The sequence below is a fragment of the Chlorocebus sabaeus genome, chromosome 13, assembly GCF_047675955.1.
Source record: "Chlorocebus sabaeus isolate Y175 chromosome 13, mChlSab1.0.hap1, whole genome shotgun sequence".
Taxonomy (NCBI): Eukaryota; Metazoa; Chordata; class Mammalia; order Primates; family Cercopithecidae; genus Chlorocebus; species Chlorocebus sabaeus.
In genome coordinates this window covers 30,373,003-30,445,091 of record NC_132916.1, presented here as the reverse complement: position 1 = coordinate 30,445,091, position 72,089 = coordinate 30,373,003, and the positions used below count along the sequence as shown (strand labels likewise).

At 43.7% G+C, this 72,089-nt stretch overlaps 1 protein-coding gene across 4 annotated transcripts; it reads right to left on the bottom strand.

The window, feature by feature from the left end:
* Positions 1–41,969: 41,969 nt before the first annotated feature.
* PRDM1 (PR/SET domain 1) lies at positions 41,970–65,602 on the bottom strand. Of its 4 annotated transcripts, XM_008007462.3 has the most exons (7): positions 65,233–65,601; positions 63,412–63,660; positions 56,202–56,321; positions 52,356–52,608; positions 45,962–47,070; positions 45,394–45,522; positions 41,970–44,987 (listed from the first exon to the last, which is right to left on the bottom strand). In XM_008007462.3, the coding sequence occupies exons 1-7, from the start codon at positions 65,272–65,274 to the stop codon at positions 44,412–44,414; spliced, it is 2,478 nt and encodes an 825-aa protein (XP_008005653.1). In that variant the 5' UTR covers positions 65,275–65,601; the 3' UTR covers positions 41,970–44,411. The 4 variants fall into 4 exon arrangements, with proteins under 4 accessions (XP_008005653.1, XP_037856997.1, XP_072878481.1 ...); XM_038001069.2 differs by lacking the exon at positions 45,394–45,522 and having other exon boundaries at positions 65,233–65,602; XM_073022380.1 differs by lacking the exons at positions 56,202–56,321; positions 63,412–63,660; positions 65,233–65,601 and adding an exon at positions 53,702–53,815.
* Positions 65,603–72,089: the final 6,487 nt, after the last annotated feature.

Sequence of the window (72,089 nt, the reverse complement as noted above, 5' to 3'; positions counted from 1 at the left end):
AGTCTTAACTCATTTCAACATTAACTCGAAAGTCCACAGTCCAAAGTCCCACCTGAGACAAGGCAAGTCCCTTCTGTCTATGAGCCTGTAAAATCAAAAGCAAGATCGTTACTTCTTAAGTACAGTGGGAGTACAGGCATTGGGCAAATACACCCATTTCAAATGGGAGAAGTTGGCCAAACAAAGGGGCTAAAGACCCCATGCAAGTCAGAAATACAGCAGGACAGTCAAATCTTCAAGCTCCAAAATGATCACCTTTGACTCCATGTCTCACATCCAGGTCACACTGATGCCACTGCATGTTACCCACTTCCAAAATTGCTTCCACATTTTCGGGTATCATTGCAGCCGTCCTGCACTCTACCAGTACCAATTTACTGTATTAGCCTGTTTGTACGCTGCTAATAAAGACATACCTGAGACTGGATAATTTATAAAGAAAAAGAAGCTTCATGGATTCCCAGTTCCACGTGGCTGGAGAGGCCTCACAATCATGGTGGAAGGCGGAAAGCGAAAGGCACACCTTACATGGTGGTAGATAAGAGAAAACGAGAGTCAAGTGAGAGGGTTTCCCCTTTTCCCCTTATAAAACCCATCAGATCTCCTGAGACTTACTCACTACCATGAGAACAGGATGGGGGAAACCGCTCCCATGATTCAATTGTCTCCCACTGGGTCCCTCCCACAACACATGGGAATTATGGGAGCTATAATTCAAGATGAGATTTGGGTGAGGACACAGCCAAACCATATCACAACCCACGTGACCATTAACAGATGAATGGAGACCAAAATTTGGTGTATTCATATAGCGTAATATTATCCACCTATAAAAAAGAAATGAATTCTGACGTATGCTACAACATGGATACATTTTGGAAGCATTATGCTTAGTGAAATCAACCAGACATAAAAGGACAGATATTGTGTGATTTCACTTATACAAGGTACATGGAATAGGCAAATTCATACAGACAGAAAGTATAACAGAGACAGAAAGTAGAATGGGTTACCAAGGGATGGTGGAACGGGGAAGGGAGAGTTATTGTTGAATATGTGCAGAGTTTTTGTTGGAGATTATGAAAAAGTTTTGGGTATAGTGTGATAGTTGTATAGCATTGTGAGATCATATATAGATGACGGAATCTCCCTCTGTTGCCCAGGCTGGAGTACGGTGGCATGATATCAGCTCACTGCAGCCTCTGCCTCCCAGGTTCAAGCACTTCTCCTACCTCAGCCTCCAAAGTAGCTGAGATTGCAAGCGTGGGCCACCACATCCAGCTAATTTTTACATTTTTAGTAGAGAAGGGGTTTTGCCATGTTGGTCAGGCTGATCCCCAACTTGTGACCTCAAGTGATCCGCTCACCTCAGCCTCCCACAGTGCTGGGATTAAGTCATGAGCCACCGTGCCCGGCCTGTTTTCTTTGGTTTGCTTAGACCAGTGGGTTGCTTCTGGCATGGAGAATATCCTGTCTCTATTTAAATGGGCAAAGAACATCCCCAGATCCACAGAACGGATGGGAGGGAAGTATCATGACTGGGCAGTTTAGGAGTTTGGGTTGTTCCAATGCACAGCTGGAGCTGGCCAAGGCCAGAAAGAGATCCCTTGAAACTGGGAGCGGTGGCTCACGCCTGTAATCTCAGCTGAGAATGGGAGGCTGAGGCAGGAGAATCACAAGGTCAGGAGTTTGACACCAGCCTGGTCAACATGGTGAAACTCTATCTCTACTAAATATACAAACAATTAGCTGGGCGTACTGGTGAGTGCCTACAATCCCAGCTACTTGGGAAGCTGAGGCAGGAGAATCGCTTGAACCTGCGAAGTGGAGGTTGCAGTGAGCTGAGACTGCTCCATGCACTCCAGCCCTGGAGACAGAGTGAGACAAGAAAGAAAGAAAGAGAGAAAGAGAGAGAAAGAAAGAGAGAGAGAGACAGGGAGGGAGGGAGGGAAGTAAAGAAGGGGAGGAGGAGGAGAAGGAGAAGGAGAAGAAGAAGAAGGAGAAGAAGAAGAAGGAGGAGGAGGAGGGGGATGAGGAGGGGGAGGGGGAGGAGGAGGAGAAGGAAGAGGAGGAGGAGGATGGAGGGAGGGAGAGAGGGAAGGATCCCTTGCTGGAGCTGAGGCACGCATGCAGCCAGGCCTCACGCAGGGCCAGAGCCACCTTATGACCTTTAATGGCACTCGTGACTATTGCCTCCGTGGGTTCCTCCCACCACCATAATCTCACTATAAAAATTATTTTTATGTAACTTTAAGTACTTCAACATTTTTTTCTTCTTAGCCAAAATGTAATTGATTTTTGCAGCCCCTAAAAATTTTCTTTCTTTTTTTTAGAGATGGGACCTCGTTATGTTGCCCAGGGAGGTTTCAAACTCCTGGCCTCAAGCAATCCTGCCTTAGCTTCCCAAAGTTCTGGAATTATAGGCATAAGCCACCACTCCCTGCCCTTTTTCTGATGTGAGAAAAAAATTAAAACAGTGTGTAGGCCCCTGTAAGTATCATGGGCTGTAGGCACTGTGCCAACATGTATAATGGGTATATTGGCTCTGGGAGGAACTGGACACACTGTCTTCTATTCTCCCTCTACAGCTCATTCTCCTGGGGCAGTAAGGGAGTTTGAAATCATCTTGTGCTGCCTCTCATGCGAGCAGGAATCCCACCAAGGCCTCTTTGACATGGAATCCTGCCATCTCTGCCCCCAGGAGTGGGATCTGAGCAAGTTCTCAGTAGCGAGCTATTGGGCTAAGGTCTGCATCCCTCTAACTTTCACCAACTGCTCCAAATCCTGCCAGCTGGAACAACACGGTGCAAGTTTTAAGTCTTTGAACTATCTGAGGAACTATTACGTGTCATCACCACCACCTCAACACAAGTTCTCTGCTCCAGATTAAGCACCCAAAGCTTTGTGATGAGAGATTTGTACACCCCTTATCTTGCCAAATGCCTGCCTCTGGACAAGAGCAAATGAACCCCTGGATGTGGTCTGATGTGACCACAACTGTTACCTCTGCTACGACATTATCATCCTTCTACTGGTTTCATTTATCAGTAGATAGATCACATGGTCATCATACACTAGCTCTGTGATCAGTTAAACCCCATAGTTCTTTCCCCACCCCCAAACTGAAGTGAAGCCAGCCTCTCTCAAACTCTACCCACACTATTGGTTTTGTTCAGCATGGAGACTTCACTTGCCTCCTCACAATCATGTCAAGGTCCTTGTTCATCCAGGATAAAGGGTGTCCTTTCTGTGCTTGACCATCCACAGACTTGACAAGCATGTGTTCTTTGTCTTCATTCTGCAGTGTCAGAAACCATACATCTTATTTTTAAAGTTGCCAGTTGTTTTACTTTGTTGTTGTTTTCCTGTTACTGAAAGTTGAGTCTACGCCCTGATATGGTTGAAACTGAGAAACTTCCATTTTTGACTTGTGATTGATTTTGGCATTGTAGGGAAGAAGGAAATTAACCATTGGAGTTAATTTGTCCTTTTATTCTGGAAAGAACTCCTTTGATGAGAGTTTTCTTTTATTTTAGTTTCTAAGTCACCAGGTGTAAGGCTAGATGGGACGGGACAACCTTCTAGGAGAGATGATCTATCCTGGCCACACAGCAGTAAACCAGTGCTTCCGTGAGGGGTAGCTAGGAAAAGATAGTGGTGATGAGGATGACCAGCAGTAGCCTGTAGGGGATCTGATATCTACTTGAACTTTCTTTTTCTGTTCTACAATTCTCATCTGTTCTGTTGGAACCAAGTTAGTTTACATTCCTAAAAGTGGTATTGTCACTCAGCAATAGTATTGAGGGCCAAACCAGAGTTTTATGAGTAGGAATGAAGATAGCATTTAGAAGAGTATTCTGTTAATGCATATGGTAAAATGTTGACTTTTAAATTCCTGCACTTACAGTAGTAGATCTCTGCTGCTTTTACCTGCCTTTCATCCTTTCCTGTCTTTTGCAAACACACTCCAGTTTTCTTTTGGGGAACCATTTCTCCACCATACTTGATCCCAGTGGTGGCGGGGGCACCCCCATACCCTGCCTCCACTGGCCAGCATGCAACCTAAACCTAGAAAACAAGAGGGATACATCCTCCTTTTGCGGTGACCTCAGAGAGGGGCATGAGGTCCACTGGGCCAGCCCATCACTTCCAGGACTTCTTGCCTGCACTATCAGTAAAGAAGGGCTTCTATACCCGCTGGGAGTTGCTCTGCTGGAAGAAGTGAGCCTGAACTAAAGTATCCACCGTCATCCAAACACAGGAGCCCTGACTGAGGCCAATGCCAGATGGAGATGGAGAGACTCGAGTGCCAATGACATCGTTTGCTCACGACTATACTGAAGCTACCTTGGAATTCGCCATCTAATCCAGTTTGAATGGAGTTTCTGTCACGGACAACCGAAAGAGGCTAGAATAAGGTTATCCTTTTTAAGAATTGCACTAAAAACTGTCTTCCTGGAAAAAATAATTGACTTGGCAATTGTATTTTGTTTATTTTATGCTGGAATTTATCAACTATTAGCTATATGAGAGTATGAGTGTGATAGTTCAAGTGAAGCTGTTTTAAATGAGTGTACAGGCAATATTTGGAGATTTAAGTTAATGCAAGTGTCTTAATACTCAAGCAACAACTGGGCAAGGTAAACACAGGAAAGCTGATTGCTATGTAGTATTTGAGACGTGGGGAAAACATCTTCAGTTCTTAGTGTGTAGATAGTTTGGGCAGTAAACTAGTCCTACCAGCTCCTTAGATCAAACCACAAAAATGAAGGAGGCAAAGAAATGAAGGAAGCAGGCTGATTACATTTACATTTAAATTGCAGTTATTAGGAATATTTTATTTGCCACATAGATAAGACACAGCACTGCCAATTCGTGTCTGGTTTAGAGGTTGCCCACTAGCAGTGGGTGATTGGCTTGGTCTGGACTGGGAGGCCAGTGCCACATCTCGCCTATCATTTTTTCCTGAACTCCTGCAGAAATGTCTTTTTTGAGTGTGCATAACTTTGTTGTTGTTCTTAAGTCTTTGTTGACAGACAGATGTGATCCAAGTCTCAAATCAGAAGGCAGGGAAGCCCAGATTTTAATTTCAGGTATAATACTGAGTCCCTGTGTGTCCTTTAAAAGTCAGTTAACCTCCTGGCCTCAGTTTCCCTGTCTGCAAAACAAGACTCATAATCCAAACTTAAATGTCTCTGTGGGCCTCTGTGTACATTAATTATTGTTTATAGCGCAAGTGGAAGTTGAGCTGTGTTAATTATTATTATCATTCCTGGGTCTTCCAGCCAAGTTTGAGCCAAGCCCTCCTCTTGCTTTTAGTTCCTGAGATCTGACAGATTCAGCCATGAGGAGGGTCGCACGTCAAGGCAAAATCAGCAGAGAGTGCGTGCCTCACCCAGAGAAGGCAACTGGTCCCAAAGCCTTGGCTCTGGAGATGTGGAGCAGCCCAGGTTCCGATGGCTCTGTTGGAACCTCATGCTAACAGAGCAAGAGTTCTGAAACTGCTGCCACGCTCCTGTCCCTCGCCTCTTTGTGTACTTGCCATTTAATTTACCAAGAAGCCTGGAGATCAATAAGAGGAGCTCACCCTGTCATTAGACAGGGCCCTAAATTGCAAGTTGCAGCTGGAGAAGCTTCAGAAGCATTGTGATCACTCATGAAGAAAGATGACTAATCGCTTTCTTCTGGTCACTTATTTGGCTTATGACTTTGTTTCTACTCTCTAAGTACAATAGTTATCAGATTTCCATGTAACTAGGTAGTGACAATTGTTACGTCTAGTTTCATTTAATACACTTGTTTGTGGGTTCTGCTACCTCACCGAGGCCAAGTTGCTTAGTTGTATTGTATCCTGCCTTTTTAAAGCTCAGGAGACAGGCGAAGGAGGGAAAGCTCACCTCAGCTCACCAATCACCATCTTCATCAGGATCAGCATCAGCATCACTAGTGAGTGTCCGGGAAACACCGTGTGTTTAACCCTTTGCAGTGAAGTTAATCTCTACGTATCCAGTGCAAGTTAGACAAACAGTTCCAACAGGTTTGGATCTCAGCCATGTGCAGAACCCTATAGTTTAGAAAAACAGCACCAAAAATACACCAGCATTCCAAAGAGCAGGGGAATGTATCTTCTACCATGGTTTGAAGCCAGCTGTCCAGGGCACAGGTGGAACCAATTTTCTGTATTACCTTTCTAGGCAGGGACCAGAGGAGTCAGTTTTTAGGGAAATCCTAAGCCCCCTGTGTGGCAGCATCCTTACCCACTCAGGAAGCCAGCTGTCCAAGGGTTGACCAGGTCCCTGCCTGTGTGCCTGACATCCTTTCTCAAGGAACATGCACACCCACAGCTATTGGCACGGACTTGTAACTATCTCCTTCCGAATTTGGTCCTTGCTGTTAATACTGACTCCGCCCCCCACACACTCCCGCCTTCACTTTCCCCCAGCTCTGCAACCCCCTGGCAGACAGGCAGGTCCCAGGCTCTCTTGTCTGCTCAGCACAGCAGGCAGACGTCGGGGTGGTGGTGCGTGCTAGTTAACTAATGAATGATTGTAAAGCACTTTGAAAACATAAAGAACCAGATAAATGCCAAGTATTATTGTTATTAATGATGAGGAGGCTGTTTAGTCATCCTCAGCCCTGAGCTCGGCTCATGCTCCCACTGTGGCTGCAGGCTGATTTGAGAACCAGGATGCGAACTCCCCTCCTCCCTGCAGGCGCTGTTTCACACTGAGTCAGTGACCAAGGTAAAGGGCCAGGAAACCTTCTCTCCTCCTCTCCCACCTGCTGTCAAAGCACTGCCTACTTTGTGGCTGTAAGGCTAACATTTACCGAAAGCCGGGGTTTGAAACTGCCTCTCTATTTCCCATTCACCTGTTCAGTAAGTTCATTGATGTTTACTTGAGTGCTCACTGATGGTGATTAGACTCTGCCATCTCTGTCTGAGGACAGGATGCAGCCTGAAATGAAGCCCCACTTTGCATTCAATCAAATTCCATAAGGATGGATTCACTTCTACAAGGATCTCTTTTACATGTTTTGGGGGCTTGATATTTTCTTCTAGATGCCTCTGTGTATGTTTATTCCTTTGATATAGCAACTCTGTCAGCTGGGAAAGGCAGATGTTATTTTCCCCATTTTGCAGATGGGAAACCTAAGGGTCAGGGACATGATGAGCCTTGTATAAGGCCCCAGGGGCTCTAGAATCTAGTGGCAGGGCCAGAGTTCACTCCAGCTCTCCCGAGCCTCAGGCTGAACAGTGCCCTCTGACACATGAGGTGACTGCAACAGACTCCAGACACCTGGCAGGATGTGCAAAGATACTTTAAACAGCTTCTCGATAATGTTCTAGCAAAGCAGACACTTTCAGAAACCCCGTGGTCTCTGCATGGACGTCTGACCTGAAGCTCCTCTAGCCACTGGCTAGCACTGAGGAGTTCTCCATGTCCTGTTTCAGGCTCGTGATCCTGGAATCTGACACTGTCTCAAAAACTTGGGCCGAGAAGACCCTAGAATCCATCTGTGTAACATCCCCACTCCACAGATGACGAAACTGTGGGCCAGAGAAGTCCAACTACTGGTCACTGATGCCAGAGCCGGTGAAGGGGTAAGGCTCGCTGCATGCCTCCCCCACCCTCCCGCAGGGCTTCCGGCTCCACAGCCAGCCACCATGCAGCCTCCGGATCTCCACTGCTGGATGGGAAGGCTCCAGGGGGTTTCATGTCTTTTGTGATGTTCTGTATTTTCCAAATTTTCTCCATTGAATGTTTTCCAAATTTTCTTCTGAAATAAATTATAGAAGGAATCAGAAAACAGGGCCGGGTGCGGTGGCTCACGCCTATAATCCTAGCACTTTGGGAGGCTGAGGTGGGCAGATCACCTGAGGTCAGGAGCTTGAGACCAGCCTGGCCACGATGGCAAAACCTCATCTCTACTAAAAATACAAAAATTTGTCAGGCATGGTGGCAAACACCTGTAATCTCGGCTACTCAGGAGGCTGAGGCAGGAGAATCACTTGAACCCGGGAGGTAGAGGTTGCAGTGAGCTGAGATCACGCCACTGCACTCCAGCCTGGGCAACAGACCCTGTCTCAAAAAAAAAAAAGGAAAAAGAAGTACTCAGAAAGTAAATCATTGTTTTACACACACACACACACACACACACACAGAGCTATCTACCAATCTGCCTGTCTGTAGCTCACATGTGCATATAACATGTGAACATCTATGTAAGTATGGGCTACTGCATTTCTCTTCCCCAAACTCCCTCTTGGATTGACAGTCTTTTACTGGGGACTCACTTGAGGGTTCAGAATCGCTGGTTGTCTTCTCCCACTTTAGTCCCCAGAAAGGAATATTTCAACAGATCTACAGTTTTGTTCTAGGTCTAAACCCCTAAGAGTGAAGCTGTGGGGCCAGGGGGTGGGAGGGATGGTTGGCCTGAGCCGACAGCCGGGGGATAGGAGGGTGGGGGAACAGCCTCTCTTGGTGGGGGACCGGTGCTGCCGTGAGGACAGCCTTCACTGCCTCAGAACCCATTTCAAGGGCTTCTCAGTGACCGTGAAATCCTGCTGTGTCCCTGCTAACACCCCACACTGTGCATTCTTTTGACTAAGATCTGCGGCCTAGTGCTGTGGCCTAGATGCTGTGAGATTTCTTTCTTTAAGTAGTAAGTTTATGGTGTGGTTACATTTTAAAATTGCAGCTACAAAATACATCAAGTTCAAATGCACATCCACAGTGCTACCGTGGCCTGGAGTGGAACCCTGCAGTAGAGCAGCCCCAGGCACAGCCCTGCGTTCCGCCCTCTCTTACCCCTCCCAAGTAGCTCAGAGCAGCCCCTTGGGCTCCCACTGCTGCGCTGGCACAGTGGGGCCACCACCCGGCTCACAGGGGCAAGGTGAGGTAGCAGAGCCAGGAAATTCGATTCTTTTCACTTCCTTGTGAGGAGATACTTTATTCCTGAAGAATTCGAGGGTGTGGAGAAAGCAGAGGAAAGACAGCATCCAGGGGTGAAATACCACCGGCCAGGCCGACCCAGCCAGAGGCGCCAGACCCACTGGTCTGAGTGGAAAGTGAGCCGGGCGTGCTCCAGCACAGCCAAAACCCTCTTTGGGGTTTTCTGGCATGGAGATAGCATACTTCACATGGCTCAGTGATTTAAAAAAGAAAAGAAAATTAGCCTCCCCAAACCAGAATCCTCACCTGTCTCCTACCTCCCTCTCCGCCTTTCTCAGCATAGCTAATGTGAATTGAGTGCTTTGTGTGCCAGGCCCTATCACATACAGTCTCTCATTTCACCCTTATATCCACATAGGAGCTCCATTTTACAGAAGAGCAAACTAAGGCACAGAGAGGTTGAGTGGCTTGCCCAAGGACACACAGCTAGAGCATGATAGGCCTGGGATTTGAACGTGTCTTCCTGGCTCCAAAGCTCATGCTCCCCACCTCTGGTATTTAGGGGACCATAATCCCATTGGAATCTCTCTAATGGCATCAGCCCTCTCAGTCAGTCAGAGGGCCAAATGGAAGCAGAAAATATTTTGGGATCTCTTGCAAGCCTGAACTAATTGCTTAGGAGATGTTAGGAAGGCAGGAGTGCTGGTGCTGCTTTTCTGCATTTTGAGTTCTGGTCGGGCATTTGTTCCCACGGACAGTCCGCTTGGTGCAAGGAAGGAGGCAACCCGAGGAGCTTTGCTGCTGGAAGGGCAGGATGTAAGTGCGTGTCTGTGTGTGACCTGCCACCCCCAGCTCAGGAGGGAGAAAGCCAGGCTTGCTTAGCAGGCAGAGAGACTGGTTTAGTTGCTTTAGCTGCCCGTAATGTGAACTCCTCAACACCATTTCCACTTCCATCCAAATCCACTTACACATGCTGCTTGAGTCCTTCTAACTTTATAAGCACAAAGGCATAGATGCTGGAACAAAAAGCTTTCTGCAACCCTTCCCACCCACAGGAAAGGTTTGGTGTGGGCAGTTGTGCCTTTGTTCAGCTTTACCCGGCTGTGCCTCCAAGGACCCCACCAACTACGCATTGAACTTGCACTTCCTATTCACAGAGAGTGCAGCTCTCAGTAATCCACATTAAGCCTTTGGAACTCAGTTTTGCATATTGGTCCTGTTTTACATCTGACCTCATCAACGTGAGGCCATTCCTCTCTCCTGAGGAGTGACTTTGGAAGAGTGTGACTGGCAGGGAAGCCGAGAGCTGGAGAGTCATGCCCAGGATGGAACTTAGCTATAGAAAGCCTTTCATCTGGCCGGCTCTCAAAGCCCTGAGGGCTATAATTAGTCCTCACAACACCTCTGCCTGGTAGGAAAGTGTGATCGCCTCGTTTTTATAGATTGGACAGCGAGGCATGGTGCTATTAAGTGACTTTCTTCAAGACAGCACCTCCCTCAAAGAGCTGGGACTTGATAAGGGGGTGATTCTACTTCTGAAGTGGGGGGAAGAGCAGAGAGTGACACCAGGCTGAGTGAGCAGGTCAGGCCCTTGTCACCTGACCACCCTTCCCTCCTCAGTACACCAGCACACCCTAAATGTGGCTACTGGTAGGGGGTTTCAAGAAGCGTCTCAAAGACTTAAGAAGTCAAAGGGAGGGTGAGGAGTAGAAGAGAAAGAGAATGAAAAGCAATAAATAGCCCAGGCAGAGGTTAGAGGTTCTCTCCGACTTCCTGTAAAGTATAATCCGACCAGCCACATGTGAGAGAAACCAAATGTCATGCAAAGCAGTGAAATTGTCACCCTCAGGATGCGGGGCGGGGGGGCCCTGAGACGAAAGGTCAGAATAATCCCTTCTCTAGCAAAGCTGAAGTCCCAGCACTATTTTTAGAAGCTCCTAGAATTTACAACCTATTTTTAGGAACTCCTAGAATTTGCCACCTGCTAAGATATAAGAAGAGCCAAAGAATTAGAGTTCATCACCCTGGAGTGTACAGTCAGCTCTCTCCGCCTTAGCCGATGGGCTTCTGAGAAGGGTACGTAGAACAGATGTTAGTAAAGTGAATCACCTTGAACACACTCCCAATGGTTAAAGGACTTGGGTGGAGAGCCAAGGCGAAGAGCCAGTCATCGCCCTGCCTGTGCAGCTTAAGTTTAGTCTAGTGGTTAGGAGTAGAGGCTTTGAAGTCATACAGACCCGAGCTCCAACCTCAGCCCCACCTCCCACCGTAGCCATGTTGCCTGGAAAAGTGGCTTGACCTCTTTGAGCCTTAGTTTCTTCATCTATTAATTAGGGCTTGCCATGCCCTCCCTCTCAGGGTGATTGTAAGAGTTCCTTATGATCATACTAGTTCCTGGTAAGCATTCAATGAACAGCAGCTGTTATTACACTCTTAAGTTTTATGTAATTTTTTTTCTTTATTAAAAGGATATCTTTTTTTTTTTTTTTTTTTTTTTTTTTTTTGAGACAGAGTCTCACTCTGTTGCCCAGGCTGGAGTATGGTGGCATAATCTCGGCTCACTGCAACTCCGCCTCCCGGGTTCCAGGAATTCTCCTGCCTCAGCCCCCCAAGTAGCTGGGACTACAGGCACGTGCTACCACGCCTGGCTAATTTTTGTATTTTTTAGTAGAGACAGGGTTTCACCATATTAGCCAGGCTGGTGTCGAACTCCTACCTCGTGATCCACCCGCCTCAGCCTCCCAAAGTGCTGGGATTACAGACGCGGCCAAAAGGATATCTTTTCTAGCTGACTGAAGTGATGACTGGATAACTCAATTTCCCTAGGATTCTAAAACATGCCATTCTCTGAGGTGGTTTAGAGCACCCTCTAAATCCAAATCTATGATACGCAATTGATTTTGCTTGGCCTAGAAGTGCCCTTGCTAATGTCCCTAGGGAAAAGCACAGATCAAGATGGCAACCTGCATTGTCTCTGGGCTGATCCAGACAGTCACTGAGCTGAGCCCACTCCCATGATTTCTCAAGAGGACCAGCTCTATTTGTCTCATAATAGAAGTTCTGAAGTAATGGTTGAAACTTTTTCAGTAGCCCCTTGAGAATTTGATAAATATTATAGCCCTCTCCCTCTCAAAAAATGCCTGTGAACACAAAGTTTATGCTATTGCTTCTCATTGTTCGCAGTGGTTATTCTATAAACTCACTTGGAACACTGAATTGGCAAATTCTGAACCATCACTCCAGGGAAACATACGGTTAAGTTCCTGAGAGCCCTGGTCACAACATTTTCATCAACCAATCAGTATATAACCTTGTGTCATGTGTGTTTCTGTTTATAAATCCCTAATTTTATACATATTGTTGATTTTGTTAACATAGAACTCACAGCCAACAGCACCATTCATGCCTGAAGGAAACTTATCGAGCCCGTGGATTTTCTCCACAAGCTACATCACAGCCTTCTTCCACTTAGGAACATTAGATGCACCTCCGCACTACACTCGGAGGTCATTGTAATTGGTGAAATCACTAACAAAATACATAAAGAGGCAAAAAACATGACTTTGAATAGACTGTGGAAAGTCACTTGTTTACAGCATGAGAGCTGTGACAAGAAGGCAAAGTGTCACCTTGTTCACCCTCAGCTGGGAACGTGCATATTAGGTGACTCGAATGTGCTGCTCTGCGCATGTGCTTGTCTGCAGATGACTGCAGACGCTCCATGAGTGTTGATTTGGGGGTTATAAGTAAAGTTTAGTGAGTAGATAAATTTGCAAATACAAAATCTTCTAATAATGAGGGTTGACTGTATATAGTTTGGGCATTCGAAGCCCATGAAAGCCAGTTCTACGGAAATTGGGACAAAGAGAAGCATTTTAATTCTTGCAACCCATGGGAACCTATTTAAAGGAGAACAAGTAAATGTCTTTCTAAAAAGGTATAGGCATCCTTTACCAGGCATTTCTATTCTTTTTTAGCCCCTGATATTTTATACCTCTGAATTTTTCTCAAGACCTGGTAATTAAAATCAGGCATCTGAAAAAAAATTATTATAAAAACTAAGAATATGTGGTGCTTTCTTACATTTATTATTATTGGCCTTAGCAGGAAAAATGTTTTTCTTAAGCAAGCCTGATTATCACTACATGAAAAATATGCATATACAGGCCGGGCACAGTGGCTCACACCTGTAATGCCAGCACTTAGGGAGGCCGAGGGGGGGCAGATCAAGAGGTCAGGAGTTCAAGACCAGCCTGGCCAACATGGTGAAACCCTGTCTCTACTAAAATTACAAAAATTAGCCGAACATGGTGGCATGCACCTGTAATCCCAGCTACTCGGGGGGCTGAAGCAGGAGAATCACTTGAACCTGGGAGGCAGAGGTTGCAGTGAGCCGAGATCATGCCACTGCACTCCAGCCTGGGTGACAGAGTGACACTCCATCTTGGAAAAAGGAAAAAAATAGTGTGCGTGTGTGTGTGTGTATATATACATATATAAAAATGTAAATATATAAATATATAAATGTAAATATATTTACAAAAATATATATACACACATATACAGAAAGGAAGGAAACATGAAAAAAATGAATAATTTCTAGAGTGATCGAATATGAAATAGTTTTCCTTTCATAATGTGCCCCTCAGTGTGGATGTTATGTGATCGCAGACATAAATTAACAAGAAAATATTTCAATGAAAACAATATGGGAGTAGAAAAAGACTAATGAAAATATCTTCACACACAAGAAAATTAATAATCTTTAATAATTTCTCCCTTGGAAATCCATCCGCATTGGCAGAAAAGACAAAAGACGGAGCTCCTTCTCACCGATCGCTTCTGTTTTGCAGGATCCTCTGAGGGCCATGTTATTCCTTTGCAGGGTGGACTTCAATATTCTAAGCCCTTTAGGGGCTTTCATTCTGGCAGACACATGATGCTAAGACAGAAAATAGACAACCATAATACTGCAGTCAAGAAGCGAACGGCCCAGATAACTAGTACATACCAGGGTGGCTTTGGGAACACGTGATTTTAGGAAAATTACCGAGGAGAACGTCCAGAGAGAAGTCGCCAGCAGGAGTGCATGCAAAGTAGTCTATAATGAGACAGATTGGACACAGGCGTGGCCTATAGCCTTTGAGCACCTATGAGGTGCAATTCGCATGCCCAAGTGCCTTTGTAAAATTCCCCCTGAAGGCCTTGGCAATCAGCCAATCCAGGTTTTAGTGAGCACGTTCTATATGCCAGTCTGGACTACATGTGGCCGACACCTAGAAAAATCAAACCCAATCCCTGGCTTCAAGTCACTGTCTGCTTGGGAAGTCCCGATTCAGTCATCAGAGAAGCACCCACTATGTAAGAGAACTCTTAAGAAGCAAGACCCTGAGCTCCTGCTGGTGTCAGCCCATGGCCTAGGCTCTAGGAACAGGCTCTGAACAAGAGGAAGTTCCTGTCTTCAGGGGCTCAGACATTGTCTGTGGCAGAGACAGACGATGAACATGAAACTGAGTAAATAAACAGGATCCCTTCAGACAGAGGTGAAGTGCTGTGAAGGAAAGAAACAGCAACATGATGGAGAGTGCTTGGCCTCTGCGGGGGTAGCATTTGAGCGCTGGACGCTGGAAAGTGAACCAGCTGTGGCAATATCTGGAGGGAGAGTTCCACTGGCAGAGGATCTGCGGTGTATGTGGCAGATCAGGAGGAAAGCAGTCCACGGGGAAAGAAAGGCACCCTCTAGGGAGGTAGAGGAGGTGAAGTAATGCTGGACTTTGTGCTATAGGCTGTGGTTGCTGCTGCTTTACCTGTGCTCCTGTAAAGACATTGCTAATCTAACCTTGCCTTCTCTACCACCAGGCCCAGCGGCACCTCTCAGACAGGCACTACTAATCAACGGGAGTTGATGAGTGAGGTAAAGACTGTTTCTTATTGTACTATAAACGTTAGGAAGCCTTTTAGGATTTTGAGCAGACTGTCACAATAAAGTGTTTTAAGAGAGATTAATCTGACCATGGTATGCAGTATAACTTGGAGGGAACTGAAGTGGGTGTTCCTGAGGCCACTTAAAAGAAAATAGTAATTGCAGACATTATTTAAGCACCTACTAGATGCCGACTGATCCTTTATTTATTTTCATCAACCTCAAAAAGTAGATATTATTATCCCCTTTGAGCAGATAAAGAAACTGAGGCACAAAGAAGGTGTCATTTGCCTACGTGGAGAAATCAAGAGTTAAACCTAAGTTGTTGGTTCCAAACCCCTTGCAATTTCTCTTTGCAGCACTGATATTCTAAGTGTAAGGTGATAAGAATTTGGGGTGGGGTCTAAAAAGATTGGATAGACATGAAAAACATAAAGGAAAAATTAATGGGAATTTTGATGACTGGATATTAAAAGGAAGGCAAGAGTAAGGCCAAAGATAATAACAGAGAATGTGTCTTGGGTAGTGCATAGAAAAAAGCCTGTAACGGTACACGTCAAACTGTTAACAGTGATTGCTCCTGAGGAGTGAGACGGAGAGTTGCAGTGGGGAGGGGTAGACCTTTTTACTTGTTGCTTTATAAGCTTCTGCTTTTTTTCCAATAATTATTTTTAAATAATTTAATAAATAAATAATTTTAAAATTAAATTTATTTAAAAACGATTCGGAGGTTTTTTCCCTCCTGAGTGACTGAGAGATGCCACTGATGGAATTCAATCGATTCCAAGCTTTGGCTTGGGGGTAAAGACAATGCATTTGGTCTCAGACACTGAGTTGAGTGAGGCGATGGTGGGAGAGCCACGGGACCATGACTCACGGGGTTTTCATTGCAAGTTAAGATTCAGGCACTTTCGTGGTTCCCAGTGCTGACCCTTCATTTTGGGATGCAGCTAACCCAAGCCATCCTGCCTGTCACTAGACTCGCCACTCGGCAGACCCCTAAAATTAAGAGCACCAGGGACCCGTGGCAGAACTTCGGCACCAGCTCTGCCTGGCGCATGGGAGCAGCACTGGCCTCGCTCTGGGCATGTCGTTTCTGCATTGCTCACTCACTGTGCCCCATACTGGTCCTGGTAAGATGGCTGGGGAGTGGGAGGAGGGGAACACCTCTGGCATCCCTGGCCCTTGGAGGGTCCTTATGGGAGTGCTTGACCTCTCTGTGCCCTATATGGGTATCTACCTCATATCTGTTTATCTCAAAGCAATGGGATTGTGAGCAATGGCTAATAAAAAGAGCTATTTAACAACTAGCAGTTTACGTAATCACAACCATAGCAAAAACAACAATAGTAATCATATGTCCAGGGAAAACAACAGTTCTCTGAAAATTTCCGAGTAGATTCCCGAGGTGGAAATAAGATGCCCCCATAATCATCTTACTCAAGATGCTTTTTAATAGAAGGTAATAACCAGAAATGAAAACCATCAACATAACGTATGCCAGCTCATAAAAAATAATTGTTGGGTCAGCCAGGTTCCCTGAAGTGAGGCTTCCCGAGCCTGCTTCCTCCTTGCCAGCTTCAGACTTCATTTTCCACCCCCTGGAAGGGGCGACCTGTCTTCCAGGTTTGGGCTTTTGGAATCAGAGCAGAGAGAGCCCACTAAGCCCCTACATATTGTCTCAGCTTCCGGGCCTTAGGGAAGCTTTGAACTCCGGGAGCGGGCTGTTTCCTCTGTGGGAGGGGAATGAGTGGGGCAGAGCCAGGAGGAACACATTTCCCTCCTGTTTGTTTACCATATGTGTGGCTTCCAAGCAATCTGGCCTAGGCCGGGGAAGTCACTAACATGTCCCTGGTGAGCCCTTGTGCGAGACCCCCAGCCCTGCATGACTCGACAGACTCCATCAGGTCCTGAAGAAGTCGGTCACATGGTCACTTTCCAGCCCCAACGTCTAGAACTTTCTTTAGAAATTGGCCTGAAAACAGACAGCTCTCCAAACATCCCAGCTGTCCGAACGTGCTAATTGTCCCACTGGCAATGGGAGAGCCTGATGAGTCATGCCCTGCCAGGCCCGCACCGTGTGTCATCTTGACAGTTTATGGCCTGACATTTGACCCGCAGTCTTTCTGTCCCCCTGGTCAACGCCTCCTGACCCTGGAACTCTACTTTCATTTTAAAAGGCATAATTCTAAAGCATCCTTCCACACTTACCGCCTCTGACAGGGAGATTACCCTCAAGCTGCAGAAGGCAAATCTCATGGTTGGTGGGCGTGATGTAACACTTTACCTGTGTCAGGATCCCTGGCTGAACTGGTGACATTTGGGAAAGATCCCAGGTCTCTGTAAGAAACAGCAGCCTGAGTGTGGTGGCCGTGCCCGGCATTACTCAGAATCTCTCCGTTGATTCATTTCAGTGATACAGAGAACTGGGGAATCAGGCAGCCACCCTGGTGACATACCTCTTTGTCACATTTAATCACTTAGAATCATCTGACATAACTTAGACTGTTTTACATTGTGTTATTTCCAAGTTTATGAGAGCTGGAGGGTGGACTGGGCCCCCCACCGGGGCCTGGTCCCTGGAGAGAGGGCCCTGGGACTCGGACGACGAGTGGGCTTGTTTGCGTCCCATCCTCGTGCCCCCGAAGCCCCTTGTGTCGTGCGCTCCTCCCCTAGGGTTGTCCTGTGGCATTCCATTCCTTTCATCTCCCCGATGAATCTCCCAGTGCGGGTGGCGGCTCCTTCCTTCCTTGGCAAGCCTGTTGAGCCGAAGGGATCGTCTCTGAGGAAGCCCTGCAGTCGTCAGTCCCTCCCTACCAGGCCAGGCCGGGTGGAGCAAATCCCCTCACCTGTCTCATTTCCTCTTCCTCTCCTGGTTCTGCCTGGGCTTGTCGCTTCTCTTCCTTGACTGCCCGGAGTCCTAAGAGCATGACTTAGATGAGTGACATCTTACAGGATCTCTGACTCTCAGAACCCTTACAGGACTTTCAATGCTTTCCTCTCCTCTCTCCGTCCCAACACCTCCATCGCTGCTGTGACGCTCATCTACAGGAAGGGCATTTGCCCCACTTAGCAGACACCAGGAGTGGCGGGGACTGGACTTGCTCCCTTGTTTTGCTTCCCAGTACTCCAGTCCTGTGGTCACCGCCTCCTCGGGTAGCTGGCCCGCGAGTGTGCGTGGCGAGTGACACACCAGCACCTTCCCAGAGCAGCTCACCCTGTGCTGTCGGCTGTGGCAGCTGAGAGCCACACATGCAATTCTGCAGTTACTCGCTGAGATGGAAGATACACACCAGATTTCTAAAACCTGAAACAGTGACAACAAAGAGAATCTCAAATATTCCATAAGCAATTTTATTTTTTTTAATTTTTTCTTTTTTTTTGAGACAGAGTTGTACTCTTATTGCCTAGGCTAGAATGCAGTGGTGCGATCTCAGCTCACCGCAACCTTTACCTCCCAGGTTCAAGCGATTCTCCTGCCTCAGCCTCCCGAGTAACTGGGATTACAGGTGTGTGCCACCACACCCAGCTAATTTTTGTATTTTTAGTAGAGGTGGGGTTTCACCATGTTGGCCAGGCTGGTCTTGAACTGCTGACCTCAGGTGATCCACCCACCTCGGCCCCCCAAAGTGCTGGGATTACAGGCATGAGCCACATTGCCCAGCCCCATTAACAATTTGTATGTGAATTATATGTCAAAATAATAATATTTGGAATACATAGGTTTAAATAAAATATATTTTAAAGATTACTTCACCTGTTTCTTTTTAGTTTTTAGTTTTTTGTTTTTTCTTTTTCTTTTTCTTTTTTTTTCTTTTTTATGAGTTGGAGTCTTGCTCTGCCGTCCAGGCTGGAGTGCAATGGCCCAATCTCCACTCACTGCAGCCTCCGCCTCCCGGGTTCAAGCCATTCTCCTACCTCAGCCTCCTGAGTAGCTGGGATTACAGGCATGGGACACCACACCCAGTTAATTTTTGTATTTTTGGTAGAGATCGGGGAGGTCTCATTATGTTGGCCAGGCTGGTCTTGAACTCCCGACCTCAGATGACCCACCCACCTCGGCCTCCCAACATGCTGGGATTACAGGCGTGAGCCACCGGTCTCTTTCTGGTTTTTTTAATGTGGCTACTGGAAAATTTGAAGTTACGTCTGTGGTTCTCATTATTTCTATTGGACGGGCTGGTCTAGGGTGAAACACCAGCCATTACTTAGCAGGGCTCCAGGGACTACAATGCCACCCCTTAGCCTGTTTGAAGTCGCTCCAGATCATGGCCTTGAGGCTCATCCCTCAAGTGGTGATTTCCACCCACACAATAAAGGTGGGATTAAGGGGGAAAAGTTTTTAAAAAATTCCTTTCTAACTGCTTGATTAGTTTGTATTACAGGTCCCTGGGGACTATGTTCTTTTAGGCTTCAGTTGCTATCAATGTGGTGGCCCCCAAGAAGCATGTTTATGACTACTGCTATTATAGCACCAACATTAGTAATAACTGTGATAATCATCTGGTGAGCCAGGCAAGTCAAATACTCCAGGAGAGTGAGAAGGGTGCCCATGAACTCAGGGCACTGCTGGAGTGTGTGTCTGGAAAATAAGCTCTTCCAGGAGCTAAGTGATGCCTTGAAGTCCTGAAAGAGTTACCAGGAAGGAATATATGGCCAGACAATGTTTTCCTTAACTCCGGGTGGCCGTGCATAGACACTCATGGATGTATATAAACATTGCTCCAAATCTGTCTGTGCGACCCCATTTCTTTGACTGTGTTATAAACGGCTCCAGTATGTTACGCTTTCAAATGCTGAAGTGGCCAAACCCCCACCTGTAGAGCTCACAGCTCCATGACAGTTCCTTGGGAGGGTGGGGCAGGAGCTCCAGGTCTCAACCTTCGCTACTGGAGTAGCTTCCCACAGGGCACCCTGTCTCAGAGTTCTGTTTCCCATCTCTCAGCCTCACTGCACATTCCTCTTCCAGAAACGTGGAAGGCTCCCTGTGACTGGCCTGGTTAGAAACTTTCAATGAGCCTCTGTGGTCTGAAGGATAGATCCCAAACTCCCTGGAACTCAGGCCCTCGTCAGGCCGGCCCCCGTTTCCTTCTCTTTCTTTTATCTCACCATTCCATGCATTGTTCAAGCCAGCCGATGGGTCACTGTTCATTCCACAGACACGGAATGAAGGCGGATGTGTCCCGCACTTTCCTAGGCCTTGGGGCTACAAGCAGACACCTTTCCTACACTCAGGAGTCTGCCATATGGTGAGAAAATAATTAAGCAATCAGTGTTTCCATGGTAACTAGGATGAAGGCTTACGGGGGCTGGAGAAGTCCTGTCCTTAGCTCTCCGCGAACCCTTGTTCTCCACCTCGAGTGATGCTCCTCGATGACAGAGCTGTCACCTCCCCAGAGGACCCACCACACCACTCAGCACGGTGAAAGTGCCCAGGAATTCTCGGCAGAGATGATTGGTGACAAAGTATCAGAAGTGGATGGGCTCTTCCAAGCCGTGTGATCGGTGGTTCATCAAGTTCGTGCCCAGCAGTTCAGGGCTCAGAAGCACCTGGTGAAGAAGAGCTGGGGGACAGTGCCTGGGTGTACAGATGGGTGTCTTGCTGTATTGCCCAGGCTGGTCTCAAACTCCTGGTTTCAAGCAATCCTCCCAACTTGGCCTCCCAAAGTGCTGGGATTACAGGCGCAAGCTACTGCGCCCCGCCAAATTCTCAAATGCTTTCTATCAGCTGATCTTAGTCGGGTCCACGTCAGTCCCTCAAGGATGCTCTTACAATATTAGACCTCAAGAATAGTAAACAACAGCTCCATCTCCTTCCTCGGGCAGCTCTGCGCCTGTGCCCACTCCCTGCTGCAGGGACTTCCCGAACATACAGAGAAGAGCCACATGTGTTAAGCCAAAAAAAAAAAAAAAAAAACACAAAGTCCTGGTATACTCTTCTCTTCTCACAGAATGTAAGTGAGGAGTGCCACTCAAATGATTCTTTCTAACCTGAGGGACCCTTGTCACAGCTGCTAAAAGAATGTTGGCTGGCAACTTTTGAATGACATCAATTGAAAAGTAAAAAATAGGTTGGGCGCGGTGGCTCACGCCTGTAATCCCAGCAGTTTGGGAGGCCAAGGCAGGCAGATCACCTGAGGTCAGGAGTTCGACACCAGCCTGGCCAAGATGATGAAATCCCGTGTCTACTAAAAATGCAAAAATTAGCCAGGTGTGATGGCCTGTGCCTGTAACGCCAGCTACACAGGAGGCTGAGACAGGAGAATTACTTGAACCTGGGAGGCCGAGGTTGTAGCAAGCCAACTCCAGCCTGGGCGATAAGAGTGAGACTGTCTCAAAAAAAAAAGAAAGAATAAAGGAAAAAAAGAAAAGTAAAAAATAAAGTAAAACTCTTTCTAACCAACCATCCTACTTCCTGTAGTTACATAATTGAATTCCAGAATATTCTCTCACTGCTGAAACATAATGTGGATTTAAACTATTTTTAAAAATACGATAAAAGGGCTTTCCACCTCATCCTTTCTAAGATTCCCAAATCCTGATTACTGAAATAAAAATGTTCCCAATGTAATTTTTTTTCTAAGACAGTCTCTTACAGGAATTACCAGCAGGGCTAAGCCAAAACGACACTGTGAATTTGGCTTTCCTACCTCACATCACACTGTTCCCTTTCTCCCTCCAGGGCCCTGTTCATCCCCAGGATACAAGGATGTTAGGCTGTCCCTCCAAAGTCTCCTGTTCTAGAACAAAATCATTTGATAAAAACCAACTCTAAACAAGGTTTTAGGAATTTCAGCAGTGCCCCCTCAGCAGGAGCATTTGTGTCTCTCTAGATGAGAGAGAGAGAGAAAACCAAGAATATATCAGTCCTGGTGGCATGCATCATCTGTAGGGTGAAGAGCCTTTGAAATCTTTCTAATCATACCTCATGGTTGGAGGCCTGGCTGCCCAAATATTTCCAGCCTTCTGGAAAATTAAAATAGAGGGAGTTTCATGTAGGCACACTAAGGCATACTGTTTAAGACTGACTGACAAAATGTTGGTAACAGCTGAAGCTGAAGGTTGGGTACCTGGAAGTTCATTATGCTATTGTCTACTTTTTGGATGCTTAGAAATGTCCACCATAGGAAGTTAAAAAGTGCTCTTTAACCAACACCTGAGGTGGTGATTATGTTGGAATTTGGGATGTATGTAGATTGGAAGAGTGAATAAAAAGATTCTGTTGAGTTTGAAATATATTGCTTCCTTTGGTCAGCTTATAACTGAAAGTTTCATTTTGAACATGAGGAATTAGCTTAAATCATTGGACAAAAATGTGCCCCAAATCCAGTTCCTTTCTCTCTAGTAAAATAATATCTTTATAATCCAGGAAGTAAAGTACCATTATGCGAAAAGGGAGGGATCTTTGTACACAGTCCAGGCCCCTCAAAGAGATTACCAGACTTTTCGTGTATGCAAAATAACCACAGTCCCAGGCTGGCTCCAGCTCTTGCCAGCGTCAGTGGTGAAACCTGCACTAGGAGACATGCAGGGTCCCCTGAGATAGTCATACATGCTTTACAGACTCATGAAGGTAAGGCTAATTAGTGTTTCATAATCTGAGAAACCTGTCACTTGATGATCTAAAATTATGGTCATCGGAGACTAGTTTAATAGATGACAGTGTGCCTTAGCTCTAGGATAACTTGCATGCAAATACACAAAGCAAAACTAGGCTATCCCGAAATCTTAGGGAATGAGTCATTTTTTGCTCTCGATGTTACTGATATCCTTCAGGAAATAAAACTTGAACCATTATGTATACAGATTCCTTCAAAAAGCTGTGAACTTCTTCATCATGCTGCAGTTGATCGTGGGCTGTCCTTGTCTTGGTGGCTTCAGGACGTGCTGATGAGCACAGTTACTGTCTTTCTCAGGGTCAGGGGAGCTGTGGATGGGGCTGTCATCTCTGACATGAATCAGTCTGACATTTGGGCCTCTGCAAAGCTCCTCTTCCAGCTGCTTGGATATCAGTTCCCTCCGCTACCCTCTCTCAGGGTGCTGGTTTCCAGCACTGTCCCCCTGGCTCTGCCTTTTGATTTGTCTTTCTAGTCTTCTGTGGACTGGAAAGCAGATCGCCTACCCTTTCAGATTTGTGTATGGAGTCGGAGTAAATAGATTCTAAAAGAGTCTGAATGAGGGGCTCATCTAACAAGCCACGAGCTGAGCTTTAGCATTGAATCTTACGAAATTCTTTCTGGTGGATCGGAGGCCAGTGTTCTTTGTTAAATTTATTTATTTATTTTTGAGATGGGGTCTCGCTTGGTTGCCCAGGTTGCAGTGTAGTGGCACAATCTTTGCTCACTGTTACCACTGCTTCCCAGGTTCAAGCGATTCTCCTGCCTCAGCCTCCCGAGTAGCTGGGATTACACGTGTGCACCACCATGCCCAGCTAATTTTAGTATTTGTAGTAGAGACAGGGTTTCACCATGTTAGCTAGGCTTGTGACAAACTTCTGACTTCAGGTGATCTGCCCACCGCCACCTCCCAAAATGCTGGGATTACAGGCATGAGCCACCTGGCCCGGCCGTGCAGAGGCCAGTGTTCTAAAAGGACAAGGTCTTATCATCAAAGTGACTTATATGATCCTGGTAAGCACGACATTTCTGTGTTATATTTTGAACTCCATGTTGCTTTTCTTATTTGTCAACATTATAGTGTTTTCCCTGCCAGACTTCGCCACAGCAAACAATAAATAGCCGAACTCAAAGACATCACATTATTATTATTTTATTTTTTCATGTTTTATTTTTTTTGAGATAGAGTTTCTCTCTTGTCACTCAGGCTGGAGTAAAATGGTGCAATCTCGGCTCACTGCAACCTCTGCCTCCTGGGTTCAAGCAATTATCCTGCCTCAGCCTCCTGAGTAGCTGGGACTACAGGCACCCACCACCACACCTGGCTAACTTTTGTATTTTTAGTAGAGACGGGGTTTCACCACATTGGCCAGGCTGGTCTGTAACTCCTGACCTCAGGTGATCCACCCGCCTTGGCCTCCCAAAGTGCTGGAATTACAGGTGTGAGCCACAGCGCCCAGCCAACATCACATTATTGAGGAAGTTAATGTCCATGGATCCAAATTATATAGATGAATTATTTTTAAATATTTTAAATATGTTTAAGGTTGTGCACGTGTTTTAATTGCTCAAGAGGTGATGAGGTAGCATAGAGGTGGTGAGAGGCAGGACAGCATAGTATTAAGAGCCAGACCACCTCCTTGGTGAAAGGAAGACAAGATATGTTTGCTAGGTGTTATATGAGCTTGTGTTTCTAAAGCATTTGGGAAGCATTAACTCTTATTTTCAGGCAGGGAGAAGAATGAACTGGGACTGAAGATTGGTTCTGGATCAGAACAAGAGTAAATCTCCCCTACCCTTTCTCTCTGCCTCGGGAAAAGGGGAAAAAAAAAGAAATAGTATAGTAAATATGGATAATTTTACTGTATAATAATCTCTTTCTTATTAAACACTTAAAACTATTTTTATTATTTTAAAATGCTTTTTTTTTTTCTTTTGAGACAGAGTCTCACTCTGTCCTCCAGGCTAGAATGCAGTGGCATGATCTCAGCTCACAGAAATCTCCGCCTCCCAGGTTCAAGTGATTCTCCTGCCTCAGCCTCCCAAGTAGCTGGGATTACAGGCATGTGCCACCGCGCCTGGCTAATTTTTGTATTTCTAGTAGAGACAGGGTTTCACCATGTGCCCAGGCTGGTCTCAAATTCCTGACCTCAAGTGATCTGCCAGCCTCAGCCTCTCCAACTGCTGGGATTACAGGTGTGAGCCACCGTGCCTGGACAAATGCTTTTTTGTTTTTAACTAAACAATGATAATTTATGACTAATAATTTTAATAAAATAATAGTATAGCAAACACGGAGAAGGAAAGAAGCCATGGGGATACTTAGAAGCTATTTGTGTCTATTTGTAAAATAACCATTGCCTAAAACAGAACTCTAACTTAAATACTGATGGCAACTCAATAATTGCCAACATCTGACAAGAAAAATGCAGAAAAAAGAAAGAAAGAGGGAAAGGGTAGTGAAACTGTCAAGATAATAGAAATAAGAAAGCACTTCAAAGGTGTCTTAAGCAGCAGTGAGACCCCACTGCCCCTTCTGAGATACGTCGTGAATGTACATAGAGAATTCCTACCGAGTAGTAAGAAATGAAATAATTGGGTTCAGAAATGAGGACTTCTTGAGGGAGCAGTGAGGTTGGCTGACTTTTTCTTTAGTTTCATGGTCTCATGAAATGCAAACTCACTTCAAGGAAGTACAATCTTAAGCTGTTCATTAAATACCGATTTGGTAAATGAAAGGACAAAGCCTGAAGATGTGGCATCATTAATTTTTTTACTCCCAACTGTTGGTTGAGTCATTTCCAAAGACAGACTGCAAACCCCTTGAGCTGTGGCTGGAAATGAGGAATGAAGATTAGCTTAAGTGCTGACATTTTTTCTCAGTTGAGACCTGGGGTGCTGGACACAGGGTAGAACTTTCGAAGCATTCACTGAAAGCCAAACAGTAGCCAAGAAAAGTTAAGACATAAGAAGGCCCCTGTCTCCTACACAGGAATGGGGAGGTCCTCTCCCTGCGGCTCAGTTTCTGGGCTGTCAAAACATGAAGAAACAAGATGGTTGGTGGTTTTGTGTTGTAAACATTCAGCTCCAACACACACCTCAGTTCGTTAAGCAGTGAGGCGAGGAGGATGATCCATTTTGACTCATGCTGCCGAGGTGGCGGAAATCCTCCTGAAGACAGCAGGAGGGATTCAGTGAGACCAAATTACCCAGGTGTCTGTGGAAATGGGTGGGGAGAGAAAGTGATTCATGTCAGGACTAAGATAGCCTGATTTGTGTCTTTATGAACTCCAAGTGGTCCAGAGTCCATTTTCCAAAGTCATCACGAAAGAGGAAGTTGGTTTCAGTAAATAGAAAGTAAACCATGTTGGAACTACACACACAGGTGAGACTCAAGTGAGCAAGGTCCTGGGACTGCATGCCCAGGAGAGGTGAGGGCTGCTAGCACAGCCAGCAGACTCGGTGCCCAGAGACCTCACTTGATCACACACCTCAGGGGGACTCATGTGCATAGCGAAAAGAGAAAGGGGATGACAAAGTCGGGGGGACTTTGGCCTTTGGCCTTTGTTACTTTTTTTTTTCTTTTCTTTTTTTAGACAGACTCTCACTCTGTTGCCCAAGCTGGAGTGTGGTAGCACAATCTAACCTCACTGCAACCTCCACCTCCCCGGTTCAAGCCTCAGCCTCCCGAGTAGCTGGGACTATGGGCGCCCACCACCATGCCTGGCTAATTGCTGTATTCTTAATAGTTTAATAGAGACGAGGTTTCGCCATGTTGGTCAGGCTGGCCTCGAACTCTTGATTTCAGGTAATTCGCCTGCCTCGGCCTCCCAAAGTGCTGGGATTACAAGCATGAGGCACTGTGCTTGGCCCTTTGTTACATTTTTAAAAATTAGTTCAATTACTGAGGTGTTTTTTTTTCCTACATAAAAAAGGGGCAAAAGTTATCCATTTTTCTGACTGCTTTATTCTTATTATATGGTTCCAGATCTGAGATTGTAGGTTTTATATAACCCCTCACTGATAAAAATTGATATGAGATACATTTTGGTGTCGAGCGTCAATGCTGAAGCGTCTAGCTTGGACTGGACCCATGGTGGGGAGGTTTGGGTGCCCTGAAGGCTGCCTGCCCTGGCTGTTGGCTGGAAAGTCTGTGTGATCACCCACCTTCTCTTGAGCAAGAGAGAGAACCTCCTCCTTCTCCACCCCCACCCCAAAACCTGTCTCAGCAGCCTGGTCTCAGGGAAGTCCCAAGCCTGAGTTGTTGAACTTGCTCTCACAGCGTTCCATCGGTTTGGGGAAAATAACTGTCATGTCCTTAGCATTGCCTCTGCTGAAAACCCAAGGGGACTGTGACCATGTGGCGGTGATATAGAAAGAGCACTGGATGTAGAGTTAAAAGACCTAGGGTGTAGTCCCAGTTTTGCAGCTGACGCTTGATGTGTCCTTGGGCAGGTCACTTGTCCCCAGTGGCCTGATTGTAAGATGAGGAAGTTGAGGAAAATCTCCAGGGTCCCTCCTCCCTATGAGATTCTTTGAGTCTATGAAGTGCTATTCTGATAAGCTTACAGACTCTCTGGGAATGTGCCAGGAAGAACTTAGAACCCTTCTTATGACAGGAGCCAGGGCTGCTCAGTCCCCTAGTTGGCCACATGTGTCCAGGTGACAGAGAACACCCATGAGTGTGACAACACAGGTTCTCAGAGAAGGAGGACTCTTCCAGCTTTCTCTCCTGTGTTTCCCAAATCCCCTCCCTTTTGAATAAACATGCTGAGATGGTGACCTGAAACCCCATGTCAGGCAGTATTCAGTTACCGAAACCCCTCCTTCTGTCCCGCTGTCCATGTCAGAAGCATTGGATTGGAACTGACTTGAAGGAGACAGAGCAGTAACTCCCACGCCTTCCTCCAATAGAACTATTTTAAACCTTTTGCAGAGAATCCACTCCATGGTTCAGACCTCTATGAAAAAGTTCTCTACTTGTCCCTCTTTTAATGTTTGCCAGCCCTCAATGTTGAGAGCTGACTAGAGGATTAGGACACATTCTAAATATTATTTAATAATTTGATAATACATGTACCTCATACAAAATTCAAAAGATACGAAAGAATAGTCAAAGTAAAGCAAATCTCTCTCCCAACCCATACTCCAGCCATCTCTTCCCTAGAGGCATCCACGTTCTACAGATTGTTATGTAGCTGTTCAAAGATACTCCATGTATATATAAGACTTTGTATCTATATTCCTATTTTTTTCTTTTCACTAATGACACAGTACTCACGGTTACACACTTCCTTTTTTCTCTTAAAGCTATATTTGAGAGCTCTTCCATTTTAGTACACGTAGATCTGCCTCATTCTTCTTTAATAGCTGTGTAGTATTCCATTATATAGATGATCATAATTTATTGAACCCTTCTTCTGTTAATGGACATTTAGATGTTTTCCAAAACATTGTTAAACAAACAATGCTGCAGTGAATATCCTTGTACACGCAACATTGTCTTACCATGTGCTGCCTCACAGTGTGAGTTTTCTTTTCCTGTATAAATGTCTGTCTTCTCAATGAGTTTGTAACTGCTTCCAGAACAGGCACAGACATTCAAAAACAAAACACAGCATTATGCACACAGTATGGCTTTCATCGAATATTGGGTGAATGAATTAAAGCTCCTCAATCATGCCAGTGGTATAGAGAAGCAAATGGTATTTCAAAGGTTAAATGACTTGCCTAAATCAGAGAACCAATCAAAGGAAACACAAATAAAATAAAATAAAACTGATAAAAAATAAAAGCAGATATTTAGAATATGCTTCCCAAAAGTTGAATATTTTTCCAACATTTACGTTCACACTTAGAAGAGAGAACTCCATTGGCTAGCCCAGCAAGGAGAATAAACCGTCCTCTGGAAAAATCGTTCACCTTGGGAGGCAGGCAGATGTCTCCAGCTATTGGAATGCCGTTTATTAAGTGTTGACTTCAGTTCACAAAACAGTGGCCCAGTGACCTGGAAAAGTTAAGCATCACCAAGAGGGCCTCGACTGGTCGGGAGGGTGACAGTCCCTCCCATGAGGGGATCTAGTGCAGTTCAGAGGAAGATGAAAATGGAGAAGGAAGAGAGAAGAAGGGAAGAAAACACTCTGGCCACACAACAGCTCTGAAATCAATCAGGAAAAAGGGAGAACGAGTAGATGACTTTAATTGTCCTGCATCAGCTGTCACTGGTGATACAGGAAGAGAATGCCCTTTGTTAACAAACAAGGAGGGTGTTGTTATCATGATATTTAATGAACACTTATTATAACTTGGTAGTACGAAATGTGTGGTCTGATTGGTTGATCTCAAAACAATTATGTCGACATCTCATAACTTAAAGATCATACAGCTTTGTAATTTCGCAACGTATTACTTCTTAAAAACAAGAAGTTTTTTCCCATATGCATACGTGTTCTATTAATCTTTACAACCTTTCCAAGATTTCTAAGACCCTTACTTAGAGTGACTGTAGTGTGACACCAATGTATTCGGAGATGGTATATTTCCTTTGCCCTCAAGGGGAAGGGAAGGGGAAAAGCGTTGGATTGCTTGTTTTCTTTGCTCTTTCTCTCTTTACTCTTTAGTGACCTGCAGGAGCAGACCCATTAAGTCTAGAGAGAATACCCCAGTTCATCCTTCTATCCACTCCTTAACCAGTAAAAGCCTTGTCATCAGGTTTATGGGCTGGAAAACAACAAGCCAACTCCACAACACCAGGGAATGGGAAGTGTGGATGCCACACAGCACTGAAATAAGAGAGTAATTTGAGGAGCATAATTATCCAAGGTGGCAGTTTGATGAGCAGATGGAGGTTGACACTCCTAAGCTTGAGTCAAGTGCCCTGGAATCTGAGTGGCTACTGAAATGGTCCACATTTCAAGTTCCTGCCTCACGCCAAAGTGCTGACAGTTCCTTCACAACAAGGCCCACCTGAGCACCTGCAGGCCTGACCCACAGGGCAGAGGGCCTCGTGCTGAGTCATTGAAACCTCCCAAAGTTTTGAGCCAAGAGCTACAAGGCAACGCTCCCGTTTCCCTTTGCCACCACGACCAAAACATCCGTGCTGGGCAGAGGCTAGAAGAGAGAGCCACCACCAAATGTTTCAACATTATTTTTAATGTTCATACAGCTTTATTAAAATGAGCAATACGCTTTACATTCATTGGTTTGTAGAAATGGACTCAAGAGGTCATTTGGGTTAACTGCTACACTTAACAGATGTGGAAACATGCTGGGAGGTTACATGTCTTGCTAAAGTCACCCAGCCGGCCAAACCAGGATTAAACCTGGGTTTCTTGATCACCTGTCCCACCAGTAACCCCCAGAGTATCTTGCTTGTTCCATTTTGTGACACCGATGCTCCCCTCACGTGCCTCCCCAGTATTACTATTGTTCTGGGAATGCACTCTTTTGATATAAAATAATGGTTAGCCTGAAATGGTTTTGTGCATCCTCATGAGATGCTAGGATGGTTGAAGGCAAAGCCTACGACATCTCAGCAGAGAGTGTTTCATACAATGTTAAAAAAAAAAAACAAAAAAAAAAACACTTAGAGCTTCTTTTGGTTTGCGATCTTATCCAGAAACTCATGTTTCTGAAGATGTACCTGAAAATGATACTGTAGTTCTATTGCAAGGAACAAACCACCTGTTCCTAGACTCTCTTTGATTGATTGATTGATTGATGTTTTTTTGAGACAGTCTTGCTGTGTTGCCCAGGCTGGAGTGCAGTGGTGCGATCTCAGCTCACTGCAACCTCCGTCTCCGGGGTTCGGGTGAGTCTCCTGCCTCAGTCTCGTGAGTAGCTGGGACTACAGGTGTGCACCACCATGCCCGGCTAATTTTTGTATTTTCAGTAGAGACAGGGCTTTGTCATGTTGGCCAGGCAGGTCTCGGACTCCTGACCTCAAGTGATCTGCCCACCTCAGCCTCCCAAAGTGCTGGGATTACAGGCGTGAGCCACTGTGCCCGGCCCTCACTGATTTATAATAACTCGTACTTTCATTGTGGGCGTAGCCATGTTCAACAATGATTTTTGTTGTTGAAACTCCATTCTAGCAATGCTCTTGGGGGCTAGTACAAACATAACAAGTAAAATATGGCTTTTCTATCAGACATCGGAACTCTAATATATAGTCAGTATACACTGCTGTTACTTAAGTAACCTTACTAAACCAAAGGTGAATACATGTGAAGGATCCCCAAACACTCATCAAATTAAATGCTACAAAATGAAAGCTGGGCATTAGTATTTCTAATTTAATAATCTCTCTTAGCTGATATTAATAGAACCAATTTATTTAAAAGAGACAAATAACATTAATCAGATTGTACATTGCTCTCTCCCTCATGAAGCAAGTATTTCTTTGAGGTCAAGGTCCTGGTCATGTTTGAACCTGGCCCTCATGCCCAGCTTGGCCCATGTTTGAAGTATAATAGGCAGGTAATAAATGTTCATAGAATGAATCAGTAAAAATGCAGGACGTATCTTTCATTAATACAATGGAAAACCTACAACTTGAGACCAAAAATTGTTAAAAATCTCAGGATTCATGTATTGACTCAACCCATCTGATGAAAAGGATTTAAAATTAAGAGAGACAGTAGGAAGGATTTTGTAAGCACTTTTTTCTTGGGGGGAATGGGTCAAAAGAACACAAGACTACGGGAATTACATTTAGTGGATCCTCCACAAACCTTCTACCTTCATAGCTAGTACATAGTAAGCTGTAGTTTGCAGAATAGGTTTAAAACCATATTTCTCTTTAAAGATCTGTGTATTTTATGACCTAAGGCTGCTCTGCTGAGGTGGAGTGAGTAGTGACCACAGCACAGGAAGGTCACAGTCCTCGTCACAGTTCCTAGGTGTGTGATGTCAAGGGAGTTCCTTAAAGATAGTAACTGTTTGTGGATTATTTTATATGAGCACTGGGTTAAGGTTTTTTCCCTGCATTATCTAATTCATTTGACCTCACTGGGCCTCAGTTTTCTCATATGCAAAATGGGAATAATAAAGTTATCTCAGAGGGTATTTGTGAGGATAAAATGAGACAATAGTAACTTATACAGCATAAATCAAATGAGAAGCATTATCTTCATAATTATTGCTGTATTACAGAAATAGCAAAAGCAGTATTTAATGTTCATTTTAACTTTCTGTTTCTTCTACTGGAACAATGAATTTTCAGTGAACACTATAGAGAAAAAAATAGACATGACTCATGAATCACATGTTCTTTGGAACCTCAATCTCTTGCTGTCTTCATTTATCTCATGCAGGAAATGAACCAAAGAAGGAAAAGTCAAGACAAGACTGAGAAAAGACAAAAATTGCTCTAAGAAGCACCCAGCTAATTTCCAGAAAGCTGCTTGTTTGCAAATAGTATGGTGAAATTGTTCTGTGTGTTTTAAAGGGTCTGTAAGATGACTGGAGTGTGATTTGTAGTCTGTTCGTGTATTTTATTTCCCTAGCATTTCGATTCTCTTAGGAGTTTCAGAGTAAGAAGTACATTGTAAAAGCCTGGAAGCTTTGTTTTGGGTGGAACTATGATCTATTGAAAAGGAAGCCAACTTCATTCTAGGCCTTGAAGCTTGACAGTGTCATTTACAGAGTGACACAGTCACGCTATAAATGACCAGAGACATTCCAGAGTTCATGACTGTTGTTTAACAACAACACTTCAAGGGTGGCTGCAGGCACGAGGCACAACACGCCCGCCCTAGTGTGGTGAATGTGGGGGAACCACTCCCTGCTGGAATGTGGCATTGCTCAAAGGCAGCCGGGCCTTCCTCTATCCCCACCGACCTGGACAGACTGGAGGGACGACTCTATTTTCAGGGAATGACAAATTGATTGTGCTGATTGGGTGAGAGTACTTAACTGCCTCCTGCTCTGCTTCCAAGGACAACCTGCAGGGAAGGTTTGTTTTGAAGTGACTTGTGTAAGGAAGCATTGCAGTGCAATGAAAACCCAAACACCTTGCTACCAAAGAGGACTTCAGCCCAGCCTTGACTAGACCATTCAGGTCGAGGAGCCTTTTATTCCCCATGTTCCTAAAGGCAACGAGTTACTGGAGAGGACATTCCATTCCACTGAGAGAAAGAAGGAGACAAGATGGCAGCTCTAAATTACATGTGCAATAGCCCAGGAGGCTTGTAAACATTTGAGGAGTTGATCGTTATTTTCATTCCTGACTGGTTTGGTGGTGCAAATAACAACTCCATAAATTGCTGAAGCCCAGCCAGAGTGCTGAGGACATGCATTTGTGATCATGACCCATAGTGAGTGATGAATATTCATGGCAGAGTGAATCTGAACTACTCCTGAAGCAGGTCAGCTGGTGTGTGAACTCAAAACAGGTCTTGGTACGGAAATCAAGTTTATAGACTTAACCGAAGAAAAGTACTCATGGTTAACAGCACGATCAAGAAATGTCACTACCCAGGAGCTGAGGGGGAGGGGAGCAGGGAGCTCTTGTTCCATGGGTAGAGAGTTTCAGTTTTGCAAGATGAAAAGCTCTAGAGATCTGCTGCACAACAACGTGCATATAGCTAATCCTACCATACAGTATACTTCACAGTGATTCAGATGGTAAATGTATGTTCTATTTTTTTTTTATCACAATAAAAAAGAGAATAGAATGTCTCTATAGAGTCTACTCTAAAAGAGCTCAAACCAAATATGTAGCTGTGTTCCTATTCCCTGCTTCTGCTTCCAATCCACCTCCAGGTAATTTCTGTGCCGGGAAGGCAGGTAAAAGCTATTCTTAGGCCACACAGAGGCCACTGTGGCCACTCTTTGGGCTTTCCAGAAACACAGAACTCTTGAAGTAAATTTTTTGTTGTTGTTCAATGATCTATTCCAAGTTTGTCCAACTTGTGGCCCGTGGGCCGCACGCAGCCCAGGATGGCTTTGAAGGTGCCCAACACACATTCATAAACTTCCTTAAAACATTATGAGAATTTTTTTTTTTTTTTGAAACAGTCTTGCTCTGTCACCCAGGCTAGAGTGCAATGGCTTGATCTCAGCTCACTGCAGACTCCGCCTCCTGAGTTCAAGCGATTCTCCTGCCTCAGCCTCCCGAGGAGCTGGGATTACAGGCGCCCACCACTGCGCCCGACTAATTTTTGTATTTCTTAAGTAAAGACGAGGTTTCACCATCTTGGCAAGGCTGGTCTCAAACTCCTGACCTCGTGATCCACCCCTCCTTGGCCTCCCAAAGTGCCAGGATTACAGGCATGAGCCACCGTGCCCGGCCAACATTATGAGATTTTTTTGTGATTATTTTTTAAGCTCGTCAGCTGTCGTAAGTGTTAGTGTATTTTATGTGTGGCCTAGGACAATTCTTCTTCTTCCATGTGGCCCAGGGTAGCCAAAAGATTGGATACCCCTGACTATTACCTCAGCAACTCAACATAACCAGGGACATAGTGGATAACCTAAAAGATATACTTTGCCACGCTGAGGATTGGAAAGTCCAGCCAGGGTGGGTATATTGCCTGGGCCAGAGAGGCAGGCTTGATAACCTCTCCTCTCTTCTTCCCTCTTCACCCGGACCCCCTGCTGGCTCCCAACACCTTCTACCCCCATATGCACCATCCAAAGGGACTTTCCCTCTCTAACCACCAGGGTCTCCAGTGGTGAGCAAAGATGATGACAAAAGACATGATGTGGTTTCTGCTCAGTTAGAAGCACAAGAAGAACTTTCAAACGGCCCTTAGAAGGGAGAAAAACCCAAGAGAGGAAGGAAGTCTGTCAACCTGCAGCTACAGACTTTACCCTGCCTTTTTTTTTTTTTTTTTAATCTTGCAGAAATATATGCCTCTCTTTAGGAGAAGCCCACCAAGTGCCCAGTGGCCTTCAGCTGAACTCAGAGAGATGGGTTGAGAGTCCCTACTAGCAAAGTTCATCTCCATACCATCACCTTGGAGTGCTCACATCTCTGATGTGAACAAGATTCAGACCTGAATTTAAGCGATGCTTCTCTCATTTCTAAGTTATATAGTTAGTTTTAGAAGATTCCTGTCTTCCTTCCTTTTCTTTCTTTTCAGCCAATCATTTTAAGAGCACATAATTCTTCAGGCTGTACATGAGCTATAATATATTATGTTATTACCCTCCATTTGGAGGAAGGGTTGAAGCAGCTGTAATCTATCTAAGATGGGCTGAATGGTTTGCTTTGGATAATGTAATTTTCAGTCTGGAATCCACGTGTAGGTCAAAACTTGAGGAGACAAAAACGACCAATTTGAAGCAATCCGACTATAAATCTTCTAGGGTTTCTGGTGGTTGCAAAAGCTGTATAACAGGTGGGCATACTGAAAGTTTTCAGATAATTCTTAGAGGAATTGTGCCTTGTGGGATTACATTGTCTTGGAACACAAAGATAGACCTGACTGTTCTTTCTCAGTTTTCATCTCTGCCTCCAGGTACACTGGTTAACTATGCATGAGCAATATTTAAAACAAAGAACATGCCTCCTTAAGCTCAGAAACAATACATTTTTTTTGTGTGTGTGCACTTGAAGCAGAAAATATGTCCATTAATACATTTCCTTTCCTTTGTAGAAAACACAACCCTCCATGTCTCTAGAGTGGAATGAACTTTAAAGCTGGTTTATCCAAAATAGCATGTGAACTTTTGCAGTTGTGCAATGCTCCCTAACTGAGGATCGTGGCGCTCTTTAGGTGCAGTTGCCAGGTCTCTCAGGAACACTCTGATGGGGTGGGGTTAGCTCTGTGCCTCAGTTTCCTCTTTGGAACACTGTTGGCCTAAGGCTGCTGGAGAACTGCTGACGCCTGACACCCATCTTTCTGCTAAAGCACCGGAAATGTCACCTTACTCTGGCACTTCACAGGGGAACTGGCCACCCCCAGAGAGATGGAAACCTTTCAGTAAAGTGGGTATCTGGAATGAACTCAGCTTCAGAGACAGGAGCGGTTTTGTGGAGTTAGAAGTGAGATGGATTCAGGGTAATGGTAGGCCATAGTAAGCCACGATTCTCCAAGACTCCTTATCTCCTCCTTCCTTACTGAAATGTCTGCAGAACTAGTTAAGAGTCAAGCTCCTGACAAGGCAGAAGACAGTCATGTAATGCCGTAAGACTCTGCTGCTTTGGCAAGCCTGCCCTACACACAAACAATGCCAGTGGCTCACTTGGCCCCTGCCCAGCTCAGCAATAGGAGCATTGTCTAATCTGCCCAGAGCCAGGAAGCTGGGATTCAGTTTCCAGTTCCAGCATGGACTTGTCAGGTGTCTTGGGCATATTCCTTGACTTTCCATACCTGAATTTTCTTATTTCTGGGATGGAGATACTCAAAGACCAATCTTGTCTACCTCCTTTATGAACAGTCTCAAGGAGGAAAGCACATTGCCTTAAACCTTTCCATCAGCACAAGGCCGGGGACCTCTTGTAGCAACGGCAAGAAAAGATACCAAGATCTGGCTGGGCACAGTGGCTTGGGCCTGTAATCCCAGCACTTTGGGAGGCCGAGGCAGGCGGATCACTAGATCAAGAGATTGAGACCATCCTGGACAACATGGTGAAACCCCGTCTTTACTAAAAATACAAAAATTAGCTGGAGGTGGTGGTGGGTGCCTGTAGTCCCAGCCACTCGGGAGGTTGAGGCAAGAGAATCGCTTGAACCCGGGAGGCGGAGGTTGCAGTGAGCCGAGATCGTGCCATTGCATTCCAGCCTGGTGACAGAGCAAGATTCCATCTCAAAACAAACAAACAAACAAACAAAACCCAAGATCTGCATGGCCCTTTGAGGAAAACCTCAGCCCCCTTGGCCAGATGTACAGAACTACAGTCTTACCCTGGTTATTAAAAATGAAACAGGTTCATCAAAATCGGACCTCATTCTTTGATTATGCATCCAGCTGTGTGCATGAGTTAACTGCTTTCTGGGTCATCTAGGTCAAATGTTCCCCTGGCCTAGCTTCCCCAACCTTAGAACCCTGGAGGACCACCTGCCTCCCCACGTCTGTCACCGAGATGAGGATGTGCTCAGGGAGGGTGAATGCTTACCAATAAAGTGCCCAGGAAGCACTCCCACACAAATTACCTTGGAGTCTGTGGCCACCCATTTCCCACCTCCTTTCCGTTGAAGCATATAACAAAAAGCTAGCTGTGTGGGGGCAGTTCTAATATAAAAATGGGTTTTGCACTTGCAATGAGAAGCAGAGCAAGCCTGCAGCTTTGGAAACAGCGTGTGCCATTTGGTACCAGACATTTTTCATGAGGACTGACCTCTCTTATGGCAGGTGTCCGTCACTTCCACTCTTCAGCCTCTTCCTGGAGGAGGAGGGCGGTCACACTGGTGGAACCGGTCCACTTCCTAGGGCTCCCCATGATTCCCCAAGTATGCCAAGGGGTGGAGGGAGGCCTGCTATGGTTGGCATCTCATTTGCTAAGCCTGAGCCCAGATGTGTTCCTAAGAAGGGTGCTCATTTGACTTGTCCATGTCCATGTCCTTGTGGGAACGCACCTCCACGAATGACCAGGGGCACTGAGTATGAAATCGCATTGTCATTTTCAGGAAAAAGCAGGGGCAGGCAGAGGCTCCTCCTTCTCTCGGGCTTGCTTACCTTCCCCTTGCCCTTACCCCTTTGTCTATGTGTGTCCTCTGGAGGATATCACCTGCTTTGGAGTGTCAGCAGCCTAGAGAGATGACCAAGTCAGGTTTTTTTTGTGTTCAAGGCGGTAAAATGGCCCACATGCGACAGTGATGGAAGGTAATCACAATGAAACTGAACACTCAAGTAGAAAACGGTGTCCGCCCACAGGAACTGCAGTGCACCAACTGCTGCCATGTAGGTTAGTGTGGAGTTGCTGCTGGGGTCAGCCGCTGGCTTCCACGAGCTTGTGATTCAGTAATAACTGGAAGCACAATTGCTTTTTCACTCACTATTTTTTAACGGTTTATTCATAAAGCAATTTTTCACTTTTCACTTATTTTCAGCCCCTTTCACATCTATCTGCTCACAGTTTCTGTCTTGGCTTAACCTTTCCCTCTCTCCTCCCTCTCTCAGTTTAATTTTTCTTTATTCCCTTTTTTAAACGTTGAGCCGTTAAAACAGTATCGGGGCCTTCATTGCTTTGCTAACTGAAATGTTTCCTTTCAACGTCTTCTTAGGGTCTCTTGACTGGGTCCCCATTCTTTGCTTTAGCTGCCCGTATTTTTGTCCCCCTTTCCTTTTTGTGGCAGCGGGCTTACATCTTTCTCAGTCATCTTACATGTAGGCCTTTGCTTAAGAAAAAAAAAGTAAAAGAGAAAGAAGACGAAGGAAAAAAACAAAAACCCACCAAACATCCTAGAATTCATGGTACTTAAGCAGAAGTTCGATTTAAGCATAAGCCATTATGTCCATTAAAAGAATCTTGATTCCTTTCAGATGAGCATATTAATTCCTGGGGAAAGTTCATGGTTCTTACAAATTAGCAGGACCTTTGCAAGCCCACTCGCTTTTGCCAAAAGAAGCCACAATAGTTGTTTCCATGCAGACTTGCCCCTCATTTTCCTTTTCTCCGACATCTGCTCTCTAAATTACAAATATCTGCCTATAGCAACAACCGGAGTTCCAAGAAAAACAAATCAAAAGGAAATAAGAGAAAACAGTGGAATCTGAGCATATTAGGAGATGTAAGAGCATCTTCCAAAGAACAGGAAGACAACCCAGGAATGACTCCTTCCTTTTAAGGACCAGGAAACTGTGGCCCAGCGAGGTTCCAGGACTTTCTTGAGAGCACGTGTTTAACCAGGGACTGAATCAGGACTAGAACCAAACTCCCTAAACTCCTGATACGCTGCTTTTTCCCTGAGGGTAGGAGCTCATCAACTCAGTTCCCACCTTGGGTATATTTTTAAACTCTGGCCCTGAGAGCCATGGAAGAAAGAGTAAGTGACCCCATTAATGATCCACAGTTGGTTGATCTCACAGCAAATCACTATCAGGTTGCTTGTACTAAAAACTGGAGAGGCAAGACAGGGTCATGTGGAAGGGAACTGGGTTGTGTCTCACTTCCTTTGCCTGTGGATGGGAAACAGTACTCAAGGGAAGTAGTGCTGGTGAGAGGAGAGAAGGCAGAGATGGTCCCTTCTCTTCTTAAGTGATACCTGTGCTGAAAGGCTGCTAGCCCGGAGGTTTTTTTACAGAGTGCCACACGTAATGCAGGTGACAGTGGCACCATGCCTCATTTTCAATTTCAGACCCTTCCAGAAGCCCTGGGAATTCAAACATTGAATATCTCTTAAAATATTTCACAGAATATACAGCATAATTCATTTCATGATATCATAGACTCTTCCTCAGAATCAGACGGGCTCTCCAGATCTGCCTAAATCCATAGCATTTCCAAGGAGGCCTCAGGAACATTAAAGAACATGAAACATTAAAGACCTAGGAAAAGCTTGCCAGAGCATCTTGCTCATCCTGTGCTTTCAAACACACTGATTCCTCTCTAAGCCCTGCAAGGATGGGGACTACTCCCTCCCATGGGAAGGAATCCATTGTGTTACAAGCCCTAGATGTAGGTGTTCGTCTAGGTGACTTAAACCAAAGTCGCCTCTGCAACGCTTTAATTTCATTTCCTTTGCTCTGTTTCTCACCCACAATGGGGAAGAGCTGGTTGCCATCACCCACAGGTGAATCTTTAAGACACCTGAAGTTGGAGAACTTGGCCACAATTCCATAAGAACTCCCTTTGTTAACATATTGAAGAATTTCTTACCAAATTAGCCATTGCTATTCATCTGTCACTTCTCCTTTCTTTTATGATGGGGGTAGGGGAAACCACAAGATGACTACGTTCATGTTTATGCTGAATAAAACCTATTGAAAATTCAGAGAGAAGGAAAAGTGCACACAGCCATCCCTGGTTCATTACTTGCCAAACCTGGAAGGAAGAGCAAACTAGGAGAGGGCTTGTTCGTTTACAGTACGCTGTAAAACTGGGAAAGGGAGAGTGACTATTTGCATAAATTCAGTTAAAAATAACTTTTTGGAATCTTGCTGCATTTTTGCCTGAATTACACGATTAAGAACGTATTGAGATTAAAATCACTTTTCACTTATTTAAGGAGCAGCTGTCAGCAGCACTTTGAGCAAATGAACTTGGGTTCTGAGGACTTGAAGCTTGAAAAATGATGTTAGGGAAGCTTATCCACCGATCCTGAAACATTTCTTGTAGCCACTACATACCCAGAAGTAGATTTGGTGGCCACTGCTCATAATGATCTGATTTCTTCTGGCCAGAAGCTGCAAATGAAATGACATGTTATGGACAAAGAACTCCATGATCTCTGAAAGGAAATAGAAGTGCCTTCTGGACTGGTTCAATGATCACATTCTATTTAACTCTTCTGTTCATCAATTCTTTCAGTTGCTGCCTTCTGTGGTACAGCCTTCCTTTCTAGACCGGATTATCCTGGAGGCCTGGTTTTGCATTAGACATTCTCTGCCATGTGCCTCTAATTACTTTCTTTCCTCTGTTCTGACCTTTTCTCATTATCTCCTTTTAGAGAAGGCCTCTCTCTCTCTCTCTCTCTCTCACACACACACACACACACACACACACACACACACACACACACAGAGGAATGAGCTCGTTTATACCAACTTATGGGTCCTGAATTGATTTCGTTTCCCCCAAGGAAAAAATATCTGGAAATGTGCCTGTAGACTCCCATGGTGCTGTATATTCTGTATATTGCCTTATGGTAGGGAATTAAATGCATCATTTCTGCAGAGTTTTTATTTTGTTAAAGGTAAACCCAGAAAAAGGTGACTTCTTCAGTCTTACTTTGTCTTACAAACAGCTGGATGAAGTCTTGATTCAACATGTATGGACTTTGGCTGGGTGCACTTGGGCTCATTAGTGAATATTATCTTTTTATGTAATGTTTCATTAAACAGCTAAGTCCACAAGTGTTCCCAAGATATGTAACTCTCAAGAAAAAAAGAAATGATTTGCCAAGTAAAGAACTATGATTTATGGTAGTTAGCTGTTACACTCAGGATCTTATTGGGCTTTGTTTTGAAAAATTATTACCACAATGGTTCTGTAGAATTTAGGAGTATAACCAGCACCATTTGGCACGTTTATGACAATAGGGTTCTGGTTTTCTTAACTCCACAGTTACATGTTGGCAGCATTTCAAATTCTTGGCACAGATGTTTAAGTGAATTTAAAGAAGAAACATTAAAAACAAAACATCAGGCAGTTTGAGTGTCCAAATGTAAGCAGAAGCATTATTTTCTTAACATGAAGTCAGCATGCGCATAAAACCATAAATTTGCTAATAGATGAAATGGGAAGCATGAAAACCACTTGCAAAGGGCTTTTAGATTTTCTTTTCACTGAATGCAGTATCACTTTTCTAGAAGAATCTCCTACTTACATCTATCAAATGAGACTCGAATTTATGTGAGCCTTTTCTCTGGAGACAGGTTAGTTTCTGGAGCATGAATGACTAAGCACGCAGACTTGTTCCCATCACACGGGGCCACATGGCCATACCACCGAGATCCCTGGCTCTCACACTAACAATGCTCAGATTCTGGGAAAGTAGCTTTCTGGAAACTTGTTTTAAATGCATAAGTAGGCCAGGTGCAGTGGCTCATGCATGTAATACCAGCACTTTGGGAGGCCGAAGCAGGAGGATTGCTTAAGTCCAGGAGTTGGAGACCAACCTGGGCAATGTAGTGAGACTGTCTCTACCAAAAACAAACAAAATTAGCTGGGCCTGGGGGCGCGCATCTGTAGTCCCAGTTACTCGGAGGATGAGGTGGGTGGATGGCTTAAGCCTGGGAGATAAAGGCTGTAGTGAGACATCATCATTCCCTTGCACTCCAGCCTGGGTGGCAGAGCAAAACCTCGTCTCGAAAAAAAAAAAAAAAAAAGGACAAGTAGCAAATAGCAAATGTACTTACATGTCTTACATGTGAAGGAGTAAACATGGGCTGTAGGGCACTCCCCATGGCCTGCCCAGAGGAAGCTACTGAAGCTGCTGTCATCAATGGGCAGTGTTCCCTGACCCAGCTTCCCAGGGCCCCACACCCGTAAGTGGGCTGAGTCTCCACACACGCACACAGACTGGCACAAGCTAGCAGGGCCTTTCTGGAAGTGATCCAAGTCCTCCTTATCTCCTCACCACTCCATGTCCGTTGACAAAATAAAATGGAAAATTTCACAAAGCAAACAAATCATCTCCCACTTACTGGCTGATGCTTGAAATGCCTCCTTTAGGGAACATCTTTATAGTTCATGAAGAAAAATCTTAGTTATGAGAGACCTATCGATGCTGTCAGATCGCACAGATATATACTCCTGGAAGGAGGTGGGGGAGATCAGGGCATCCCAGAGGGTGCTGCTGAAGCAGAACCGGGGTGGGTGCAAGGGAGAGGCAAATTGTATTGTGTTCAAAATTTAGTCTGGTGCCATCTGTACAGTATGCAGATGTCGCTCACTGACCCTTCACTCAAGACACTAGACAAAGATTGGTAAAGCATGAACATTTATATTTAATTTACATTTTGACAATTTGCACATAAATAACATTGTAAACCAGTATGTAAACATAAGAGAGTTTGTTGTTCTAGCAAAGTAAAAAGCCAAACTTTGGTCAGTTTTAACTTTGAGTAGAGGAAAAAAACAAAACCACCATTGATTGTGGGCTCAACATTCACATGTAAGAGGCAGAAAAAAGAAGGATGGATGGTGAGAGAAGCCGGAAGTCTTTATAAAAATTCTCACTATGGGAAAGCACAAAAGGAGACAAAGAACAAACGAGTGGTTGAGAATCAAGTGTTTGGTCTAATGTCAATGTGGTCCTTTGGTTTACCTTCAATTAAGGACTGTGTTTAATCAAACACTGATACATAAAAAAACTGTCAGTCTTGCTAGTTACAGAAGACCAGTAAGGCTCTTGGGTTTCCCTGGATTATTCGAAATTTGTTCTCTTCTGCAGGTGAACATTAGTTGATGTGAACAAAATGTCAAACACAATTATAAAATAGATTGAAGAGTGATGTATCAGTATTTAGTAAGGAGAGAAAAGTTACAGTGGTAAAGTCAGTTTTTTATTTCTGTGACTTGGGTGTGACCACATAATCATAACATGGCAAAAAAAAAAAAAAAAAAGAGCCGTCTTAGATGGTCCTTAATACTAAAAACTGATGTATCTCTTCCTCCCTGGTTGTTTTGTGGCCCCCACCACTGCATCAAGGTTTTAGGGTCTCTTACAGTAGGCAAGGGGTGCCCAAGCATACTGATGTGATCGTGAGGTCACCAACTATGAAGCAAAGTCTCAGAAACGATTTTTCTTTTTTTTGCCCTTAGAAAAAGTAGATCTTTTACATGGCTTGGCTCACAATTTAAGTGGTTATAAATATATATACATATGATATAGTGGTATAAATAGATTTATAAATATACATCATTTTTTGCTACACTTTGAACACCAACATGTAATCTTTGGGCTTAGCAGAATAAAAGATAGAATGACACAAAGTCTATCTCGCTGGAGCACATTTACTTGGTTTCTCCTCTAGAGAAGCAAATCATTAGATAAGACATCATTTCCTGCATTACTGGACACACTCAATGAGGTAACTGTTGTTGAACAACTTTGCAATGCCCTTTCATCTTCCATTAAATTAACCATAAAATGTAAAAACACAAATACTGAGGAAAATCTGAGTTTTACAGAAAAAAATACAATTGATGTATTGGGGATAGGAATGTTCATTACCCGCTTTTACCCCAAGATGACTAGAATACCCGTTTTTTGTTGTTTGTGTGTTTGCTTTTAAAGTGTGGCCTGAGCCTATCTACCTCAAATCCTTCCTGGTAGAGCACCATGTTTGTGCAATTTTGACATTAAAAAAAAAAAAAAGCAACAAAAACCAACAACAGAACACCACCCAGACTCAAGCCCCAAGCCTCACACATACAAAGCCACCTATGCTTTGGGGAAAATTTCGCAGTGGTTTTAAAACATGGCAATTTGTCTTTTTCACATTTTCTGATAATACAATGGATGTAAAAGTCATATGGCTGCTCTGAATGGCCATAGGACTCAGGGGGTGGGCAGGGTGGTGGGAGGATTCTGCTCTTTTGGAGAGAGAGACAGGTTGGTAAAGCCTTCCCGTCACCCTTCTGGTAAAATTGTGGCTGGGGGAAAAACATGAACTATCAACAAAAAGACAAGATTCCCTTTCTTGTTTCTTCTACTTAAGTTATTCTTGGGTAATTCTGCACACATACCCTCAAGTTATGGACAATGCTGTTCAAATGATAGGATCCCAGGAATGAACACATCAACTGTCTAACATTGGCAATTACCCAAACCTCATTTTCAAACCATTATTAGAGAGAGAGGTTGACTGAAGTCATATATTTGTTTAACTAAATCTTAGGTACTTATACAGATGTGCAGAAATTATCTACAAAGAATGGCCACAAGACAAAAATACATTTATACTCAAATTACAAGGAATCTTTCCAGTCATTGTAAACTTTTTTAATTATTGCTTTCTGAATGATAAATTGTGTAATAAATTATGAAGTATTATCATTGAAAAAATAATTATGACTAGGCAATAGTCTTAGTAATGGAAGGCTATGCAAACGTATCCACACAAATATTCAAAATACACAGGGGCAAATATATAGACACAGGTGTAAATAAGTATACATAGTGTGTGTGTGTGTGTGTGTGTGTGTGTGTGTGTATATATATATATATATGGCCTTTGCCTTGTTCATGCCCTGAGATTTCAGTAACTTTGGAGTTCCTTCTTTAATTCCAGGGGTGAGGGGAAACCATTTGCTGTTGAGAGAGCTTTGCAGAACTGGAATTATGTACAAGCAACTTCCTATAGGCACCCTGACTCACCAAGTCATAACTTAAGAAACAAAACAAGTGTCTTCTGAAAATCTTAAGGATCCATTGGTTCGACTGTTTCTTGTTTGACCTTTACAGGTACCAGAGGTAGTGGGTTGCTGGGAGGCAACTTCATGAGGGGTAGATCTGATGACTCATAAAGGCTGCACCCTGAGGAGAGGAGTCCATTCCCCATGTTTCTTTGCAAAGACACTTTCAGGCCAGTTTCTTCTTTCTCTTTTCTGACCACGGCCAGAATTTCCTTCTCCACTACAGAGATCACACTAATGTCATCCTCCACGTCCTCGAGCCGGTCAGCATTGTCGCTGATGTCAAACTTCTCGATTTCTTCATTGATTCGGGTCAGATCTTCCAAGGGCAGCCCGGGCGCCGGGGCCGCAGCGCAGTTCCCTTTCAGGTGAACCTTGAGGCTACAGAGATGGATGTAGTTCTTGTGGCACTGGGAGCACTTGTGGGGCCGCTCCCGAGTGTGCAGACGCTTGTGCAGTTTCAGGTGCACAAACTGGGTGAACTTGGCAGGGCACACCTTGCATTGGTACGGTTTCTCTCCAGAATGGAGTCGCAGGTGGGTCTTGAGATTGCTGGTGCTGCTAAATCGCTTGTGGCAGACCTACAGTGTAGGGGAGAGGGACAGCAGGGAAGGGAGACAGGAAGGCCAGAAGATTAAGAACTGCCAATTGGAGGGGCAGGCTTACAGGCCAACGCCCAGCAACCTGGGAGGTGAGAAGCCTCCTTGTGGCACCTCCAGTGTGGTATTAAGCAAACAGGAGGATGTGGGCACACGGCACACGAGTGGCTGTTTATTTCCCCTACCATTTTCCCACCCACTGGAAGCTGGCTGTGTCATCTCAGGTCATCAGCAGATACAGAGCACTGGGGAGGCCCATAGTGCCATCAGCCCGGGACAAGGCAGAATCTGGTGTTGGCTTTAACTACAGGCTATATAGGACATGGGAGGGTGACTCACAGACATTTTCTACAAAGGTCAGAAGGTCTACCCAGGAAATACTGCGCACCTGGCATTCATGTGGCTTTTCTCCCGTGTGTACCAGGTAGTGTTTCTGTAGGTGGGCGAGCTGAGTAAAGCCCTTGTTGCAAGTCTGACATTTGAAAGGCCGTTCTCCACTGTGCACTCTCAGGTGGACCTGGGAAGAAGCCACATGTATTAGCTCTGCTCTCAAGCTGGCTCTGAGACCTAACATTTCTGCTCAAAGACTCAAGTGTTGATGATGCAAATATCTTAAGAAAAGCATCAAGACAGTCTCAAAAAGAAAAAATCTTCATGTTTTCAGAATAGTGCTTTTCTTAAACTAAAAGCACAAAATCACAGGCTAGCAGGGTTTCACCTAATCTTCTAGTCCAAACCTCTAATGTTTTTATTATTCAGAAGAAAATCAGAAGGGAAGTCACTTGTCCAAAGTCAAAGAGCTAGAAGTGGCAAAAGCCAGGCAGAATCCATACCCACTATTCCCAACCTGGGGCTCATACTACTGCAAATGCAATCGATACCCCGTGGAAAGCAAGCTAAACACAAACACAAGCATGCACTCACAGCCCCTCCGACTGCTCTCTCTCAAGGCCTACCTTCAGGTTGGAGAGCTGGCCGAAAGTCTTGGCGCAAACGTTGCATTCGTACTTGATCTTGCCGTTCTGCTTCTTCAGCGGGTAGGGAAGGGTCTTGTAGCCGGTCATGTTTCTTTTGTTTTTAATGAGATTCATGGCTTCGTCGCTGCTGGGCGCTGCCATAGCTGCTGAGGTAGCTTTGGGCTGCACCACATGTTCTGCCGTGGCGGCTGTTCCCGCCGTGGGAGACCCGCTTGTGGGGCTACAGGCCTTGTCCTTCATGCTGGCGGCGGCCCCGGTAAGGGAGAAGGCACTGTGGGGCGCCGGGACAAGCACCTCCCTGGGATGCTCCGGCTGGAGCAACCTCCGGGCTCCATCTGAAGGTAGCGAGCTCGGGAGAGAAGTGGGGTTGAGCATGGGGTGGGGCAGGCTGCCCCCACCGAGGAGATTGCTGTAGACAGGGCACAGCCTCGGGAAGAGGCCGAAGTTGTTGATGCCATTCATGCTGCTCACAGCGCTCAGGCCATTACAATTCATGCCGTAGGGGGGCAGGAGGAACTTGGGGTAGTGAGCATTGTAGGAGGGGATGAAAGCTGGCGGGAGGTGGGGCAGGGGTGTGTAGCCAGGGTAGGAGCCCAAACCTTCCGTGCCGTAGGGCGCGTTCAAGTAAGCGTAGGAGTCCCGGTGCTCTTGAGAGCCGAGGCCCACAGGGGACACCGTATTCCCGGGGCTGCTGTGAGGGCTAGAGCTCTTGAGGCTTTGGTCCGGGCTGCTTCTTGCAGAGGGGCTTGGAGTGGTGGAGGACGGAATGGGGGAGCGAGTGATGTACGTGGGTCTCTCCATCCCGTAGGCCAGGGAAGCTTTCAAAAAGTCTTCCGGCAGAGGGGCCCGGATAGGGTAAACGACCCGAGGGTAGAAGGGCATTTCGGGGCTCCCATGTCTTCTAAAGTCATCGAGGTCCTTTTCTGACGTGAGGGGTGAAATGTTCGAACGGTAGAGGTCCTTTCCTTTGGAGGGGTTGGAGTCCAGTTTTAGGATTTCTTTGACGCTGTGCTCTCTCTTTGGGACATTCTTTGGGCAGAGTTCATTTTTCTCAGTGCTCGGCTGCTTGAGATTGTTCTGTGTTTGTGCTGAAGTAAAGAAAACCGGGCGATTACACAGAGGGCTAGAGAGAACTGAAACAAAATTGCCAAAGTTGCTCCTCCTTCTTGAGAAAACCTAAGTACCAGCTAGCGACACAATCTCCACATATCTGGCTTCCAACGCGCTCTCATTCTAGAGGGCTCTGGGCCACTCACTCAAAAGTGCAGTTCCATTTCCTCCTCAGCAAAATGGGGACAATGGCAGCACGGACAGAACAAACAGCAGCCTTGGGTAATTCTGTTTTCATTAGTACAGACCTTATGATAGAAAATTGCTGTTTAAGCTGGACTAAAATAGCCTATGCCGGATGCGGTGGCTCACGCCTGTAATCCCAGCACTTTGGGAGGCCGAGGCAGGCGGATCACCTGAGGTCGGAAGTTCGAAACTAGACTGACCAACATGGAGAAACCCCGTCTCTACTAAAAATACAAAATTAGCTGGGCGCGGTGGTGCATGCCTGTAATCCCAGCTACTTGGGAGGCTGAGGCAGAAGAATCGCTTGAACCTGGGAGGCGGAGTTTGTGGTGAGCCAAGATCGTGCCATTGCACTCTAGACTGGGCAACAAGAGTGAGAAACTCTGTCTCAAAAAAAAAAAAAAAAAAAAAAAAAAAGAAAGAAAGAAAGAAAGAAAAAAGATAGCTTCCATTTTAATGGAGTGGAAAAATACTGGGGTGGGGACCCTGTCACAGGTTAATAAAACTCTTTCTGATGTTCATGGTTTACCTAAAGGAAATCAGCACACCCTGAGAACTAAATGTGAAAGATTAAGACTCATTTCAAGTAATACACAGTCATCAATTTTCACCTCTACTCTTGTTGAATACGAATTTGATAAAGCCCTGTTCAAACTGCCTATGCCAAGGAGCTTAACGAAGTGAATGCCACCCTTCCTCGCAATGTGCAGACAGCATTTCACCAAGGCTAGGTCTGGTCTAGCCAGGATTCCAGCAGTGCTGGCCCCTGGAGTCACAAGGCGTGACAGTCACCTCTGCCAAACCACAATAGGTACTTCCTGAGCCAGTTCAATTACTTAGCGCACCCAAGAAAACAGAACAGGCTAAGAGGAAAGCACTTATTCCCAAAGACGGCACGTTATTACTTGGTAAAGATACTATTTAGGAACAGCAGCAATGAGGACAGTTCTAGACCTTCCCTGCCACAGCCAGCCTTGTGTCCTCGCCACACAATAAATGATGCCTTCAGGAAAACACCCATCTGAGCAGGGAAAACTGAAAATTCCCTGCTCAGCCTTGCCTGGAAACCAAAAGTAAAACATATGATGTTTAGTTTGAGCTCTGATTATTGGAGGGCAGTCACTCAAGTCAGGACACCTGCCCTAGGAATGCACCAAAGGCATCAGCCGTTGTCGATGTGTGGAGATGCCTTCAGAGGCAGCAAGTCTGGGGGACTGCGCTGAAGCCTTTGTGCAAATATCCTTCATCGTCTGAAAAATGTCCCTGCTTGATTAGTTGAGAAAGAACTCCAGGCTTGCTATCTGATAGGTCTAGAAATGAACTCTGTGAAACTCCAGAACTGAACCCTTCAAATGTATCTTCTAGGCTGACTGGCTTGAGGGATTCCAATTTGAGAGCCCCTTAGAGAATGTTATCTCCTGCCAGCTGTTATCAGTTCCTCCTGGGCGAGCCTGAAGCCCCAGAATAAACACAGAGAACGCTGCTATCAGGGAAGATGCTGATGGGGGGCCGTGATGGAAAGCTTGCTGAGGGAGAGGGATTTCTGAAGCCACTAAACTAAAATAAATATCTCCTTATCAGGCCAATATGGGTCTTTCAGTGAGGCCCAGCAGGCAGGAAGTTCTAATTGTCACTTTTGTTTTTTAAAGCTAAAATGGTAAAGGATGAGAAAGACAACTAAGCTTGAAAACTGATAGGCAAGGCATCTCACAGCTACAGGAAGGAATTTTATGAAGGTGAAAAAGAATGATTTGGGAACATCTATATAGGGTCAAATTCATAATGATTTTTAAAAACGATGCCACTCGAATAAAATGAAAATACAAAAAACTTTATCCTCATGACTTTGAGCCATTTTTAGGTGGCAAATTATGTATCTAAGTTTCATATTTTTTCCAGTGGCTTTCATACTCCCTTGGTTCTATAATTTAACAAATAATAAGCATAAATTTGCAATAAGCATCAAGTTTCAGTCCATTCGTGGCAGTGCCCCTCACATTTAGCCAGGTGTTCTTCTTAAGCACCTTACTATAATTTGAATATTGAACTGATATGAAACTTATGATTGGGCCAACAAAAAAGTCAGAATTTTAAACTTTCTATGCAAAATGCTTAGCCCAGTGCCCAGTATATAGTAAACTCACAATAAATGTTTGCTATCTCTAATGCCTTCGGAAAAATAGATTGCATCTTATTCTAAAAGAACATCCAGAGTGACATGTTAGCCTCCCTAAGATGCTCTACAGGTGGAAATTAGGAAGTCCATATACAGTAAAGGTGCATTTTAAAAAATCATCCTTCAGCAGCTGAGTAATCAGTGGAGCTGGTGTCATTTCTGACTCTCCCACTCAGCAGCAGCTTGAGTTAACATGAAAAAGAAAATCAAGATCTGTTTTTGTTCTGAAATCTTAAATGGCTGTAGGCGGACGGAGTCATTTCAAGAGTGAACTGCTTCTGAAGACTCCGAATGGCTTAATTATGCCGACTCACATTTTCGATCTATAATAAGAACCCTAAGACTATAAGAAAGAACCTAGAAGTTCTGCAGTAGGCAAAACAAAGTCTCTTTTCAACTGAAACTGAGAAAGCAGATGAACATTTAGAAGTCTACAATTTGGTCAACTGTTTTCTAGATGGGTTAGTTAGATAGACAGAAAAAAAATACCCCCCCCCCCATTTGGGAGGGGTAGGGGTTTTAAACTTATTAGTTCTTTTATTCCTTTTCCTTTGTTTTTAGAAAAATGCCAGTTTGTGATTTCTGGCTACTTGCTTTTCTTTCCTTTGGTTTGTTGCAAATCCCTTCTTCTCCAAACTCTACCGCCTGAACCATCACTGCCATTTAAGCCCTCATGGAGATTCTTGCACCACCTCTATTGTGCTTTAAGCACGGAAACCAACACAATTCATATGGAGACACAATCTACCTATTAGGCCTGATGAAATAGTGGAAATTTTCCTGATCACAGTCTCAATCATCAGCTGCCACGCCTAAGACAACTGGTTTCACAATTGGCAGCAGGAATCTTGTTTTAATGTGACTGGTTATTGTTAACTCTCATTCTTTACTATGAATATTGGACAATGAAATGTGCTTGAAAATGCTAAACCACCATTTAGAAAAAATTCTGCCACAATAAAAGGGAACATACTGCATAAATAAAAAGGGATAAATAAAAGGTGTCATTTCACAGTATATATGAGAGTTGCTTCTGAACACAAAGGAGAAGCACTTGAACCTTAAAATACTGTGCAAAGTCTTTCCTTGAGGAATAAAAACGCCAGGCCTTTAAACCCTTCCCTTGATTGGCACAGGGTGCGGGAAACATGCAAAAAAGTTTCTTGGTGGTTGGTGCAAAGTCACTGGGGTAGGTAACCTCAAATGAACTGTTTAAAGAAAAGCAAAAATCAAAAGACTTTCCTCTGAATCCATGAATGATTAAACTCAAGGAATGTAAGGAGACTCTTAAGAGGAAGTGGCTCACTATGTTAAGAAAGCCAGGAGGGAGCTGTGCGCTTCTCCTGAGATGCCCAGCTGGAAAATGAGTTCCCCAAAAATGCTGCGGTGCCTGTGCATTTGTCTTTTGTCCTCAGCACTGGGCCTGGCACACACAGATGCCAAAACAACTGAATGGCTCCTGGGAGGTTCAGCCCCAGGGATATAACAGAGTCTCCAGAGTCTCAGGGAGTGCTGAAGAGAGATGAGGGAAAAGAACTGCCACCTTTTTGGTCAGTACCTGATTAGACCCATCAAGCTGGAACTGGGGAACTGGGAGCCAGTTCTTTTCCTGAAGCTCAAGGGTAACCTGTTGTGTAAGGACCCCAAACACACGTCTTAAAACGGGATCCTACGGGGGAGGTCCTGGTGCTTTTATAGCCCCAGATTTTCAGAAAACTGTGAACAAAATCTTAAGGGAGATCAAGTAAAATGAAGTGTGGACTGAATACCAAATAACCATACAGCTGGATTATATATGAGTAGGGTAAGTACTTGGTTTGCTTGTTAGTCCTAAAATCAAAGTCAAAATTCCAATTTATGTTAACATTGATATTTATTCCAAATGTCTCAAAGGTGAAAATGAGAACTAAAACAATTTAGCCTTCCGATAAAGCAAATGGACAGTATATCAATAATTGGTAAACCTGGGTAAAGGTAACTGGAAATTCTTTGTCTTTTTCTCAAAATGTTTTCTTAAGTTTGAAATGATATCAAAACAAAAAGTTATAAAAACTGCAGCATCTAGTCTTAACTTCTAAACCAAAAGGAACTAATTTTTAAAACTGCTAATAAGACTTAGTGGTCTAACCAACAACACACAAACATAGTTACAGCAGAGGTTAGAATCTTATGGCAATTCTTCAATTGCTCAGAGACCACTTGAGAATGACTAAAATGATGCAGCCCTCTGCAGAGAGAGGTCATGACAGCAATTTTAACCCAATAAAAGAAGTAAAAGCATAGAAACCTCAGGAATTGAGAATTTGTTAAGATAAGGTGATAGGTGGCTACTCTAATACTGATCAAGAGATCAGATAGTTTTTTACTGTAAGGAAGGAAGCTAAGATATAAAATCTTTACGGTTATTCACTTAGAATAATACTGAAAAATTATGACGAAGTTTTTCTAGCAATGATCTTACAATGTTCCACATCAGGTCCCAACTGTACATTCAAATGTACATCTATAAATGTTCTGATGCAGTCTAAGTCCTGACAAATTACCACAGATGAGGGCTATACCTTGCATACGCAGCATGTCTGGACCAATCCCTGCAATTCTCCCAGCTGCTTTTGGATAAATTAGAATTGGACATATATTTCTTCCTGTAACATTCTGAATTCAAAACTCAAGGTAGCTCTTCATATATATATATATATATATATATTTTAAATGATCAAGTTTCATAATAGTTAATAGGGACTCAAAAAATGTTTTTCCTCTTCCTAGTCCCTAGCTTAAGCCACCTACTTCATCCAACACATGACCAAGCAGTGTAATTAAACAACATGTTATTAGTTCACAGGGGCAGAACTGACATTACTGGCATTTTTAATTTTTTTTGTTCTGTAATCCACTTACTGAGATTCATCATTGTCAGCTCTCCGGGATAAGGGTAGTGAAGCCTTTCTGCAAAGTCCCGACAATACCACACAAGAAGTTCCTGGTTGGCAGGGATGGGCTTAATGGTGTAGAAGTAGATGTTCATCCCGTTCTGACACGCAGCCAGGTTTTGCTCCCGGGGAGAGTGCGCTGGATTCACATAGCGCATCCAGTTGCTTTTCTCTTCATTAAAGCCATCAATGAAGTGGTGAAGCTCCCCTCTGGAATAGATCTGTCCGAAAGAGAAGACAGGCATGTAAAAGGAAGTCAACCCCAAAGCTCCCCAGCACCTCTCAGAATAAACACAGCCGGTACCGTGTGTGATTTCTGATCCCCTACTGCCTAGTTAGAAAAAGACTCAAATCAGTTTAGCCAGAACGGTCTTGAATCAGCAGAAATCAGGACGGAAACAGGTAAGGCACACTTTGTCAGTTACCTTTTCCATTTCAGTTTTATCGTCTTTTCATGTTCGGGAAAATAACAGAAAAATGAAACACAAATGTTCATTTAAGGAGCTGCCTCAAACCGATTAACCCACCACAGAGTACTACTTTTGCTATTGCAGTGAATGGCAAATGGGCGATGCTACTGACTTCAGTTCCGATTATGCTGACTTTTAGTGCTTTGAGTCACTGGGTAGAAGACCAAGCCGGCTGACGACGTCAAACTGAGTCTCAGCTTTTTCTATGGCCTCTGTACTCGCCGTTTCCTACACCCCCGCCCAAGGCTTCAACTATGCAAACATCCTCCACCCCCAACCCTCCAAGTCCTAAAGTAACACTTGTTCATATGAATACTTGGAACTTTGCCTTTTTGTGGAAACACTGGGTGGGGCAAAGGTGAACTTCACCTGCCATAACAAAGTGAATACTGGGGCAGCAGCCAGAATCTGACAGTCTATTACTGAGAAGTCACTTTTCCTCTTGATAAACATGTCCAGACTTGCACTTTCCTTTTAATTCAAACGAGGGAAGAGGGAACCCCTGATCTGGGAGGAGGCTGGCTAAAACACCACACACAGAGCCATAGGCATGTGTTTTTGGAAAAAGAACAGGAAGAAAGTATGTTGTTCCTTAAAGGCAACGCAGAATGAAGAATTCGAAGTTTGTCCTAGAGTAATACTACTTCTGCTTAACAGATGCACTCACGATACTTGGCAAAGAGGCAGAGGAAGAAGAAAAATTAAAATGTACACTCCTACTGAAACTATAAACACACTCCTTATCCTTCCACACAGAGTTTTTTCTCTCTCCCTCTTTTTAGGAGGTACCACCTTTACTTTAGACTTTAAGAAATGCCCTTATACATATACAATCAGTCAATACCTAGTGTGATCTGCGACTTGCAGTCTCCAAGCAGTAGTAAGGCACTGTTCGTAGCAGAAATTTTGCGCTCACCGGACAGCAGGTTATTGCTTTTCCTTACTCACGTACCGACTGTGCTAGTCTACAGATAGTTTCTGTATTTCGTTCAAACGTTATCAGAAATAAAAAGGAACTCTGTCCCTTTAACACAGGCGGTAAACACCAGAATCACTTTCTTTTAAGAGTAACTTCCTGTAAATTGTGAAGGGGGAAATACATGTGGCTTCATCAAAGCAGCTTGTGAGAGCTTTTGCGGTGTGTTTTGTTAAGAGAAAATGGAACAAGGCTGGGTGAATTCTGCTATCAAGAGGGGTTTTCAAGTTTGTTTACTCTGATGTGCAAACTTCCAGGAACATGGGGTTCCATCGCTCTTGCACTCTTCGCTGGGGCGGAAACTGCTTTCTAAAGCTACGGGTATGTTGATTCCAGTTAGCCTTCCTTGGACTGCAATTTACTGTATCCTCATTTAAAAACAGCAATGTCGATGCCGTGAAGCCACTCACACACAATAAAATACAATAAGGCATACGTAAAATGAACACCGTTTCCTACCATCTTCCTGAACTTCCATATATTATCTAGTAGATTAAAATGTGCTGATTCATAGTACAGTTACAAGAAATGTCACTGGTTTCTCAACTTGAACATCCCTTCTTTGGCTGTGTAATTTGCATGAAACTTTTTCTTTCCTCACAACAGATGTTCATATTCCTGCCAGCAAAACCGGGATGTTCTACAATATCCTTTGCATGTGGAAGACTGATTCAAATAAATACTCCCAAGGAAAGCCTTTCAGTTACTTATAGTGAATCTTTAAATGAAACAGGGAACTGGACAGTGAGGGGAGATTTTTAGGTGTTTCTTGCTTTTTCTCAAAATAATCATACATTAATGAGACTTATGCTGGATTGTGTTAATTCAGACCTTTAACTCCAAGAACTATGCACCTTTATGGCTCACTTCTGAGAAGACTTTATTGACAATAAAGGCAAAAATGCACTCATGGTTCCACCATTATAAGTCAGGTGATTAATGTATTTTAAGCAGGAATAATTATTAAATAAAAATTGCGAGCACATGATTCTTAGTGAATATGTAACTACCCTCTTTTGCTTGGGGGATAGTAAGATACATTTCTAAAAATGCAAAACTTCCTGGATTAAGAATATTGTTTCTTAGGAATAGCTTCTTGCCCGAACGGTAATTGTTCTAGGCAAAAATACCAGCTAAAGCAAGCATAGCAATTTTGGTTATCATGCAGCTGTTTCTTTTTAAAGAATTCAAATAATGTACATTTCATGTAAGTATGCACAAAAACGCTTACTAAATTTAAATAACCATATCTTTATCTTCTGAGGAAACAAAATATCCCTGAGACACCTATGGGAAGAAGGAAAGCAATCTGTCTTTTTTCTGTTCACTGCTAATCTAGTCTTTTATTCAAGGATTCCATCTAATTAGTTCACCTCTGGGGGCCTTTCTAACCCTAATATAGCAACGGAAATTGTACTGGCTAGATCTTTTGGTTGGATTCTATAGGAAAGCTCATCATCTTGCATGACTGTTAAAAGCATTTTCCTTATGCTATGAGATAATTAACCTATTGTCAAATGGAATCGTTTACGGTGCACATGTATTTAAATAGGACTAGTTCTGTGGTCCTCCATTCCCCTCAACCCATCTTCCAGCTATCCTTTCTTAATGGCATTTACTTTTAAGGTAATTCATTTGTGTCATTCCTGGCTGGGTGTGGTGGCTCCTACCTGTAATTCCAGCACTTTGGAAGGCCGAGGCAGGCAGATCATGAGGTCAAGAGATCGAGACCATCATGGCCGACATGGTGGAACCCCATCTCTATTAAAAATACAAAAATTAACTGGGCATGGTGGCAAGCACCTGTAGTCCCAGCTACTTGGGAGGCTGAGGCAGGATAATCACTTGAACCCAGGAGGCAGAGGTTGCAGTGAGCCAAGATCGCACCACTGCACTCCAGCCTGGCGACAGAGTGAGATTCCGTCTCAAAAAAAAAAAAAAAAGAAGGAAAAAAAAAGATAATTCATTTGTGATAACTCTTCCATTCAATTAAAGTCAGCAAGAAATCAAAAAGGGGTGAAATCTAAGGTGTGGTGACTCATTACTACTTCCTTGCAGAGAAATGCAAATGAACCTATCCTTAAAGCAAGCAACAAACTGTTTCCTTTCATTACAAAGCTCTAATGAATTGCAAAAATCAAGATTCACATATAGCCCATATCTCCATCACTAACCACCTACAGGCCAAACATTTAATCGGTTTCATCACATTTGTTCGGAATTCCCTGTGTCCATGGGGATGCCGGATACTTAAGGGTGAGCCCCAGCATTTCTCAGCACGAGATGAGAAAGGAGGTGAGCCACCCAGCTCTTTTAGCTCCATTTTTTCCTAACATTTAATGGATCTGAATAAATTTCCCTTACTTACCCTCCAAAAATATTTCCTGTTGGCGTTCTTGGGAACTGTGTCATTGGTGTAGATTTCACCTATTAGAGGTCCAAAACGTGTGCCCTTTGGTATGTATTCTTTACTCATCACTCCAATAACCTAAACAGGAAAAAACACAGGAAACAATTACTTTAACTGTAAAATGTTAACCAATCTTTCAATTAAATAAATTGGACTGTCAAATGGTAATAGAACTAACAATGATAAAATTTTGAAAAGTAGAACAGACATTAATAATGCCTACATAATTAACAAGTTTCACCATAGGAGACCATCTTTTACAGTCTGAGATCATAAGCAAATACTCAACCAAGCATTAAAACAGTCTAGGGGATTACTGTCTGGTAATAAAGGATCCTTTATTTTTATCATGACTTTTTATACTAGAACAGAGAAGACAGCCATTCTCTTTTAGAATGAGAATAAGACACTACAGAATTAGATGGTCAAGATTAGACCATTTCAGCCTGTTTCTTGTTTCCTATTTCTCATTCTCCCTCAAACCATAAGCATAGTGTGCTTGAGGGGAATAAAATAGTTTTGACCTCAGAAACCAAAATAATGTTCTTTGGTTGTTCCATAACAGCCTAAGGAACCAGAAACCAAATGTATTATGTTTTTTTCATTCCAGATGAGGGGTGTGTGTGTGTGTGTGTGTGTGTGTTTTCATAGCTTGTATATTCTCTTTAATAAGAGATCTTTCAAGTAACTTTGTTCTTCTCTGGTCTTCTACTTTGTTCTTCTCGAGTCTTCTACTCAAGAGTGGTCATAGGCCCTCGTGTGTGTGTGTGTGTGTGTGTGTGTGTGTGTTTTAAAGACAAGGTCTCCCTCTGTCACCCAGGCTGGAATGCAGTGACTTGATCTTAGCTCACTGCAGCCTAGACCTCCCAGGATCAAGCGATCCTCCCACCTCAGCCTCCTGAGTAGCTGGGACTACAGGCATGCACCATCACGCCCAGCTAATTTTTGTTGTTGTTGAGAAGGGGTCTCACCATGTTGCCCAGCCTTGTCTCAAAACTCCTGGACTCAAGCGATACTCCCACCTCGGCCTCCCAAAGTGCTGAGATTACAGGCTGAGCCACCATGCCTGGCCAAAAGCCCTCCTTTGAAACTGAGTTTATACTGAGGAAAGCTGTAGGTTCTAAGATCTGAGGAAATGACCTCAGACTGGATGCATTACACATTTTAACTTTGTAGGGCCTTGCTAAAGAAACATGTTAACTATACCAGTTCCTCCTTAATAATACATTTCTCTTTGAGAGGGTAAAAAAATCACCAACCATGAATCAGGAAGCAATTCGTCACTATTCAATAGAACTCCTCTGCGAGTAGTCCTTTACAACAGTTTGCAGTCACAGTTTTGTTTTGGTTTTTATTCTCTCGCTTTCCTATTTTTATTTTCTTCTCATTCAAGACAGCCTACCAATCACTTGACTGAATTCTTTACTAAAATGGACCAAGGAGGAGGGAGTGGTAATAGATGATAATGTTTATTTTCCAGTTTTTATATCCCCAGTAGCTCCTGTGTATTCATGTACCTGAAATGGTAGACTCAAATATGTGACTCCATCAATGCACACAGATTGTTCACAGTGGAATCTACTATTCTGGTTACAATATACACCAGTTCCTCATTAAGTCTCATCAATAATTTAAACCTCTATTTAAATAGATATGGCACACCTACATGCCTGTGACAGACTAGCTTTTCTCATTTAAGTGTCTCATCAGCCAATGATTTTTTTTTCTGAAACAATTTAGTATTCAATATACAAATCAATGAAGCATACTCAGACTGGAAAGAGAAAAAAAGAAAATTTTCCTACACCTAACACAAGTTGAAACAAGAGTGTTATTTTTGGTCCTTTATGAATTTCTGTCAGAGAGCTGAAAAAAGCAGATGTTCATTTCATCCTCCTCCTCTGCCTTCATTTACATCTATCTGCCCTTTTAATCACCGTTTGTCATTATTGGTATTTGTTGGCAGTAAAACTACTGGGGACAAGAGTATCTCAGAGCAGTCTTGAGATATAAATATATATATATCTAAAGCTTTAGTAGACTTATTCAGAGGCTCATTGTTTTGGACATATTATAAAATCTAATTAATTTGGAAAATTCATGGAATTGAATTCTATGACATGCAAATAATTTGACATTCATATTTCAGTGATTATTCCGTAATATTAGAATGACAAACAGGAAAAACAAATCATGCCATTTGTTGGTGAGCCAATAATTAGCAGTTGATATTTTCAACATATCAACTTTACAGCAGTAATTTTAAGAAAGGCACTCAACTGGTTCATCAACTTTGTTTTAAATTATAGTCTCTGACAGATGATGTCTTGGGAGTCACAGCTTGATTACCAACAAGGAGCACTACACTGAGGTCGTGGTTCTTCTTCCAAATTGCCATTTTTTTACAGAATGGGCCTCTAGGTTTTCAGTTATCAATCTTACACACATTTTCTTGTGCCCAAAAAGAAGTCAGCTAGAAAGCATAAGCTACCCAATGCCTTTTTGAGCACAATTATGGACTCGTCACTAGTGAGCTATAAAGCAGCATCGGAAGTAGCTCTTGCCATCTCTAACCTTACAAACACAATTCAACAGGCCAGACAGGAGAACAATTAAAAAGAAAAGGCTCTGTGGTGGAAGAGAGGTCTACGATAATCCTCAAACCCCAGACAAATTAAAGAGCTTCAATATTAGGTTATCATTAGGAAAGGGACAGAGCCCTAATATTTTAAATTTCAATTACATACAGTGCTATAGGGCACACAGAAACTCACAGCTATAGATAGATACAAAATCATAAAATTTCAAAACTGGAAGGTGCTTACAAACCACCTATATCCATTCTAAGTCTAGCGTTCTAATACACAATAAACATCTTCATCTCAAATGCACGTCTGAGACATTATTCACAGGCGCCATAAAAGCTGAAACTCTAAGACTATTGTGCTTGTCCAGGTAACTTTGGAGGGGGAATAGGAATCAGGACTGTTTTTAAAGGGAAGTGAAAAACCAAGTACTAAGTCTCCCTCTGGTCCTAGAAAGATCCAGAATGTGCATCTTAGACTACCCATCTCCCTGACCCATAGTTTGTAACAGTCTGTCTTTGAACCAAGCAAATATTAAGAAGGAACCTGGTGTGTGCCTTAAACTTCATATTGCTAAAAAGACAAAGAATGTGTTCACCTAACTCAGGAAGGAAACTTCACTGGAACTGACCAGGGTCCTAAAGAATTACTGCTGGGGACGGGCCGTTGTGTGCCTTCTATAAACGAACAGCGAGAGGACACTGGGCTTCAATACCTCCCTGCTTCACCTGCTCCTACAGAAGCTCTTTATGTGCAGGGCAGACCCCTCCACCACTTGAGCAGATTTGTCTCTGTCCGTGGCCTCAGTTACAGAACACACCCTGCCATCCACAGCTTCCGGACAAAACACAGGGCTTCTTTTTAGTTTTACACAATGAAGGAGATTTTACAGTTTAGGATGGGTTGAGTTGCAGTGCTTAATGGAAGTCTGATAACAAGAACAATATAGGTTTTTTTTTTTTTTTTTTTTCCCTGCAAATTCCTTTTTTAGAGTATGCAAACAGACACACACAGCAGTGGGTTTGAAGCAGAAACAGTATCCAAGTCTAAATGTCATCTGATCATCCTCTCCCCAAATTACATTAAGATCATTTAAATTACTAGCTATCTCTTTTCCCTCCCCGAATCCCACTCTGTAAGAATGACTCAGATTATAATTCTGTTTTGACCATATGAATGTTTGTCTTGAGAGGATTGGAACTCAGTAGTGACCAAGACCTTCAGCCTGCAATCACCACATTTTTATTTTATTTTATTTTATTTATTTAGAAACAGGGTTTCACTCTTGTTGCCTGTGCTGGAGTGCAATGGCATGATCTCAGCTCACTCCACCTCCCACGTTCAAGTGATTCTCCTACTTCAGCCTCCCAGGTAGCTGGGATTACAGGTGCCTGCCACCATGCCCGGCTAATTTTTGTATTTTTAGTAGAGATTGGATTTCACCATGTTGGCTAGACTGGTCTTGAACTTCTGACCTCAGGTGATCTGCCCTCTTCAGCCTCCCAAAATGCTGGGATTACAGGCATGAGCCACCACACCCAGCAATCACCCCATTTTTAAAAGGAGTGAAGTGAACAAAGTTGTTTGAAGAAGGTTTCCTTCTTCATTATCTTTTTATTAAAGGAAACACGGTGATGCCTTGGTACATCATTTCTCAAATAAAAGGCAGTATGAAGAGGGAATTGCATGTTATGGTTAGATACTTTTTACAGATGGCTTGAGTTAATAATGGACTTCGATCAGAATGGACACCAAGGGAGTCCTCACGATCTGTCTGATGTTTATCAGCCACAATACAGGGAGGTTAGACTCAAAGAGCCACGGTGCCTCTTGAGTGCAAGCAGTCTCAACCGAGGGCAGAAACTCTATAGGGCAACGCTTCTGAAATATAAATGCTTGAACTGATTTTTCTGTAGTCAAGTAGTCATAAGAGATTATTTCAGGAGGACATGGGGAAAACCCCCATAAAAGAATAACCCATCAGTTTAAAACATTTTCAAAGTTTTGAATAGTAGGTCTATATTTGATTTTAGTTCTGGAAATAGGAAGTAAGAACAGTTTCATTAAAGGTGCTGAATGATTCTAAACCCAATCTAAAAATGAGGGTCAAGATCAGAAATATGATTTGTATGTTTTGTTTTAACCAAAAAAAAAAAAAAAGGTGCTGACACATTGTACAAATTCATAATGAAAAATGGTCTTGTAAAAAAAAAATTCCCCAGTATGTCAGCACAATAGTACATATTGTAACATCTTTTGCTATTTAAATGAAAACATTTAAAGAAGGGCAAGATTAATAAGTCAGATAAAAAGTACATATAGAAAGACTCTTCCTATTTCAATGGCTCATGGAACTTAAAGAACTAACTGAATAAAGATAATGTAAACATTTCATCAATCCTTAATGTTGCTGTCCCGGAACTGGTTTGCAGCTATCCTACCCTTAATGGCTCAACTCCACCATCCTCTTTCACCTTCTAAAGGGAGCTGTCCTTTCCCAAAGTTCAAAAACAAAGGAGAGAAACAGGAAAACAGGTACAAATTCCAGAGTAAGCTTAAGACAGTATTACATTCAAGCTTACTCCTTGCTTGACTTTATGATTAGGGTTTAAAGATATACTATCCTCTATTCAAGTGCTTCAGTTAAATGCAAGATAGGGAAATAGGATAAGAGAACCCTGACCTCTTAGGTTAGTTTCAAAGGACCCTCTTCAGGAACACAGGCACTGTCTGTTTTTTGGTTGCTTAATATATTGAAATAGGAAGTTCTACATTCAGAGGGAAAAAAAAAAACACAAAATAGCTTAAGGATTGGTCTGAAATATGTTAAGATGATAACTAAAACCACAGTGACACCAAGAGGGGCTAGTGTAGCATAATCGAGAAGCATTCATTGGAGAAGTCAGAAGAACTTTGCTTCAAGTCCCAGAGCTGGCTTTGCCTATATGCCTTTGGGTAAGTGACTATCTTTCTGAACCTTGAACTAAAATGATCTAAGAGCATTACTTGACTTAGCTATGATTTTAAAGGAGAATGATGGAAATTGAAAAACTTAAGCTAAGAGCTGAACTAAGGATAAGAACATTATAGAATTAAAAGGCAAAGATGACCCACAGAATGGAAATTTTTATTTCAGTCCCAAAGGGCTGGACAGGGCAACACGGCACAAATGAATCTGGTCAAACTTGATATGGGGAAAAAACACACTACACCTTTTAAAGCCATTGTCAAACCTTATATACCCAAACAAATTCTACATTCATTCCAAGGCCACATATTGAGAGACTTTCTATTAAGAAGAGCATTACTTTCAGGAAGAGGTATAATTAAGGCTGACCTCTGGGGTTAAATTTTTTGGTAACATTCACGTACAACTAGAATTTACATTTTATTTTTTATAAAATCTGCCTCCATTCACCCAGCAGCGGGGGAAAAAAGAGAGACTGAGCATCATGGCTCTATTTCATTTTAGACAGCTGTGTCTCCCCCTCACCAAAAACACTGGACTCAGACACACAAACAGGAAAGAGACAAAGAGTTTCCCAGTCTCCCGGATTCCTTCAAATAATATTCCTTAGGGAAGGGGGAAAGTGAATTGACATGCCTGTAAGGAACAGTCCCAGTACCAAATTCTGGATTCCTAGGGCCAATCATCCCCTTTCCCTGCTTTCTGAAGGAAGTAATAGAACTGACAGTGCTCTGTGCTCATGGTGGTATGGGGAAGCCTGCTGAGGGGTCATTTCATCCAACTCAACCCAGTAGTAGACTAGTAAGTACAGCTATAGTAAGCCAAATTCTGAAAACAAGAGGTGGTTCTCCAAGTTATTTCACAGCTGAACAGCACGCCTAGCTATAAGCTTTATATAAAGGTAAACACACATCAGTTGCTCTTTCCAAGTTTGGGTTTTCATCCCCTTTGAAACAACAAAGAGTGTACCCACTTCAGAGGCCAATAAGGAATTGGCCTGTCAGCCCAGCCCCAGCAAAGGAGCTGCTGCAGATAAACACTGGTTAGCTCTGAAGTCATCCGGACAGAGGACACTTTTACATGACCCCCTTTCTCGGCTTATACCATCACTTCACTTCATAAACACGTCAAAGTTTTGAGAATAATTTTAGAAACCCAGCTAATAAAGCTGGCTCGTTAAAAAGAATAAAGCCAACTAATTACCAAAGACAGACAAAAGAATCATTAAAACTGTTTTTTCTAAGAAAATGTTTTCTCCCGTAAGAGATATTATACAACAGGGGCACTAGGGCCAGTGGGCCCAGAGCTTTCTTGAAGTTCACTGACAATTTCACCCACCCTGTGCTGCAAGTTGCTTTTCTGAGACGTGTCAATTTGCCAAAATATTTAACTGTTTACTAATTAGTATGGAACAGTTGAAGGCTGGAGGAAATAAGAAGGAAATGGTTTAGGGAAAGAGAAAGAAAGCAATGCAAGAATTGAATCAAGCAATCAATTATTTACTGATACTTACAGATTCTCAGAGGTTTTCAGAGATAATACAAGGCCTCAAGGGTTAGTAGGGAGATTTGGCGCCAGGTCCCCAATCTTCTTCGTCAATAAACCAGAGGCTTACCTCTCTGCTGTTGGTGGCATACTTGAAAAGCAGATTCCTTGGTAAGGATGCCTCCGCCTGAACAGAAGTCCCGCCATCAGCACCAGAATCCCAGGGGTGGTCGTTCACAATGTATGTACACTTCTCTTCAAACTCAGCCTCCGTCCACAGAGTCATATCCGCATCCTCCATGTCCATTTTCATGGTCCCCTTGGTCCCCTCTGCCAATCCCTGAAACCTCACAGTGCTGGAGCTACACTTGGGGGCAGCCTGGAAGAGAAGGGAAAGGCCTTTAATCCCCATTGTCCCGCCGTTCCTGTGGCTCCCTCTGAGAGGCTATGACTAATACAGTAGTCTGAAGACTTTAAAAGCAGATGCAGAGTGCTTGGTACAGTTGAGTAAGAGCCAAAAAGCCGTATAAAGTAAACTGCCTTGAAAAGAAGCAAGGTTTTAAAATGCTACTCTAAAAAAAAAAGACTGTGGCAACCTCACTGTGGGGAAAAGGAAAAAAAAAATCACCTCTGAACAATCCCTGGCTTTACCTCTCACGGCAGAAAAATGTTCTGGGCACACAGTTCAGTGTCCCAGAATGCCTGGGGTCATGGCCGCCAGACCCTCGACACTGTGGAAAAGCTGCCTCAGAAAAGTGTCACAAACAAGGAGAGGAAGAGGAAGGCGCTCTGTCTGCCTCTGAATGAAGCTAAAAATGGAAAGCGCGTGTGGTGCAGGAGCGGAACCCAGCCTGACTTTTCCAAATGGGGAAGATTGAACTTTCCCACCAGCTCCCAACGCAAAACAACTTTCAAAACAACTGCCTCCTCCCTCTGCTGTGAGCCCTCTTTCATCCTCTCACATGGAAGACTGAAAAGGGTTGCATCCTGCCAGCATCACTGAGCTACGGCCTCTTAGAAATCACTTGGACCACAGGAAAAGAGGAGGAAAAATGGGTGAAGGGAAAACAGCCTGCAGTGTCTTCTGACTTGCAAGCATCTCACACCAAATTGAAAAGGCAAAAACAAAACATAAAACTGTTCAATAAAATTCCCTGGAGAGAATTCCTTTAGGAGCCCTCAGCTACAAATAGCACTTTCCATTTAAATCTGAAAGTGTATGAATTCCCAGAAGTCACTGATGTACTACAGTTTACTGTAACTAAAGTTATAACAAATTTAGAAGACTTGGAGGACAAGCTCTGCTTCCACTTGTACATTGATGAGGATATTCCCCCAAATCCTCCCTCACACTCATAAAAGTGTTTTCCAAAGGCCAAAAAAGGTAAACAACTTCTGTAAGGGCTTTCTCATATAGACGTGTTTGATAAAAATGAGCAATATGGGTATCATTTCCATGTAAGAATGTGTACTTGTTAAAATGTAAACATAACATTCTGTGGAAGTCCTTCAAGGAGGTTTTTACATTCTTCCACTTCTCTAAATAGGATGCTCTTAAAAAAAAAAGTTGGATGCGAAGTTGTTTTTCCCTGTTATGATTTAAGCAAACCTGCTTATTTTTATTTAGTTCCAACATGTAGAGCCATGATGCCAAATACATGTTAAAAATAAAATAAAATTGAAAACTTCAGCCAACCCGGAATAGTTTGACGAGTGTGAGCTGGAACCACTACTGAAATTTCAATGAATTGGCAATTATGTCTAGAATTGAAAGGGTTAATGATTCATAAGGAAAGTCTCACAAATGTTTGACAGCACTAAGTGCACTAAAGCAGAAGCATGTTTCTACTGCGACATCAGCAAAAAAAATAAAAATAATAATAATACAGGAAAAGAAAAGAAAGTTTTCAGGTCAATTTCAGAATTAAAAAAAAAATTTCAAGTTCCTTACCAAGGTCGTACCCACACGTTTTTCCAAGCAAATATCCAACATCTGAGAAAAGTCTCGCTCATCTCCACCCAGTCCACATTCTCCCCGCGTCCCCCGCCGGGCTGAGCCGTACAGACGCGCACCTCGGCGGTCCCTCCTCGCTTCGTTCGGCCGCCCGGGCGCCCGCGTCCCAGCTCCGGGCGGACAGGTGCCGCGCTCGCTGCTCTTGCCTCTCCGCAACACTGGAGGGCCGAGTGTCACGGCAGCACTTTGTCTGTGTTAACCGTCTGGCTTCCCCTCCCTGCTTAAGATTTCCTTAGCCACTCGGCTGCGCGAAGTGGGGGCGTGGCCAACGTGGCCAACACCACCTGGCCGAGCCCAGGGCTTTCCCCCAGATTGCGAGCACAGCCGCCGAGAGCTTCCTCTCTTCGCATGTGTATTTCAACATTGACTTGGAATCTTCTTACTTCCCTTTGAAGGCACTTAACCTCAACGCTTACTTGGGCTCTATTGTATTCTAAACACTTAGATCGCCCTCCTTCCTGGCGCGGCAGAATTAGGGGGCGCGCGTTCCTTAAATTAAGAAAACAAAATTTGACTACACATTTTGTAATTTCTCAGCTCAATTCCCCGGGTACAAAAGACACAACTCTTACTTCAAAAGAGTAGGTTAAACTGTTTTTGCAGCTAATGTAATACAGTGGAGCTGTCTGGTCCTCAAGCTGTTGTGTATGTAACGCACGTTTCCCCGCCCCCCGCCCCAAAAGTTGTAACATTCCATTTCTCCTGCTAACGTTCAAACTTGGCAGAACGAACTTTCCTCTTTTAACTATTTAGTAAATAGGGAAATAGGAAAAAGTTATAATTCTGCATATTAATGTTTGTTTTCCTTTCCTCTCCTCCCAGAACCCACAGGCTGACTTCCCAGGAGTGTAAGTAAAATTTAGAGCATTAGTCGTTTCACAGTTCAGAGGAATATTGAACTGATCACTGCAAGTGGAAAGCGGTTGGAGGCAGTAATTAGTGGGGCTTATTCTGAGCCCCGGCCAGCTTTTCCTCCAGCCCAGTCAGTCCTCTGTTGAAGGAAGGACATCCTGTGATGATGGCATACAATGTCCTGTTTGTTTATTATTAAGAGCGTGGACCTTGCATTCCTGCTTCTCATTACAAAACAAACCAGATGCTTTACTTCCTTCAATGGTCTTGTGCCTTCAGCAAGGAATCCTTTAATTCAGAGAAACAATGTTTATAGCAAACACCCCATTTCAATTATTATTTAGATCATTGAAATCCAGGTCTTCCATTTTTCCTGCTTGCCTTACCATAGGTAGGTTTTTTTTTTTTAATCATCTCTCCTTTGAACTTAGGCCGCAATGTCTTTTCTAACATTTTAAATACATGTGTGCACACACACCCACACACACACACACACACCCACATACACACACCCAGTTCCAACCTAATGATACCAACTTAGTCATACAATGAAATGGACATCTGAGTATTTGTTTACAGGAAGAAATGAAACAAAGCAAAACAAAAGCCCAACTAAATCCTAAAAATGTCTGTTTATCTTTAAAATTTCTTTCCTCACTTTTAGAAAACTTTTCTAGAATGTTTTTTAGGGGAGGGGGGAGAAGCACAAGATTATTTGCCAGGAAATGGTGTCTAAAGTCTTGCTGCAATCTCTCTCTCAGTACAGAACAATTAAATTCCCACTAGGGGACATGATTAGCACACACTCCCTGCTCGCTGCTTGGCCCACCTGTGATTTCATGTTATGCCAGAGGGGACGCTAGCACCAAGAGGAAGCAGGACTTTTAGAAGGCAGATCTGCTAGGGGTGGAAAACTGAATGAACAATTCCTAAGAGTCCTCAGAAAACTCCAAGCTGATAATTAAACAAGAGAAATCCAGCCTGCTCAAGAGGGTTTATTAACTGATGCTGAGTCAGCACCACAATGGACAGAAAAACAATGTAGTCATAGTGAAGGCTGGCCTGCTGTTCAAACAGTCTCACTTGCAGATGTTAAAGAGTATTTCACTTCCCTTTTAGAATCAAACTCTGTTCTTAGGCCACATGCACCATCATGCAACTGCTGGTGAGTCAACCAAGATAGAGTAAGGGAATAGGCAAAAAGTTGGATATTTGAGGTGGGAAGAAGGCTATTTTAAGCCAAATATTTGCTTTAATGACTGGAAGATGCCAGTGAATCAACTCACTGTTAATTAATATCAGCCTGCACTCACCTTCAGAGGTGGTGAAATGGGCTTGAGTCTAGGGAGGACGCAGACTTCAAATACCAGTGTGGGGCTTAGCCAGGCAACCCTAAAATTAGTTCCAGGTGTCCCAGCTGAGCTGGACAAGGCCACGGGTAAAACTTTAAGGAAAGTAAATTTTCAGGCACAGAGTGTTGGAATGTAAAATCCTTCACATGTTTGCTTCTTGTCTCAAAGTGATTGGGGAAAAAAACCTCCAAACCAACTTTTTGACTATGATTACAGTAGTCAAGGATGGATAATATCATCATTTAAAATGAAAGATACTAAAAAGGAAGAAGAAGTAAAAGAAAGGAAGCTTGCTCCATAATAGAAAAAAACATGTCCATATTGTAATATTTAGGTATTGTCCAGCACAAAATCATTAAGGGGGAATAAAAGGGACTGACCTCTGAACTTCACTCGGTCCTCCCAGAGGGTCTGAGCCGTGTACCTTTTTAGTGCTGACTAAAGCTGGGAGACCCTGGCAGCGGTACAGCAGTGCAGAGAGAGCTATCAGAGGCTACCACTGTCTGGAATCTTATGTCTCAAAGGGTTTGTTTCTAAGTAACAACTTGGTGCGTTTTTAGTCACTATATTATTTCCCCCCAAGTTAGAACACCGAAAAGAACCTCAGTTATCTTTATTAATCAGCATTTCTGAGGCAGGGCTCTCTCATTAAAAGTGTTCACAATGGCAGCAAATCATGAATGAGCCAAATAGTTCTGTTCTCAGAAATCCTCATCTATTCCCGTGGATGGCATCATCACAACAGTTCCACCAGCCAATTTTAATTCGGTTTCAGCTATGGGCCAGTTTTTTTCCTCTCCCAGTTCCTGGGTGGACTGGGAATTGCAACGTAGGCAGCCAGATGACTCTATAGGGAAAGGACTATGGTAGAATGAAGGGAAATTGAGTACCGAATCTGGAGACCTGAACTCCACTCGGGGAAAAGTTTTTTTTTCCCTAAGGAAAGGATTTTTTTTTTCTCCTAAAGTAAAAAAAAAAATGGGATGAAATGTACCCAAGATGAAACATGTTTTCATTTTCTCATTCAACTCCTGCCATACCCAAACAAGGTCAATGACAGGCTAACCACATCAAGAGAATAACGCCCCCCCCACCCTCTTCTTCCTACTCCCTACCCACCCACCCACCCTCACCCCCCACACCCATTTCCCGCTTCCTGTAAGTTAGGCATCTTCATGCTGGTAAACATTTGGGGACCAACTGTAAGCCTGAGTCTGAGAGAGGGGCACTGAGGCTTTGAAGCCCTCCCACATGTCTCAAAGCCAGGCTGAGAACTAGAGGGACACTTGGTTTTTAAACTTTAACAGCCTTTTCAACTCAAATCACTGGGCTTGGCCTTCTGGCTGCCTTGCTTTTCAAAGCCGGACAAGAAGAGCGAGTATGTGTGTGTGAGTGAGAGAGAATATGTGTATGACACATGCTATGTTACAGTGCAGTCTGTGTGTGTCACTGGTGTGATATGTGTATGATATGTTTTGATGATGAGTTGAATCAATTTAAAAATAGAACAAGCTTCCGTCTCATGACACAGCTCACCTCCCAAAAACTTCTGACAAACATATTCAGGGCCTAAATATTGGGATGGTGACCTTCGGGGGCTGTTGGATGTTTTGGAATGAGGTCAGTGTTTTGACTTCCTACATAAGGGAAACAAAAATTAAGTAAATTCAAGAACCCAAGTAGAGCTCCCTTCCCTCCCTAGGAATGGCGCTGTAAGTGTTCTCCTGAGGACTTTATAAAACCCACAGGATGCCCTAGGTCTCAGAGTATTTAAAGAACCACCTGTATCATTACATCTAAGTATTAATATCTTTTTTAGCCTCCCTTCAGAAAGACAGTTGTATTCTTATCTAATCATTTATATATGGTTTTAAAATTATGTTTTAAACTATTCCTTTATTTCAGCATCTACCAACTTAATAAATGATAATAGAAATACTAATCATTTCCATATGACTTGTGGGTAAACCAAGGTTTGGGGTTTCCAATATTTGCTTTCCCTTCTAATTATGTTTTTTATCATAGTGAATATTCAGACAGAAGAATTTTAATCTCTGAGAAGTCTGTGGGAAAGAACAGGGGAAGGAAGATTATTTCAGAACCCAGAAGGCACTTCCTAACCTTACAGTTGGTGGGAAAAAAGGAATAATCCTAAAATTAAACTAACCGAAGGCAAAACCTGAACTGTTAACAAGGGAGAAAAAGAGCAACAGGAAACGTGTCCACTCTGAAACTCATCTCTTCTCTTTATTTGCAGAACAGGAGGAGTAGCTTCCACAGAGCAAGACTGTGGGTCAAATGATTGCTTCTCTCACCTTTCAGTGGGAGGAGAAGCCATTCTGGAAGAGGGGAGGACTCAAGGTGGAAATAAAGGGAATGTCACCAAGAATAAGATTAGGAAGGACCAGTTGGCTTGAAAATGAAGGTGAAAGGCTTCTCTGGAGGATGAGCAGGAACAGCAGCAGAAGACCCAGTGCAGGGAGGAGCAGTACCCTTGGAACAGGAAAAAGGACCCTACGGTTGTACCTGCCACTGTGTGCTTCCCTGAAATCACAGAATATTAACCAAAGGACACAGGTGGTTTTATTTAAAATGGGACTGACAATTTCTTCTCATCCTTTCTAAGGGAAGATCAAGACTGCAGAGGCTTGATTTTTTTCATGCCAAGGTAAGTTAGGATAGAAGAGACAGCATCATAAAGGTTAATAGTGAAATCATTTGACCACCCCCAGCCCCCAACTCCCATTCTGCTCCAAAGGGGATTTAGTATCCAGTCTAAGCCGAAGACCACATATCCCCTCCAACACTTCATTTTCCTGCTGAGGAAACTGAGGACCAGAGGTCAGGAAGCAGAAAGGGCATCTCTCCCAGACTCTTTTTTGGTAATTGGATCTTACATACAACTGTGAACCTGGGAAATGCCAGCCCACAGGCAGGGCTGCAGCTCAGGGAGCAAAACCAGAACTTGGCTCTCAGATTTCCAGCCAAGCTCAGGGTTCTATATTGGATCCTAAGCACCTACCGGACCTAAGGTACACATGGGTTTGAAAAGGAGGAGGAGGGGGCTGCGCTTATTGGAGAACCTTTTAAATGTTAAACCGGTGGTGACACCAGAAGAAATTCAACCCGCCTAAACCGAATTCAGTGCCAGAGTTTGGAAGAAGACGTGACTGTCCTTCACCTCTACCCACCTGAGAGGTGGATAGGAAAAAGAAGGCAAGACAGTAACAAACCTCATTTAATAGACACCTTATCTTTTGAACAACTCTCTAATGTTAACTAAGGAAAAGCTGGGAAACCTTTTAACATGAATATAGCCTGGAGATCCAGAAGCCATTGGCCCTGACTTATCTGTTCTCCATCTATAGCCCATTGTTTCCTCCAAGCACGCACCCTGGGGAAGCAGGGCAAAGGAGTTAATGTTCAATAGGCATCCGCTCCCTTAAGGTGCACCTCTAGGGGACTGAAGGGCAACCCTGCCTTACCCTAGAATGGGACCAAACACAGGGAAGGAGCGGTTTGGTGCTTTTCAGGCAGGATCCCCACAGCTCCTTTTAAGAGAACAGACACTGCCTTTAGGAGAGATAATCCTACAATGGATGCCCATTGAAAGTATTAGGATGTGTACTGCCACCATGATCCCTGGGAGGAGAGCTCTGTCCTGACAATAGACAATTAAAGCTGATAAATCCAAGCTACTTGTTGCTGTTCTAATTCCTTCTAATTGTATGCTACTTGTGCCTGGCTCTCGCATTCAGGGATGAAGCAAGCTACTCTAATCTCCAAAGTACCTGACCTACTTCCTACAGGATCTTTTCAGCATTCTTTTCTTCCCATCTGGACCTTTTCTCCTCTTCTCCTTCTCCCTTCTTCCTCATAGATTGAGGGGAGGGGAAGGAAGGATGCTGGGGGCTGGGTGGAGAGCGTGGAACAGAAGGTTGAGTCCAAATCAATGACTCTGGGGCCTCAGACAGTTCACTAATCGGTTAACAGCTAATCATGCTCACGGGCACATCAGTGATTAAACTGCACTTTGCATTAGGCTCAACAAGTGGCACGAGGCACACTTAGGCTCCAACTGCTAGATCACTGCTAGCTGCCAAATCTGCATGTGCTTATGTGTGGGGAGTGCATGCCTCACTGATTCATTTGTAGCTGACATCTCACTAATTACGCTGCCACCACAAGCTAGGCAGAGTAAAGCCTTCATTCTCACCCAACACCCCAAAGGATGTAATTCTATCTAAACAACAGAGCTTTAAATGCCAGTTTGGTGCCTGCCTGCATGCACTCTCCTTCCAGAATCTCCTAAAATGCATGAAAGGAGCAAAATCATCTTTGTAATTCAATCTTGGCCCCTGGGTGTATTTTTAATGCTGAAAAATCTTTATAGAGCTATCTCTTCCTACTCTTCCCTGCTCAATAGCCTAAAGAGTGGTTAATAATCTGTGCTTTTAAAATACAATACTGGAATTAACAATTCCGACCATCATGAATCACGTGTTGGGTTTTTTATTTGTTTGTTTTGAGAGAGTTTTGCTCTGTCACCCAGGCTGAAATGCAATGGGGCAATCCCTGCTCACTACCCTC

Coding starts and splice junctions, on each gene's coding strand:
- PRDM1 (XM_008007462.3), bottom strand. CDS start 65,274: ATGTTGGATATTTGCTTGGAAAAACGTGTGGGTACGACCTTG. Junction 63,661..65,232: donor AACGTGTGGGTACGACCTTG/GTAAGGAACTTG, acceptor CTTCTCTTCCAG/GCTGCCCCCAAGTGTAGCTC. Junction 56,322..63,411: donor ATGCCACCAACAGCAGAGAG/GTAAGCCTCTGG, acceptor TTTCCTGTTTAG/GTTATTGGAGTGATGAGTAA.